This window comes from Cibotium barometz, chromosome 26, assembly GCF_041138505.1.
Source record: "Cibotium barometz isolate CiBa-2024 chromosome 26, ASM4113850v1, whole genome shotgun sequence".
Lineage (NCBI taxonomy): Eukaryota > Viridiplantae > Streptophyta > Polypodiopsida > Cyatheales > Cibotiaceae > Cibotium > Cibotium barometz.
In genome coordinates this window covers 55,599,604-55,671,692 of record NC_141071.1, presented here as the reverse complement: position 1 = coordinate 55,671,692, position 72,089 = coordinate 55,599,604, and the positions used below count along the sequence as shown (strand labels likewise).

At 43.7% G+C, this 72,089-nt stretch overlaps 1 protein-coding gene across 1 annotated transcript; it reads right to left on the bottom strand.

The window, feature by feature from the left end:
* Positions 1-12,896: 12,896 nt before the first annotated feature.
* On the bottom strand, positions 12,897-70,305 carry LOC147624122 (uncharacterized). The gene is made up of 10 exons (XM_086820784.1): positions 70,171-70,305; positions 69,649-69,771; positions 69,101-69,166; positions 68,810-69,010; positions 67,934-68,047; positions 63,019-63,090; positions 37,182-37,265; positions 37,001-37,101; positions 36,131-36,212; positions 12,897-13,415 (listed from the first exon to the last, which is right to left on the bottom strand). Exons 1-10 carry the CDS (start codon positions 70,252-70,254, stop codon positions 13,053-13,055), a joined length of 1,290 nt encoding a protein of 429 aa, XP_086676910.1. The 5' UTR covers positions 70,255-70,305; the 3' UTR covers positions 12,897-13,052.
* Between the last annotated feature and the right edge of the window lie 1,784 nt (positions 70,306-72,089).

The window sequence follows — 72,089 nt, the reverse complement described above, 5'->3', positions numbered from 1 at the left end:
CCCCTGAGTGGTGGACAGGTGATGAGCGTTCTGGTTGCCAATGATGCCATAGGTACACCGGATTGGAAATTAGAATTCAACTAGATATTTTGGAGGATTATGATCAGTGATACTATGGTTTCATTAAAAGATTGTTTTGAAGACAGCTGAATCTGTGAAAAAGGAAATTTCATATTGGGTGTGTAAGTGGTGTGACTATCTTGAAGTTTGCATGAACTGCCAATGGCTAGAGGGCCTGGGAACTCTTTTCCCTTGGTACCCGGGACAAAACATAACCAAATTCCTAAATGGATCCTATCAATACAGTGGTTGGGCAGTTGGCTAACCCATGGGACTCGATGGGGTTAGGCTGGACTGATGGATCCCTAAAATGAGACTCAATTCTATTATGGTACGATAGATGAAGTAAATCCAGGACAGTCCTTGTTCTATGGAAAAGAATCAACGGCTGTGCCTCTCAAGGAGGAAAAGAATCAATGGCTCTGCCTCTCGAGGAGGAGAAAACGTTAGTCTCTATGATCCAAGTGCAAGTCTTTTCCTTGATTTGACCATGTGACTTACTGGTTTGGTCGGATCAGTTTGGTTAGTTAAGGCTTTTGACTACGTTAGAATAAAAATATCATGGAGGAATCGCCCGTGCTTGATTATGTATAATAATGCTTGGTGATGATCGATAGAATAAGAAGTTTATTAGTTGATTTTCTAGTGTATTGTTTTACAAGTAATTCCTAAATTTTTGACACTATAGATCACCCCCAAAGCCTCTCGCTTTCTGGTGGTATATGCCTTCTCGCTATTTGAGAACTTCCTACTTGCAGCAATACACTAGGAAATCAACCTTTCCCTCAGGCTGGAATAGTATTTTCCCTATGGAAAACCTTGATGCATCTACATGAACATGGAAAATAACATCCTATCTAGGTTTCCTAAGGATTGGCATATTGATAGCCATTATCTTGAGTGTTTGGAATGCCAAATTCTCCCCAGGTGAACTTGACATCTTATTTTGTGAGCTCATGTAAGGGGAGTAGCTATTTTTGTAAAGCTTTGGATAAATCTCTTGTAAAAGCTCACATAACCTACAATTTTTCTAGGTCTTTTCTTCTCTTCCCTGACCCTTTTTCTTTTGTAAAATGCATGTTTATCTCTGCAAGTTTCGGCATCCTCTTATCAAGATTCCTTTCTTATTCTTTCTCTTTCCTTACAATTCCCTTGGTGTTTCTCTACTATTTTTATGTGTTTAGTGACCCTTCTCTTTTTACCTCTAGTGCTTGGTTTGCTTTCTTGATTGGCTAATTCTCCTCTAAAATTTAACCCATTTGTGCTTATTTTCTTATTTGGGAACAAATGAGTCCTTACTAGGAGTCCCTTAATACTCCCTCCTCATAAAGTTACAAGGTGCTCCCACTAGTGTTAGTTTCTTGGTAGCTTTTGGTACTAGTTCACTCAGGTAGCCTTAGTTTGGCCACTTCCTTTTGCAATCCTTCAGTGATTTTACTACTGCTCTTTTTGCAATAGCACACTCTGGTAGTTTCATTTTTGGTGTTCTATTTGGTCTTTCTTCCTCTCTATGGGATGCTTCTGCTTCCCCAATTACTTTTACTCTTACCCAAGTAATTAACTCTACCCTCTAGTTCTTGAATTTCTTGGATCACTAGGTGTTCTCTCCTAGCCTTTTATCACTTATTCTAGCCTTGTCCGGGTAGTCCTTAGCAAAGAGTCCTTTCTAGCCACACGTATAGAAATTCATTATGGCCCTATAATGACTCTTTCTCCACCTCTTCCAACCCCTCTTTTGGCCACTGCTTCTCTTGTGAAAATTCTCATATCTACTACCTTTTTGTCTTTGTCCTAAATTTGACTTCAGTAAACTTTTGTCAAATGGACTGGCTTGTCACAATCACTACGTCTAATGCAATCTTCTATTGAATGTCCTGACTTCTCGCACCTGGTACACCACACCTCCCTTCTATGAGGCAGACTTGTTCTTTTGTGTGTGAGCTCCTTAAGCTATTTGATGATTTCTTCTAGCCTCTTCTCTAGTTTAGCCTCTCGACTTTTCTTTTCTCTACTAGCTTCAGTATTTACATGTCACTACCTCACTCGTCGCTTTTCGAGGTGTCATATTTCTTCCCTTTCTTTTTCTTATTAATTTTCTTTTCTTCTTCTGAGCTTCTCTTAGATTCTTTAGTTTCATAACTCTTATGCTGCGGGCCAACATTGTTCTCCAATGTCAATGCCTTCTCCAGGAGTTCTTCCAATCCCCTATCTCCCACACTTTCTTACTATCAACCCATTGAGGAACCAGGACCTCAGGTTCTACTCAATCCATGGAGGATCAGTTGACTCTCTGGATAGCTCCTTGATCTTCTCCATAAACTTCCTTACATGTAGAAATCCATGCTTGATTTCCCCTAACTTGTATAACAAATTTTCATCACTGCAAGTTTCTCCGTATCTCTTCAAAAAAGCTTGCCTTTGTAAGTCGTATGATACTAATAGTACCATTTTTGAGATTTGTCTAAGGAAAATAATCCTCCCACTCCTCCATGTCTATGCCTCTTAGCTTGGCCCAAGCTAGTATGTGAATGCTAGGGTCTTTCTTCTTATCTTTGTGCACACTAGCAATTCCACCTTTACCTTTGTTTATGTATGCCTGGCTCGTTCTCTTCCCTCTCGGTAAGACTCCTCAAACACTTTCTGTTTGATGTCTTACAATCTTCCTCTATTGACTATGTGTGGCATCTACAAATCTTCTATACTTGTGTCATAGTCTTCTTCTTCTACAGCTCGTTTTATGAGTTCTTCTTTGTGCTCACTCTTCTATCTATTTGTCTTGAACCATTTCTTTATTCTGTAGAAACTTGTGTCATAGTCTTGTTCTACTTCTACAACTCGTTTTATGAGTTCTTCTTTGTGCTCATTCTTCTATCTATTTGTCTTGAACCATTTCTTTATTCTGTAGAAACTTGTGTCATAGTCTTGTTCTTCTTCTACAACTCGTTTTATGAGTTCTTCTTTGTGCTTATTCTTCTATCTATTTGTCTTGAACCATTTCTTTATTATGTAGAAACTTGTACCACAATTGATTCTAGCTTACAGAGGAGTTAGTATTGTTTTCCTAATACTTTTATTTCCCGTTCCTATGGATACAGTTTTTAATCTACAATGCATTTTTTGAAGCTTTTCTAATGTCTTCTATTTTCCCTGATTATCTGTTACCAAAACATTCTTAACTCTTACTAGTTCTAGCATGAATCGGCTTGGGATAAACCCAGTTCAGGATTAACACTAAATGTTATTGGCATCTCTAACATGGTTTGACCGCTTCTTGTGGGAGCCAACCTTGAGGTTCTTAGTCATGATCCCACTTCTTTACTAGATTTGCACCCATAAATAAGGTGGTTGAGAACCTTCTTCATAAAATTTAAGGTGCTAGGTTAATAGGGCCAATTGGAGAATCTAGACTTTGGAGAACTATGGCAGTTCATATTTCTAAGGGCTTTAATGTTCCTCCACTTCTGTTTATGTTTTATTTGCTCATTTCTTTCTAAATCTCCTCACCAAAGCTGGATCTAAAGGAGTCTAATCATCTTAAAAAGGGAGCACTCTACTAAGTGTTGCTAGGATTGAAGGCTTGGTGGGTTTGAGGAAGTGTGGATTGATGTGATTTAATCGATCAAATTATCATTTTCAATAATTAGTCCAAACCTAGTTCACATCAAAGGTCTCTGTTTCTAATGTAGGTCTAAGAATGGGTTCATACAAGTTTTCTAAAGTTTTTTTCTTCGGTGCTACTAGGCTCACGTGTCTAGGTTCATTTCTCTAGACTCAAATCTCTAGGCTCACGTCTGTAGTAGGCTCATGTCTTCAGGTTCACATCTCTTGGTTCATATGTCCATAATCACCCCTCTAGATTCACGTCTCCAAGCTCACGTATGTAAGCGCATGTGTCTAGGTTCATGCCTCTAGACCCATGTCTCTGAGCTCATGTTTGTAAGCTCACGTGTCCAAGGTTCACGTATGCAAGTTAACACCTCTAGACTCGTGTCTACAAGCTCATGAATTTTTTGTAAAAAATCATCTCACGTACTTCCTTAGTATGAAATGAGCCTACTTGGGACACAAAAATCTAGGAATTGGGCTTATAATAGGGTTGGTGATAATAAGTGTTTAATTCCCTAACAATTATAAAGGACAAGAATTTTCCTTGAAATTTGTAGGTGGTACAGATTCAACAACAAATCATCTAAGGACATGAGTAGGTGTGTCTGTATGAGCCTTTATAATAGTAATAATTGGTCTGTACTATATTAGCTATACATGTCTCCAGACTCACGTCTCTAGGCTCACAACTCACGACTCACATATCCAGACTCGTGGCTCACGTGTCCACTCTAATTCAATTTAGTGAAACTCAATGCTCATGTTTTTGAAGTCAATTCCACTCCTAATCACAATTGTTAAGCTAGTTTTTTTTATCAAAGGAACGAATCTAAGTCTCTTAGGCTTTACTTTCATGCAAATCACCAAAAAACTAGGGCTTTTCCCTACTAATAGATGGAAATAGAATGACCCAATGCAAAATAAACCTTAAATCAAAATCGTACACACAAACTAACACATCCAATGGCTTCAAAATTATATGTTTTTTGGATTAATTATGACCTCCTAATAATAAACACTAAGCAATATTGGGTGGTGATCCCAATATCCTAGAATGGATGGGAAAATGGAGTTAGACCCTAGGCTAGTCCTCGGTAGTGGCACCAAATGCGTTTAAGTCAAGAGCTTACCTTAGCCTTGCTAATGAATGCTAGTAATGCTCATTAGTAAGGGGCTTGTACAAGAAGCTAATACTTATGTGATTGGGAACATTGTATGTAAAGGTGGCAACTTGGTGGGTTAACTTCTTCAATGTCTTGTTGGTGGTGATTAAACTCTAAGTATCTTGTTTCACATGGAAGATTCCAAGAGTTATATGTAATATTATATATTGGGTGTGTAAAAATGAGTGGAATGTTAGATTATAAATACCTTGGTATGGGAAATAGTGGGAAGGGGCTTGTATAAGAAGCTAATATCTTTTGTGATTCTTGCTCATGAGGTTGATGGTAATGATGGGAGGATTGTATGTAGAGTTGGCAACTTGGTGGTAATGATGGGAGGATTGTATGTAGAGTTGGCATCTTGGTGGTTAAAGCTTCAATGGAGAGTTGGTAGCTTGCTGGCTTAATTTCAATGCCTTGGTGGTGATTTAACTCTAATTATCTTGTTTCACGTGAAGGATTCTAAGGACTTATATGTAATATTATATATATTGGTATTCAGTTAAAGTGCTTACCTAGCCTTTGCCAAAATGTATATTGTTGGGAACTTGGTCAATGAGCTACAAATATAGCTTTTTGAAGTGGGTGCCCGTTTGTCTAGATCTTCACTCCGTTGTCACTTATAATAGGCGGTAAGAGAGGGAAAAGCCATGCAAAAGGGAGCCTACAACCATTCCTATGCAAGCATGCATCCATCAAGCAATATTGTAAGCATCCAAAAGAACACAAGTAAGAGAGTAGAGACAAGAAGGAGAAAAGCTCACAAGTATTCTATTACAACGGGAATAGTTGTGTATTGCTTGATGTCAAAATTGCCTTATATACAAGTGGCTAGTGTTCACACTTGGCTGGCCATGACTAAAAAATAACCCATCCCTCTTTCTAGCCTAAGTAAATATATACATGAATTCATATAGTTCCCCTATTTGGCATTAAGAATAGAGTAAGGCCAAATCCAATGTCATCTAATAAAAGATAAATTCCCACTACAAAAAGAAAAGATAGAGAAGTGCCTTACCAAAGTAGGTAAGGCAAGACCATGCTAGCTACTGAAGTGGTTTCATTTCATTGTCACACACCAAAAAGATCCATAGCTATGGGATATGGAGGAAGAGCTAAAACCACCATGAATCTGCCTTGATGGAGGTGTTGAGAATTGTGGTGCCAAAGAGCACAAGAAAGAGGTAGGGAGTGAGTCACATGAACAAGTGAAGAAGCATGCACATTAGAAAAAGGAATAGAGTAAGGGTCTAATATCAAAGGTTGATTTAAATGGTCAGTTGTAAAAGGTGCAGTCAATCATTAGGACCTCAATGGAAGGCTTCTTGGGCCCTTTTATTTGGCAGTTTAAGGAGTCAAACCTTTTCTCTTAAGAAGAAACATTTTCTAATTAGAAGCTTCAAAACGACTACTTTATTCGAATTTGAATTTTGGGGGAAAAATAGAATTTAAAATCTAGCGGACAAAACCATATCATGTAACATATCTATGGAAAGCTCTTGATGCATAGATCATGGATCTATAATCTCCGCTCAAATCGGAGCTTGTATGTAGAAGTTATGGAGGTCCGAAAATTGTAAAATTGCCTCCCCCCTTTTGGGGGGAAAAAGTGCACCCTTTGACCACTCTTACACCTCTCTTACAAACCCAACATTTCAGTCCACATGGCAACCCCCCATTTGGCTATTCCTTAATCACCTTGATTAGGCTTGGGCAAATTAAAGGGCCCAAGAAGACCCCATTCACTTCCTAATGTGGTCAAAAGGTGACACATGGAAAGCACAAGGTTGCACATGATTGGCACTAGACTACACACACAAAGCATGGATTGAAGCCCTTCCCAAGGCTATAAATATGGGTTTATGGAACTTGATTATTGTAATGAGATTATGTGACATTTTGTGAACTTGTCATTTTGTAACATCTTGTTTACTTTCTTAATCACCTTATTATTCTCCTTAATCATATCTTTGATCACTTGCTTTGAGCCTCCTTAGATCCACATTTGTAACATGGTATCAAAGAAAACCTGGCTCTTATTTAGGAGGTTATGTTCTTAGGGAATTATTAGAGCCACTTAAGGGTTAGCCATGGCAAGTAATTAGGGTTTTTTTATTTTTACATTATTGTTTTATTAACATTAGAGCTTCCTATATCTTAGGATTTAGCCTTGGAATTCTTGTTTAGCTTAGGATTTCATCCGAATCTTCTCCTGCCCCACTAGAAAAAGAAAGAGATGTTTTGCGACTCTCTAAAGCAGTTCATTTCTCCACAGTAAACTCTACAAGCAAGGCTCGATTTAGCATTTAGCAGGCTCCATTTGGCAGCCAAGCGACCAAATCTCAAGCGACTAGCACAGCACCCATCATTTTGTGTTAAGCCTAAAGGTGCACTGCTTTACAAGACTCTTCAAAGAAATTAGGGAACCTTGCCACATCAGCAATAAAGCAAGCATTTTGAAACCTAGAGAGAAAGTGACTCTAACATAGGAACAATCGAGTTCTCAGCATAGCGCTAAACAGAGGCAATAGTCGAAGACTACAAACGCATGCAAGCAAGTGTATAAACTATCTGACAGTGGCTAAAGAGATCAAGGGAACAAGAAAAAGTACTCTGTGCCATGCTCGCAACATCAAGCTTCTGTGTAGGTAGACATCCTGTACAAATCATCCTTTTGAGCTTGACCTCTAGCAACAACAAGACCGGTAGTCTCATCAATTACCTTGACAACTCATTTGTTGAAGTAAACTCCACGATCGAGTTGGGTCAGCTGGGATACAGAAAGTAAGTTGAGACCTAAATTAGGGACAAGATAGACATTGTCCAAGTTAGCCTAGTTAGGGCCAGTGTTTGTGTCAAATAAGACGGTGCCAATGGATTTTATGGGCATCATTGTGTTGTTGCCACATTGAACTTCTCCCTTAATAGGACGCTGAGAGATGAAAATGTTAGCATTGCGTGCCATATGGTGACTATCTCCATTGTCAACTACCCAAGTGACTGGATGACCACAAGGAAGAGTTGGATGGGCCTCAGTGAGGGGCACAAAAGGATTGTCAGGTAACTCACAGATCTGAATGAAGGCAGAGGCTTTCCCCGCGGTGGATGGCCTCGTTTAGACCTTTGTTTCTTCTTCTTTCTAGAAGAGTGACCAGAGTTAACCTTAAATGTGACCTGAGCGATATTGGTCGAGGGGCCAGGATGAGGTGTACAGGAAGACCAGTCTTCAGGGGTCATGACAGAAACTAACTAGGAGGGTGGGGCTTGAGCAACCTGACCAGCGGATCTCGGCACGAAGAGGAATCAGCCAAGTCGAACCATTTCCTTGTTGTTGGGTGTTTGGCGAGGAGCCCGGCAGAGTAGGTGTTAGATTACTACCCCCTCTTAATCTCCAATTTGGGGAATTGCTACCAGCTTGGTTATTTTGGCGGGTGGAGGTAATGGGGTTGGAGGTGTTGCCTCTATTTTCCTTGGCTTTAAAAACACACTCATCATCAAAACGTCTAGGCATTTGGCAATAAGTGCAAAATCTATTCTTTTTGGGAATATTTTGCTAGTGGGGAATGGGTGTTGAGGCAAGGTTTTTGCAATCAGTATTGTTGCCGAGAGGTTTGCCTTGATTTCCTGAGTTGTTGTTTCCCTTTTCTTGCTGTCCTTTTTGAGTAGAGGTGGTATTGGACACAAGGCCCCCCTCTTGAGTGGAGAAAGAGGATTTCTTGTGGGATGCAATTGGTCATACAACCGAGCAAAGCGCAAGAGTTGGGGCTCACACTCATATAGGTTACACATAGATTCTAAACTAATGGTCTGTGTGTGACCCAAGTAAAGAAACTAGGTGGCCGTAACTTGTTTAGTAAAGTGATAACCTCGTCTTCCTATGACTTGGCAGAACGAGTGGTGGCATACTTGGCGTTAAGGCGCCGATACTCAGCAACTTTGACGGTCAAGTCATCCCCTTCTTTGATAGAGAAAATTTGAATTTGATGCTTGAGATCAATGCGACGCGTGCAATCACGTGCAGCATATCTCTTTGTTGCAAGGTGTGCCCATCCGTCAGAGACATAGGGAAACTGTTGGAGTTGAGAATGAAACTCCAGCAGAAGGCCTTGCATGAGCTCCACTATAGTAGTGGCATTTCTAGCTTCCCAATGGGGCTAATGACTTCAGGAGGTGCTAGGGAAGAGTGGGGTTTTGGTTCAAATCCCTTTACTAGGTTCCAAGATCCTTGGGAAGTAAAAACTTGTTTCATAAGATTAGCCCATGTTGTATAATTAGACCCATGGTCGAGTCTAGGATGGCTGGTGCTGTCCATATCCAAAGTGTAAGGTTTGAGGAGGAAAACCAAAAAATCCACCAAGACCAAGCATAGGTGTAGGACCTGTCGGAGAGGGTGCTCCATACGATGGAACATAAGTCTGGGCACTCAACATAGGTGCAATACCTTGTTAAGCACAAAACCTTAAGAGGGCACATGATTAGGAAAAACATCAGTGCGCCAGAGATGGGTTGGTAAACCACCTGATACCCCGGAATGTTGGGTGGCACCGCAATGCCAAAGGGCATAGTGCTGAAAGATACCTGGGATAGGTAGAACCCATACGCAGGACCCAAATGAGGTGCAGGCGATGATGACTGCACGCCAACACTAGTAGGAAAAGATATGGGTTGGGTGAGAGGGTTTTGTGCTTGAAGTAGAGCAATATTCCATAACACATTAGGGGTAGAGACAGAAAGTGAACCAAAGGAGAAAACAGTGTTACCTCCTTGAACACCAGAAGTCTGAGAGTGAATTGTACTCCTAGACCCTTCTCTGTTTGGGTTCACAAAATGCCAGTAATCGAGGGAAGTTGATGATGCCATTTGTTGAACCTGTGCTACAGAAGAAGATACCTAGGTAGAGTTAGGAACATACGTACTAAAAGGCACATACGAACCTGACATGGACACCGGCAGGGTTAATGATGATGGATATCCGAACGACCAAGGAGGTACGTGTCCTTCCTGCGAAAAAGTCCCATACCTAAGTCCAGTTTATCGGCTAGAATGAGAAGCAGGGCTCTCCAGTTGAGGCTAAATACCTGGGTCTAATATTGGCACACTGGCTGTGGACATGTATCCTCTTCTGGAAGTAAAGGCTAATGAGCTCGGAGAAGAAAAACCATAAGCCAAGGGTGTAGAGGGTGAGTAGGTAAAAATAAGCTCGTTGTCTCCCAATGAAAGACCTCGAACAAGGCTCCTCAGTGAATGAGGAGTCCCATCCTCCGTGTGATCTATATCTAAGTAAGGAGAATCAATATCTGGTATGAAAGGTTGATCCTCCGAATCGTGGGTACAGGATCCATGTTGTGTGCTTTTGTTCACGATAGCTATGATACTATGTGAGGGCAAAAGAGACGAAAGGACCAAATATATGAGAGATTAGAGCAAATCAATGGTGATATATCTATAAATGATAAAGTCCAGTACATGAGCTCTATGTGAGACTCCGAACGAGCAAAGAAGCCTGTTGTCCCAAAAAACGCAAATAACAATCCCGAAAAGATGTAAGCACAAATGTAAGCGTTGATGTCCTGATGATTCCTAAAGTAAAACGCAGAAGCATGCTGAAGAGAAACGTAGATGTATGCAGCCTGTACCAACAACAACAACCAGAGAGGAAAAACAATGATTATCACCCCTAATGTAGGCAACCATTCAGCAAAAGCAACAGAGAGTAGCTTCCACCTGTTGTGTAGGCGGCCTGTACCAACAGCAGCAGCCGGAGAAGAAAAACGTAGATGATCTACCCTAATGTAGGCGACTAGCAAATAAGGTACTCGTGATGCATGTGTTCATAAGGATGTGCCTCATATTTATATGGAAAGGGAAGGTGCTGATCGGCCAACAGAGATAGTCGGCCAGCAAATAAAAGTGAAGTTTAAATGACTAAATAGCCCTTTTGGGTTGGGTAAAATACCCATTTGGGTTTATTTTTACACAACTCTCCTAAAGCTCAAAAAACCATGGTTTGACCAAAAACAAGGTGAAATCGGAGTAGTAAGTGTGGTTTATCTACCCATGATATTTTTATTGGTGCTATGTGATATGAGGTTTATGCAAAATAAAAGTCGTGCATTTTCTATAAGTTCACGTAAATCTAAAGTTGACTTTAGTTCCAAATTTCTATGGTTTGCAAGCATGGTATTTGTGGCTTAACATTAACTCAAGTGGACTAGGTGCATGTAGATATGTCCACCTACTCTTTTCAAGTATGAATACCCTCTCTCCTTGAGAAATTCATGAATTTTATTCTAGAGATTTGTGATGTGTATTTCATAGTTTTCTATGCCAAATACAATTCTAAGCTATAGCAATCTCTTTCTAGCACTTTAATCCCTTTAAAAGTACCTAAATCTTATCAAATTTAGTACCTCAAGAAACTAGGAGGATGCAAAAAAATTGTAGCATTCTAGGATGATGCATAGGCCTATTTCAACCAAATTTGCATCTACGTGAAGACCAATGTAAGCCAAAGGTATGGTTTATAATTAGAGTTCAAACTTGACATTTCCTAGCATTTATCTTGCTTTTTACTGGTCTAAAGTGAATTAATATGAATAAAATATTATTTGGATAAATAATTATGCAAAAAACCTAAAATTTTACCTAGACTAAAGATTTTTTCATTATCGTGTACATAGATTTAATTGAATCAATTAAATGAACATCTTATTAGTTCTAAGGCTTAGAATTGACCTAGAATGAAGAATTCAATTAATCTTTTAAAAAATAAATATTCTTTGGACATACCCTTCGAAACAAAATATTAATTAATTATGCTACCTTAGGTTTAATTTATTAATTTGATCTTAGGTTTAAATTTATGTCTTAAGGATAAACCTTTAAATTTAGAGAAATTGAATACTCTAAAATTATGAAGTTGAACCTTGGATAATTAAGATGGAGATTATTTACATTGAAGGATGCATTAATCTTTTTAAACCTAATTGTGTACCCTGAGAATACACAAAAAATGTGTATATAGTGCACATAGATATGTTGACTCCCTTCATAGGAAACTTATTTACAAGGATATAATTCAAGTAAAGATCAATGTTTTGTAATAAAACATATTTTCATGAAACTCCCAAGGTCTAGAGAGAAATTGGGATTCAAATTACAAAGAGAAGATGGCTTGACGTGACTAAAGACAGCCCTAAATCAATTAAAAATTACTTAGTATAATTTCTAGAATTCTTTTTTAGTTTTAATACAAGAAATTCTGGAGAGAATTGAATTTTACAAGCAACTTCTAGTGAGTGGACAAAAAAAGACCTCTTGTGTAAGAAAGATTAAGTATAAGATTTAGTTTATATATATATATATATGTATGCACACACACATACATATAACACGTGCACGCATGCACACAACCTTCGTATCAAAATCTTTCATATTATAATCATTCTCTTAAATTGAAATGTTAAGTTCCTGTGTATCCAAAGTTTCAACAGACAAAGTATATTTTCACAAAATTACCGAACCTAGGAGGAACAGTCATAGGTTAACCCCCCCAAATCAATATGCAATGACCTACTGGGTAATATTTGACCCACAGCATGTGAAGGTTATTAAAGCCCCTTCCAAACGCAAGGCTACTCAGAAAACACTTCTTCCCATGTGAACAACTATATCGTCAACAGTGAACAAACACGGGGTAATTTCAGTACTTCTGCTCAACAAGACAAGCATCTTTATAATCTCAATTCAAGACTTCAAGAAGGGTCTGGAGCAGCAAAACAAGTTTCTTACTCACCTATGGCATGTATGTATCTCTCAACTCTTGCCCCCAAACCAAATAGAAACGGCAAGACTAAAATCGATTGGTATTCTAAAAACTTCACAAGAGAGATCCTTATAAAACAATCCCAAACTTTTTGAAAAAAGCCTTCGATGCATATAAACAAAAAACCCACACCCCGTTAGCGTCACTTGCTATCACAATCCTACCAGGTGCATGTTAACTCACTAGAACAGCACAAATTTTGTGCGCTGTGAGAGCAAAAACAAAGATGGCCATCAAGGGAATTTCACAATGGAAAGTAATACCTCAATAGAACAGCCTATCAACATTGCCCCGTGGCTTTAGCCCTATGAACCCACTGCAGAGATGCACCAGCTGTGCAAAATTCTAGCTCTCTCAAAGATGACATGTATTCAAACTCAAACAACATTGTCGCTCTCCTAGCTAGCAGTCACATCATCATCACCACTAAGATACTCTACCACTCCTGGAAACTCTTTCTCACTCTCATGACCCTTGGAATCCTCCCCAAGAACATTTCCATCAATATCATCATCAGCCATAAAGTCTTCTTCGACCTCTTCCTCTTCTTCTTGAGTAACTTTGGCTCTGCGATAAGAACCTTCCCTACGGACTTTCTCATCATCCTCTCTCCCAACGGCTTCCAGCCCAGAATTTGCTGCATTTCTGCGGTTGACCCATCTTTCAATCTCTGCTTCAACATTTGCAAGATGTCGCTCAGTCACTTCTTTCTGATATTTAGTAAGTTCTTCCCTTCGCCTGTTCTTCCACTCCAAAAAATCCTGTAAATCAAAAAATTTGAGAAATCTTCAAAAAATTATTAAAAAATCATTCTTGTTTTTGAGATTAAAAGAATGCTTATAGAATGTGTACAATAGACACATCCTACAATACATGCCAAAGTTCAGGGTATTTCTCAATCTTAACAAAACAAAGTGCAATCTTGATTAACTCCATGCACAGTATATACCACGGGCTATGACATCCCCACTCACGTCATCAGCACCCAAGAATTGGTGCAGGTTCACGTGTAAAGATGTGTCACCATAGTAGACAATTTCTACAACTTCTCCCAATTGTCACCATAGTAGACAATTTCTACAACTTCTCCCAAGATGGACAGACTCAACCATGACGAAGGCTACAACTAAAGAGCACACATGCACACAAACAAGCACACGCACACCCTACCTGGTTGGATAGGAAAAAATAATATAAACCAGCTGGCTACAACTTGGATGAAGAATTCAAAAGATTACCTACTTACATCATTAGTGTGAGCCATAGGTCCATATATATGTACAAAGCTATCCATCCTGGTGATCAAAATTTTCAGCTCAAGAAGAACTCAGCCATGGTGTTTTGTAACTAGAGCTAATCCAGCATAGTTAGTTAACGCTGGGATTAGGAGATTGCAGGCACATGCAAAGGGCTAAGGTTCAGAATTAATAAAACTAGACTGCCAGCTATATATAGCAGGTTAACTATTTATAGCACCAGTTGTCACTATATACGTGATGCCTTGTGTTATTATTGGGTAGTCAGGTGCACTTGATGGGTATGTGCCTAGTTCACAGTTTCTACTCTTGCCATGGACACTTGTTAACCACTCCGTTGGTTAACATGGTTTCGCCCACCCAACCTGTTGTAAGGTGCTTTGCCATTTTACCCGCACGAGCGAGCACTTAATTTTTCTAAGACACCGCTAGAAAATATAAAGGGGCACTTAACGTTTCTAAGACGACGCTAGAAGATATAAAGGGGGCTTACCCTTCGCTTAATGTAAAATAGGGAAAGTATACAAAATTAGTATACATGGTTGATTAAGACAAGTAATAGTGACCAAACCATTTTTAAGTTTAGTCGGCCTAGTGTGAAAACTAGTCACTTGTATATAAATCATTAAAAAGCAATACACGATCAATCCCTTGCAAATAGTTTGCTTGTGAGCTCTCCTTCTTCCCTCTTCTTGCTTGCTTGTATGCTTTTGCTCAAAGGATGCATGCTTGAGTACATTTGATTGAAGGTTTCTCTTTTCGATTAGCTTCTTCTTTCCCTCCTCTTTGTGAGAGAGAACCGTCACGAAGGATCTTCTCTTCTTACCTCCATCTAGTCATTGAGAGCTCTCCCTTCACCCCTTTGGCATAGGAGCATTCCATGTCACAACGGAGTGAGGACACGACGGACGAGCTAGCACGCCCACACGGGAAGCTGCAAATTGTGACTCTAAAGCAAGACCCAACGATACATGCTTTGGCAAGGCTAAGGTAAGCTCTTGAGTTCAATATATTTGGCACCACTACTGAGGACTCGCCTAGAGCTTAGCTCCATTTTTCCGTTCATTCCAAGCTATTGGGATCACCCAATAATGCCCAATGTTGATTAGGGATTACTCCCCGAAAAACATATGGTTTTGGAGCTTGGATATGTTTGTTTGTTAATTTTGATTTTGATTTTGATTTGGACTTTATTTTGCATTACATTCTATTTCATCTATCGGTAGAAAGAAACCATGATTTTTTGGTGATCTACATGAAATTGGAACCCAAGAGCGTTAGATTTCATTGCTTTGATCCAAGAATTAGCTTAGCAATTCTGATTAGGAGTGGAATCTGTATTGAGCTCCATTAAGTTAAATTAGAATTAAGTTATCTATTGTTCATGCATTTCATATTTCTTCATCAATTATTCATGCATTGTTGAATTAGTATTGTAGAAGCATGCAATATCATCTAAAAACAATCAGAAAACACTTAATTAGTTGAATCACAACAATTAATGATGATTAGGAATATTAACATCACCCCATCAAGTCTAAAAAATCACAAAAACCGACAAAAACCAGCTCTCGCGTAGGAGACGTTGTCCCTAATCCCACGCAAAGAGACATTATGGACACGTGAGACAGGAGCCGTAAGCATGGACATTTGAGCCATGAGCCTAGAGACGTGAGCCATGAGGACATGTGAACCTGCAAACGTGAGCTTAGAGGTAGGTATACCTCATATAGTACGAACCAATTATAATACCCATAAAAACCCGTATGGACACACCTACCCATGTCCTTGGAGGATATTCTTGTCATACAGTCTATGCCAGCCACAAATTCAAAGAAAAATTCTCATCCTTCACAATAATTGGAGAATTAACTACACTTATTACTCAAAAAGTTTAAACCAATCCTATCATAAGCCTTGTTCTTGGATTTCCGTGCCCCGAATAGACCTATTTCATAACAGCAAAGTACGTGACCCAAGTTCATACACAAAAAGAGGTGAGCCTGCACACATGAACCTGAACACGTGAGCCAAAGAACGTGAACCAACATGCGTGAGCCTCGACACATAAGCCTAGAAGAGACGTAAGTCTAGAGGCATGAGCCAAGAAACGTGAATCTTCAAAAGTGAGCCTACAGACATGAGTCTAGAGGTGTGGCCTTAAGACACATGAGCCTAGTGTCAGGTAGGGATTTCTATCCAAAACCCCCGAGGGATAGGATTTCTATCCAAGACCCTGGGAGCTTTGTATAGAAATCCCAACCTCACACCTAGTAGCACCCTTTTTTAAAAAAAAACAAAAAACAAAAAACCTTTTTTGAAACCATTCTTTGACCTGATCTATAAACACTAGAAACCTTTGATGCGAACCTAATTTGAACTTAATGTTGGAAAGACAATACAATCAATTGCAACACATCAAACAAACCCACCAAGTCTTTGGTCCCAACAAACGATCAGCACTCTGTTAGCACTCAACAGAGTGCTCCCTTGTTAAGAAGGTTAGACCCCTTCAGATCCACCTCAAGGGAGAAGCTCTGGAAAGAAATGAGCCAACAAAACATAGACACGAGAGGAGAAACAATGGAACACCTCGAAATAGGAGTCACCACAATCCTTTCAACTCCAGATTCACCAATTGGCTCTGTAAACGCCCTAAATTTAATGAAGAAGACATTCAACCACCCTATCTTTAGGCGTCGCTCCAATGAAGGAGCGGGAGCAAGACCTAGACGCTCAACGTTCGCTCCCACAGCAAGCGGTCCAACCATGTCCGATGCCACAATGTTTCAAACGTTCAGTGTTTATCCCAACACCGTGACCAGCAAGTATCCGAACAACAACAATTACAACAAACGAGACATGTCCCTTTTGCCGTACCATTCTCCCATACCACCAGAGACAAGTGTTCCACAATACACCCAACAGCAAGCACAGAAAACATAATGAGGAGTCGTCATGCTCTACACAGGAGCCCACCATAGAACTACCTTCACCACAGAACCAAGTTCCAGTTCTTCTCCATTTGAACGAGGAACAGCACACGCGAGGAAGGATAAAGAGCCAATATGAGACACTATCTCATCACAAAGGGATTCACAAGGGCATTTACAAAATGTATCCTCAACCGCGTGAGCTTGCAGCATCAAGACTAGGCTAGCAGACGACAAGTGCCAATGGAAACCCCACATCCCAACCCCATAGGGCATGAGATCTTGTAACCTAAAACAGAGGGTCGTACGAAACCACCTTACGTTTCACCGCCACATGAATGCATATGTAGAAGACATACATAGGATGTCGTTTGAAATGGGAAGGGGGGTTGCGACCAACATATCATCTAGAGGCTCTGAGTTTGGGTAAAACCAAGCCAATCCACATATCAAGGATGGTGACCAAATTTAATGAAACTTGTAGCATGTGCAAAGCTCGGACCGTGTGACACCACAACGAAGCCTTCTTTAAACCTGAGTTTAGTGAGTCTTTAGCAATCCTTTAAAACAGCATACATGAATCTGAAAGAGATGTAGTATAGAGGACACTAGATGGGGTCCCAAATTACCCACTGACGGGCCCCCCTCTGCAAGCAAGAGTATTTGCTTTATTTCTTCTTCTGGAGAACTGTATACAAGCTGAACTGTGTCCACAAGACTGAGCGGACAAACTAACTCCTTGACCACCAAATGCAAGGACAAAGCAACCAAACGCAGAGTAGAACTGTGCATAAGTTGTAGGCGACTGTGAAGCTATCTTCGAAGAGGATACACCGGCCAGAGACTGAGGGTTGGTGTGTTGGATACTCCTGAAGAGACCGAGCTTCTTTGTCTTGGGCTAAAAGCACAAGAGTGGCTGTAACTATGCAAAGGCTGGAGCCTATCCACACCTACTTGACTGACTTTGCTTGATAATCTCTGATTTTGGGGACTGAAAGTGGCATGCCTTTTTATATGGCTACAGAGTGCTGGTCAGCTGCCTTAATATGCTGTCGGCCTGCAGATAAGCCCATGACTTGAATTAAATAGCATTTAATGCTCTCTTTGCTCGTCGGTTGCTAGCCGACTGTTGCATAATCTGGCCGACAACACCCTAGCATTGGCCAACTGCTGTCCATGCCCTAGATGTCCTGGCCGACAGTTTTCCTAACCCCCAATAGGCTGCCGACTGGTCTTATATGCATGGCTAGGGGTATTAGCCCACCGTTGGGGCTGGGCTTAGCATTGGCTCCAACTACATGAGTTCAACTAATGCTTCTATGATGCATACTATTGCCATGGCTGACATCTACATGCACCTATATGATGAACACTTGCTGAATTCTCCACAAGAGGTGAAGAGGACTGACCTAACAATGACCTCTATGCCTGGGAGACTGACCTACATAGTTTGTGCTTGACATGTCCCCGACTAGGGCTCACAAAGGGGTCATGGCATACGACAAAATATCCTAACAGGTACTACTTCTGTACATGATTCTTGCGTTGTTGATAAGGCAGTCACCGTGTACCAAAGTGCATGGGTGCACGTGACATTGCCTAGTGCTTAGCTTGGCGACAAGTTCATAGCTTCGAGATAGTCCACCAATGACTGCCGATACTCAAGGAAGAATTCTTCATCTAGCCAAACGGCTTCATGGGTCCCTTGATCTTTGAACTTAGTATAAAATTGGCGAAGACGTCGTCCAAAACCATGCTTCCAACGGTGTAGAAGAATCTCCTCAAGCTCTATCACTTCTACTTCATCAACCATTTATGGTTGTTGCTCTTCTGGATCATTCTGCAAAGAAGGTCCAATACAAGGCCTTAACTAAGAGACGTGGAAGACATTCTGCATCGTCCAACTCTGGGGCAATCTAAGTTGCATGGTGACATTGCTTATCTTCTTGATGATGGGAAAAGGACCAAAACTTCTCAATGACAACTTTGGAAAGTGCTTGCCCACTTGCTTGAGTCTTTGCTTCATGATCTTAAATATACCTATTCACCTTCTTTGAATTGACGTCTCTACGTGACTTGTTTGCATGTCTGGTGTAAGCCTCCAGAGCTTTGGTAAGACGCTCTTTGACTAACTTAATGGGCTCAAAAAGTTTGTCGTCTTGTTGGCTTTCAAGGAAGGAGAGATCATCCTCATGAGAACGAATGAAAATCTTCGACCAAAGACTACCTCATACAGAGTTCTACCACCACTGGATGAATGTGTGTCATTGAGAATCGCATGTACCAATGGGAAATGAAGCTCCCACTTCGACTGTTGATCATGGCTGTACGCTTTAAGCACATCAAAAGCCAACTGATTGTAAATCTCGGTTTGGCCATCAGTCTTGGGATGGAATGCCCTAGACAATTGCAATTTGGTACCAAAGTTGTAGAACAGAGCTCGCCAGAAGTGAGATGTAAACTTTGGATCCCGGTCTGAAGTAATGATCCGTGGCAAACCACAAACTGGATACTAATGTCAGAGAAAGAGTCCAGCTATATCTTCTGCTGTGGCCATCTGCTTGCATGGTATAAGCATACAAAATTTACTGAATCTGTCAACTATCGTCATACATTGAGTATTCCGAGATCCAGTAGATGCGAGAAGAGGTCCAACAAAATCCATCGGATTGTCGTGAAACTAACCTTCAGGAACGGGCAATGGCTGAAGCAACCCTGCCTGTTTGGTATGAGATAATTTAACTTTTGGTATGAGATACTTTCACTTTTTGACATACGGAACATGCGGAAACATAGTTGTACACATCCTTGCACATCTTCGGCCAATAAAACGATCTTTCTAACTTCTCCAAGGTACTGTTGATCCCGCGATGACCAGATGGGCATCATGGAGGAGTGCCGGTCTTTTCTCCCTAAGAACATAGAGTCGACCCTTGTAAAAGAGCCAACCATCCTGAATGGTACAGTACCCTGATTCTAAATAAAAAGCCATATTATAAGGAGTTCCAAATTCTTGACAATCTATATACTGTGTCTTCATGCTAGACTCCTGTACTATCTCCTACCGGATCTACTCTTCTTTGGTGTGACAATCAAAGTTGCATCGCCATCGCCAAGAACCCTATGTTTCATGCTCGTACGAGAAACACATTGAGATTCAATATCACTATGTTCATGAACGGGTTCTTGCTGGAGATTTGCGTTTGGAGTATTGTCCTTCAACAGAGAATGGAGTAGATTTGTTCACCAAGCCAGTTTCTCAGGCTTCCTTGGCTCCTCATCTTCGGTTTCTCAACGTTTGTTCAGCATCTGGTGCTAAGAGGGAGTGTTAGCACATTCATCCCGAGTTTCTGCTCATATTTGGAGTCCCCTTTTGGTCCCTTTTCATGGCCCTTGGTTGTGTGTTGGCCACCCTATTTTTCTGGCAATTTTCCCAAATCGGGTACTTCATGTCCAGTCGAATAGCTTCATTTGTCTAGTTAGCCAGCTCTAGCCCTCTTTACCTATAAATAGGTGGGATTGCCTCCCTCTTTTTTCATAGTCTAGTCTTCCTTTTGTGTCCCTCACTTATGAGACTATTTATGTCTCTTACTTGGGACGGTTTCATTGCAGTATACTCAACATAGTTGCTTCATAATTCTCTCTCTTGCACTCTCTCAACAAACTAGTGCTTGTATGCTTCCGCTCTGTGCACTCTTTCACCTTGTTCATGGGCACTTTTGACTGTCTTTTTGTCTTGGGTACGAAAAGAGAGCGCACACTGTGGCACGGCTCATCCTCCTCTTCTTCAAGTTCAGGTTCAACTGTGTGGGCTCTTAATTTCCCATTCATCCAGTCGGATAAGTCTCTCCAAAGTTGAAAATTTCCTTGTAAAAGAGAACTTATAGGGACTCGGACTTCCGAGGATAAGAAGGCTTTGAGGCCTGCTATGTCCCCAGGGTGATATTCACGCTTACTTAGCTCGTACTCACTCGGAGGTGGGCTTGGACCTAGCAATGTGTAGGGGATGTACACTGATGCTTTCCTAGGAGATGGTGCCTCTAATGGAGTCAAAACGAAGTCATCACATATCACATCAAAGAAAATATTATGGTGATTGTGATGACCCAAGGAAGGCCAACTTTCACCTCCCACTGAGTCCTCCTTCATTGCATCTAGCAATGTGGAATTTGGTTGGGTTGGTTCAAGAGGCAGAGTCACCGGAATTAGCTCTTTTTGTGGCCTCTTGAGAATTGTTACGGTCCTGGTTATTGGTTCTATGATTGGATCTCGGATGGAGTCGGGGATCAGCTCAAGCAGGGTCAATGGTTCTTACTTGGCCATTTGCTCAAGTACTAGCTCTAGTTCAACTTGCACCTTTCTCACAAGCTCTTGGGCTTGCTTCATTCTCTCTTTCTCCAACACCAGGTTGGGATACTCTGTGTTTCTTTGGAAGGTTTTCGTAGTTAATCGGTTTTTTCTCCTTGGGAAGAGGGGGTTTGAGCGGGAGATCGCTGGTTGTCTCCGCAAGGGAGGAAACTTCAAAGCTATTGTTCGAATAACTTTCAATTGTCTCACTGTCGTTGCTCTTGACAACTGATCGTGCATTGAGTTTCCGCGAGCTCTTCTTCTTATGGACCTTTGGGCCTGGTTCGTTAGCCTCTGGGACGTGTGTCACTGGCTCTTGGGTTGCTGCCTTCGAGGTCAAAGCTTGAGCTTTCTTCTTCTTTGTTGCTTGGATGTATCCTTGGCAATTGTCCTTGAGTTGGTTTATGGCATTAAGGAGCATTGTATGAAGAAGTCCTTGTTGTACAATAAACAAGTTAAGGCTTGTCGATGTGGCTGATGCTCCAGCCACGTGATTGTCACTTTGTTGGGACAATCCTTGAAAGTATTTCGAATCCACACTTGTAACATGTGCCTCCGTATGGATTGACATTAGGGTTTGGCACTGGATTCAAGGATGGAGTTGGGGCACTAGATGCGATGGTTTTGTGAAGACACTCGGCAATATGGTGCAGGCCCTTGCAATGGAACAATAAAGAGGTGGCGTGCGTGCCATATTGTTGAGGTTCTTGGCTCTTTGTTGCACCATGGTCTTGAACAGAGAGGTGTAGTCAATGGTTGGGGGTTTCATTGGGAATCCATATGAATATATTGCTCATATGACTCATAGCTCTTCTATTATGGACTGAGTGAGTCGGTTGGCAAAGTCATCGAGTACGGTTGTACTGATGCAGTTCCAAGAGGAATCGGTTGATATGGCAATTGGGGAAGTCTATACATACCTCTTGGTGCGGGGTTTTGATATGTAGTCCCTGGAGCTTTTGCCTATCGAGAAGCATTTGGTATGGATGGTAAGGCTAGTGGTTGCTTTGGTGATAGGTTGTGGTGTTGGGTTTCCTTGGTACCAACAATGAGCTGTCATGATTTTGTGGAATTGTCTATGACCACTGCCGTGGCCCCATTGTAAGCCACAGTCCGGGATATGTCAGGCACGAGCTAGGTAAGTCTTTCCTCAGCCATAGAATGTCAACAAGTTTGCCACCTGAAGAGAATCATTGATGAATGTAGAAGTTAGCATAGAGTTTGCATTAGGTCATGGTCAGCATTGCATAGCATGCATGTGAACCTTCCCTTAGTCTTTATAACCTTTAGGCATAGCATTTTACCCTAGTCGATAGCTTTATAGCCCAGTCGGCAGCATTATATTCAGCATTATTAACTAATTTCACAAGTCATGTAGCATTAGTAGACCAACCGACCTACTTCAGCCAGCCAACCAGCCCTGCGCTTAAATATAAATACCTAGCGTTGCATTCCAGCATTCATTCATTCAAGCATTCTAGTATTCAGCAAGCAGATCTTCAAGTGATCATCTCCAACTAGATAACGCAGCTTCATATCTTGCAGACACGCATCCTACTCAGCCTGCCTTCATGGCCTTCATCCCTTGCTTATTCAGCCTGCATACCAGCCATTATCGTTTGCATATTCACAGCCTAGAAACAGTCCCAATTCAGCCTACTCCCAGCCTCAGTCTTGCAGCCTTCCTACAGCCCCTTGGAAGAGTGCATTGGCGTCGAGATTGGTCATCATTGGTGCTTCTACGAATGTGCAGTCAACCTTGTTCTTGGTCTTCCGAAAGTCTTGCGTTTGGCGTAGCTACAGCCCCAAAGTCAGTCCTACAATCATTCTCTTCGAAGAAAAGCAAATACTCCTAGCAATAGGAGGGGGCCCTTCAATGGGTAATTTGGGACCCAATAAGGTGTACAGATCTCTCTCTCTCTCTCTCATCTCATAAAGTTTGAAGTGATTAAGTGGATTGCTAAAGATTAAGCAAACTTAGGATACAAAAGGCGGTGTGAGACTTCGTGTGAGAGGATCCTTCATCTACGCATAATTCCGCTGCATGTTACATGGTCGATGACGCTTTGGATGATGTTTCCCCTATCTCTTGGTTCGGGTGGACAATTTCTACAACCTTGTCTTGCAAGTTGTTCATGAGGTCTATTGCCTCGCGGCAACACTCATCAAAGATGTAGTGTCTAGAACTGTAGAGATGGCCGTGCTGCCTCTTGCTCTTAAGACCGATTGTAAATCGATTGATGAGCTATAAGCCATCCAATCTTTCGCGAGGGGTGCTACATCTCATGTGGAGATACTTGGTTCTAGTAATATAGTCCCGCATGTTTTCTCCCTCCTCTTGCTTGAGGCTATAGATCTGTGCAATAGGGTCCATCTGGCTTTACTAGGCAAGAATCCCACAATGAAAGTGTCTCTCAATACCTTGTAGTTGGCCTTTTCAAGTGGGTTTCGTGGCCTAAACCATTGGCCTACTTTGCCTTCAAAGCAAAGTCCAAATTAACAGATCTTGGTGGGATCATCAATTCGTCCCATGACCTCACAAATTTGATCGAACTTGGGATCTCCAATTTTGTCATGTGCACCTATGCACTGTGGTACACGGTGACAAACTGGCTCATCAACAATGCAAGAATCATGCATAGAAGTAGTACTTGTTAGGATATTTTGGCGTATGCCGTGTCCCCTTTGTGAGCCCTAGACCGGGACATGTTAGGCACGAGCTACTTAGGTCACACTCCCAGCCATAGAGATCAGTGTTAGGTCAGTCCTCTTAACCTAGCAAGTGTTCATCATATAGGTGCATATATGTTACGGCTGCGACCACACACCATAAGTCTAAACCGCAAGTGTATATGCCGCACTTCGTACTTTAAATGAATAGTCATTTTGGGATCTCAAGGGGTGTAAACGGAAGGTCGTGCCTGTCTGAATCTCGCGACCATGTAACTATTTTAAAGGCTATACGCCTGTGTATTCGCAAGCAACCAATCAATCAACACTTCATGCGATAATCTAACAGTCTCTGTTAGTGAAGCATTAATCATGTCACACTGTGTATAATCAGTTCTGTATTAATTTATCAGTAAAACTGTCTTTTCAACAAATGTTGTATGCTAAGAGGGTAATCATTCTCGTATTACTGCACTGGTGTTTAAGTGCGTGATACACTTGGCGACCACGATATTCTCTTGATGATGCGGTTGCATGCGCATGCGTTCGCAAGGACCTCTTGATTTGGTGGTTCCTATTACTGGGCGGCCGCGGCGTCGTCCTTCGGAGGATGATGGCGATGATGGGCGGATAATTCTCATTCTTCTTCGCAATTGCCGGGGCAGATGGAACTCCCAGCATCAATTCCCAACAGCGCAGCCGTTCCCGCCCCCTCCCCGTGTTCCGCAGACGGAGAGGCGGTCGCTAACTCCTCCTAGTTCACCAACTACGGCGGTTGGACAACTGTTCTCGGGACTGACACAGCAACCACTAGTAGTTCCCCCAGCACAGCAGATGGCCCACCCCCATGGACAGATTAAGTATGCAAAGTTTCGGGGCAAGTCTTCTGAGGATTGGGATGCTCACATCCGACAGTTTGAGAAGATATATAATCTCAATGTGCCGCCCCCATTGGATCAATTATATATGGAGTCCGTGTTCGAGTCCAGTCTGAGTGGGAAGGCTTCCAAATGGTTGGCGGAATACCCAAGTGGATCATTTTCAGACTTTTGATGCGGTGCAAACGACGTTCTTGCGGCGATTTCACGTAGAAAAGACCATCGCCTAGAATTTGGAAAAGCTATGTACGCTTAAGCAGGGAAAGCGCACAGTGGAGGATTATGCGACTCGTTTTCGGGTCATGTTGCAGCGGGTTCCTCAAAATCAACATCCAACACAGGAGGTGCTCAATGACTATTTTCTCAAAGGCTTGTCTAAGGATCTCCGTACAGCCTTGGCGACTGTGGATACGGTTGCCACAGCGCTGCCAGATGTGATTGCGAGGGAAATCTTGGCCGAAGAATCCCTGGAGGACGAAGACCCAACAGGCGGAAATCCAAAAAGAAGCCAGGAAAAAGCTCATCTCGTGGAAAGAAGCACATTACCTCTGAAGATTCGGATGAGGAGAGTCCAGATGGAGATTCTTCTGACAGTGGTAGCGAAGATTCGGATGTCGAACCGGTGAAAGTGACCATAAGACCCACAAGGGCGGGAAGGTCAGTAAGACGGTGTCAGGAGAATCCTCGGCTGCTAAGTCGTTGAAAGAGGTCTGATGCTCAACGCGCCGCAATCCAGGTCATCCTGCTATGGAGTGTGCACTAAATGAGAAATGGTGTGCCATCTGTACTTCTAATTCTCATAATACAAGTGATTGCTATTATAATGGGAGGGGCCAACGAGCTAGAGGCTCCACTCAATGGAAGGATAAAGAGGAAAAAGATCCTGCGATGACATTTGCTCAAACAGCGGGAAGCTCAGATGCTTATGGCAACTCCAGTGAAGGCCGGGGTCGAGGAGGAGGCTGTGGTCGTGATCGTGGTCGTGGTGGTGGTCGTGGTCGTGGTCGTGGTGGCCGAGACGGAGATCGTCCTACATCTGTTTGTTCTGCACAGAGGAAGGGCATTGGTGATCGTAGTGCCCAGAGGCACAGGAAGGCAGAAAGAAAAGAAAAGGCAGTAGGGAAGCAACCAAGTGTGTCTATGGTTCAAATTGAGTCCCTTGATGAGCAGGGAGATCCAAAAGTTTTCGTGGTAACTCACTCTTGAAAGAAGAGTCGGCCTCAACTTAAAGTAGCAGAACATGCTAGCATTGATTGGCCAGCACAAGAACAAGTGCGGCACCAAGTTACATCTTGGGTAAAGGAGCAAGCATCCAAAACTGAAGTTGAGAAAACCCCAAATGCAGTTCATTTTCGGAAAGTGTAACAGTGATTGCGGACTCTTCCGAGTTTTTCAAAAGAAGTCCGCAAGTAAGGAAGAATCGACATTGCCTCAACAGCAACGGCAGCAATCAGAAGGAAATGACTCAGATGAACTCTTGCAAGCACCACTTCAGATTAAGTTGGGACAATTGCTAAAGCTACTTCCAAATTTTCAATATGGTGTCCCCCGCAATGGCTGTGGTTGAAACTCAGGAAGAACCAAACCCTGATGTCCCAGTGACAGACATGCATTCTGAAGATTTCGGTGGTTTATCATGGAACTATCATTGATCAAGTTCTAATTGATGGTGGTGTGGGTGTCAATATTGCGACGCAGTTGGCTTGTGAGAAGATGGATTGGTTGGATAGCAAACCGATCCCATTTTTGGTGCGGATGGCTGACCAGCGCCGAGTTCGTGCTCTTGGCATTTCGAAAGGAATAGTGATTGAAGTTGCGGGAATTCCGTTTGTGATGTCTTTTGTGGTCCACAGTATGGAAGACTCCAATCAAGAATACAATCTTTTGTTGGGCCGTGCATGGTTGCGGCAAGCCAAGGTGCGGCACAATTGGGAACACAATCAGATGACAGTTCGACAGGGTCGAAAAAAAGTGAAGTTCTCATTACGGGAGCGCCATCAGCAGAGCAGTGCAGTCTGGCCTGTGATTGTGGAAACATTAAATATGGCTGAAGGCTTGGATGAAGACGAAGAGGAGCAATTTTTGCGGGCTAATGCGGATTTGGTTCCACTCTGTGTCGTGGATGTAGCATGCATTTCCGCGGAATATGCGGCGGTGCGGATGGTGGCTCCCATGATGGTCGCTCCCATGCCGGAGAAGATTCTTGGGAGACCATTTCTTGGTGCAGATGGTCATTCGCCAGATGTTGATCTGAAAGATATTTTGGAACAAGAAAGAGCTTTTGAGGGGCAAATGACCAAAGTTACCAGAGACCAAGAAGATGCTCTGGAGACAGTCTTTCTAGGAAAAGATAAAGAATCAAAACCAGTGAAAGTCAGTAGTTTGCTAGATGATAAGTTTCGGGAGGCTCTGGTGGATCTTTTGACAGAATTTATGGATGTCTTTGCATGGGACTACTCAAACATGAAAGGCCTAGATCCTAAGTTTTATCCGCATCGCATCCATTTGAAGCCGGATGCAATTATTTCCAGACAACAGAGATACAGAATGAATCCGCAAGTTGCTAAGGAGGTTAAAGATGAGTTGGATTGTCTCCTACAGGTTCATTGCTCCAATAGAGAATCCGGTGTGGATTTCTCTGATTGTGATCGTGCCCAAGAAGAATAAGAAGATACACATCTGTGTAGATTACAGGAAACTTAATGCGGCTACTGTTCCGGATCCTTTTCCCTTGCCATACATGGATACCATCTTTGGATGATGTGGTAGGCCATGAGATGTATTCATTTCTTGATGGGTTTAGTGGCTACAATCAGATTCGGATGGCACCAGAAGACCAAGCTAAGACGGCATTCATCACAGCTTGGGGCGTGTTTGTGTGTACAGTGATGTGGTTTGGCTTGAGGAATGCTCCGAGTACCTTTCAACGAAATACGCATGAAATTTTTGGGCCATTCTTAACAGCATTCATGCACGTCTTTCCGGATGATCTCAGTGTGTTCGGGACATGTGTTTAGCATTTGGAACATCTGCGCGATTGTGTTTTCAGAAATGCCGGGAGGTATCTTTCAATTTAAATCCATTGAAGTGTGCCTTTGCGGTTCGGAGTGGAAAGTTACTGGGGCACATTATATCACAAGAAGGCATTGTTGTGGATCCCGATAAGGTGGCAACTGTGATGCAAGCTCCAGCACCTGTAAATCCGAAGGAGTGTATGCGGTTTATGGGCCAAATTCGGTGGCATGGGCGACACTTGCGGTTTCTGGTGCATTTGGCAATTTCGCTAAATGTGGTGGCTCATGTGGACCGCAAAGAATTTTGTTGGATAGAAGAATGTGATTTGGCATATCGCGGGTTGAAGCTACAACTATCCCGTGCACTAGTTACGATGCCGCCAGTTTGGGGAAGGATTTTCATGTCTTTCTAGATGCTTCGGATATAGCAATTGGCACTATGTTAATGCAGGAGCAGAGTGCTGGTTGGTTCCGACCTCTTTATCATGCAAGCCGCAGATTATCTTCCGCCAGGAAGAATTATTCAACAACAGAGCGAGAGTACTTAGGCATGATCTATTCAGGGGAGAATATTTTATTTCCATGTGGACCATTCTGGCATTATCTTCTGGGGAGAATGTTTTATTTCCATGTGGACCATTTTGCGTTGCTTTATCTGGTGCGACAGCAGAATTTAACCAAAAGATTGGCAAGGTGGATGTTGTTACTGCAGGAGTTTGACCTTGAAGTCATTCATCGACCAGGATCTCAACACGTAGTAGCAGATTATCTTTCGAGACTGGATTCGCGAGAACGAGCTACAAGAGTGGATGACGAGTTTCTCGATGCATCACTTTTTGCTGTTTCAAATGAAGCGGATGCAATTCCTGATGCGGTTCTCCACTTTCCCTGCTTTGGACATGGTACGAGAAAATGTTTTGTTTTCTGTCTACAGGTGCTATGCCAACTCATTTGACAAAGGATCAAAGGAGGCGGCTCGCATTGCGGAGTCGTTCCTTTGAAGTCTGCATTGGAGAATTCTACTACCGCAATGTTGACGATGTGCTGTTGCAGTGTGTACTACCGCAAGATCAGGAGGCCGTGTTGCGGAAGTGCATTGCGGAGTCTTGGGAGGGTATTTTTCGGGGAAGATTAATGCAGGCAAAGTGTTGCAAGCTGGCTTGTGGTGGCCAACAGTTTATTTTGATGCGCAGCAGTTCGTGCAGAAATGCGATGTGCCAGAGGATGGGCCAGCCATCATAGAGAGTCCGCATGCCCTTACACCAGATATTGCCACTTGAGCCTTTTCAGAAGTGGGGTTTGGATTTCATTGGGCCTTTTAAACCCGCAGTGGCGAAGACAAGAAACCGGTATATTCTGACAGCAACAGATTACTGCAGCAAGTGGGTGGAAGCTTGAGCGTTGCGAGACCGTGAAGCAAGACTAACCGAACAGCTGGTAGTGAAAGCCAAACACAAGGCCAAAGAGGATCGATTGTAGGTAGAGCTCGAAGCGAAGGCAAACCACGAGCGACAGGCCCGAGAAGACTTGATGGACTTTCAACAAACTCTCCGGTTTCTGGTAACTTCTTTCCACCCTTCTCAATCCTCCACAACCCCAACACTTTCCAAGATCACAGATCCCCAAGACAAAGTCCATCTGGTGGTTCCACACCTCACAGGTGATGCACTCACTTGGTGGCAACTTCGGTCCCGTTTTCACACAGATGCTTACCCTGGCTTGCAGGAACATGATTGGGATACCTTTGTGTTCGATCTGAAGACCAGGTTTCTACCTCCACAGTACATGACAAATCTTGAAGATGAGTTCTACAAACTCACCCAGAACGGTTTCCTTGTGCTCACTGAATCCAACAAAGTGATCACATCAGCTCAACAGTTGGGGAAGTCCGAGGGGGAGAAGCTAAAGCAATTCATTCGGGGATTGGATCTAAACATTCGATTCCCCGTTCGAAATTTTGAATCTCAAACTTATGACAGGGCTTTGACCCTTGCATAGAATCATGAGATGATTTTTAGTGGAGGCAAGCCCAAGACCGCTCGAGTCACCCCCAAACCTCTGCAGCAGACACAAACCACCCAGCAGAACCAGGCTTCTAACCAACAAGCCGGTAAGGGGGCTCCCAACAACAAGGACCAAAAGAAGAAGGGCTAGACTAGCACTCGGAAGGAGCGACAAGAAGGATGGCCCTTGAAGAAAAGGTCAAGGAGGGTATTAACGGAGGACTCTTACAGTCAATTGAGAAGGAGCACTACTTCAAAGAGAACCGTTGTTTTTTCTGCCACCACACGGGACATGCAAGGAAGAATTGTACCAAATGGCAAGCGGAAAAAGGCAAACAACCAGCCTCTACAGTGGCTACCGTCACAGCTTTACCACCCCCTCCACCCCCGCCATCCACCACCAATGTTGTTCAGCTTTTGCCTACTTTGAATGATGTAACCGAAGTGGTATTCGATGATAATCATGAGGGCGGAGTTGAGGAGCGTCAGAGACAGAGATATGCGGATTGTGTCATGGAACATTCAGGGTTCACACGAGTCTCAATGCTTTCAGAGACGAGGCGTCCTCAGAGGCGAGCTTCGGAGAGCCATAGTTGGGAGACGCATAGACATATTATTCCTCCAAGAGCATCACTTTTCAGAGGGGCGCACCTGCCGATGCGAGAAGATTCTTCCAGGTAGGAGTCACTTTCTAGTGCCCAACATTCAGCCCCTCGGGACGCAAGGAGGTGTGTGTGTTTCTGTTAGTGAGGAGCTTTTGCCAGCAATGACTAGCATTGGAGTTATAGTCCATGGGCAAGTACAAGGGATTACCATTTTGATCGGAGAGGATAGCATTGGCTTCCTCAATGTTTATTCCGGACAGCCTCATTTAGGACCCCGAGATATGCAGTAGGATAGAGAAGATATGGATGGGATTGGACTTCACCTCGGCTCTATTGCGTGCACATTGGAAGTGGGCCTAGGGGAGATCACCAGTTCTTTCGCAGGAGGCAGCCTAGAGCTGATTTGAGGGCTTCCGAGAGTAGGAGAGGAGTTTGAGGAGTTTAGCCTCTTTACAACGGCTTCAGGAGAGGTCCCCCGATAGCCAGTTGATCAAGAGTCAGCTTGCTATCGCCCGTACGGAGATTAGATCCATCGAGGAGAGGAGGGTGGATTAGAGGTATCATGCCAGGGCCTCATTCTGGACTCAGGCCGGTGACAAAGTCACAACGGATTTCCTTGATATAGTCGGCCCCCACAAGAGGAGAGACGACATTCGCAGGTTGCGTGGCCATGATGGAGCTAATGTTTCAGATCTCTCTCCCCCCCCCCCCCCCACGTGCAAGCCATCACCATGGACTTCTTTCGGTCTCCTCACAGGTGCCCCATTATCTCCACATGCAATGGATGTGCGCGAGAGGGTTTGGCGGCACATGAGAAAGGTGGTTTTCCCTTCTCTCAGATGCTTCTTATTGACACCTTTCAATCCTGAGGAGTTGGCAAGAGGCACTAATGGCACTTCCAAGGGGCAAATGCCCGAGAACGGACTGGCTTCCAGTTTCTTTCTTTCTTCATCATTGGGACATCATGGAGGGCGGCCTTCGAGCTGCCTTCAATGAGATTATGGTTACAGGTGCCATGCCAGAGAGGCTCTCAGAGGGCTTGATTCACTTGATTTCCAAGGAGGGTGGTGACAGATTGGAGATCCGGCAATGAAGACCCATCACTATTCTAGGGACAACATATAAGAGCTTGGCCAAGGCCATCAGCAAGAGACTTCAACCTTTCCTCCCAGACTTGATCCACGACACTCAGACAGGCTTTGTTCCATATGATACGGTACGGAAAAATACGGTATGGTATTTTTTTAAAAAATCTAATATTACGGTATCGTACGGTCTTTTAAAAAAATACTTACAAACTTTAGTATTTTTAATTTCAAAGAGAAGACAAGTTGTCACATGACTCAAACCAAAATTCCATTAAAACCAAGTTGAAAACATGCATAGATGTTAGGCTAAAGCCTAAGTCATACAATGCGAGGCGCTCTAGGCGCATGTAGCTGTAGTAGTAGGTACAAAAAGTGGTCCACAAAAAAGGTTAGAGGGTTGGGGCTAGAATCTAGATGGAGAAGTGATCACTATCAAAATCAGCCCTCTCGCTAGGATCATCTCCATCAAAAAAGTGCTTATCGGAGCGCTTACACAAGTCACCCTCGCTAAGGATGTTGCCCTTGTCATCAAACTCGGGCTCTCTAAGATCCTATGACAAGGCAATCGGAGCATCCTCATTTGCAAGAGCAGAGGAAGAACTAACGGAACCTCATCATGTGTTTTAAAAAAATTAGTTATGAACTTAGGTCATTCCAATTTCGAGATATAGAGGAAGGGAAGCATCATATCACATAGGAAATCTCAAACAGCCATGGACAAGCAAAAACAAGACCATCACTACAAAAAAAAATGCAAAAAAAAAATGAAAAAAAATCCGTACAGTATCGTACTGCACGGTATTCCGTACGATATGCTATCATACAAAGACAACTATGCCCCCCAATATGGCTAGGCATGTTTACTAGACATGATATTCTCGTGGCGGTCCACGGAGCAGATGAGCGAAGTGGTCTGCTCACTTTACTCAAAGACATAGAACCAAGACCACATAAGTCTGCATGAACAAGAGCAAGTGACGTCAAAGATCTATGTGTCGCCTCTTTCGGAAACGCGGCTCAGTGTTGCTTCCCTTGTAAACAAGAAGAACAAACAGAAGATGGAGCCTTGATGGTCGGTAAACCCTCAACCAACCCATCCTTTGAAGCTGATTCTAGAAGCTGATAGCTCAAATGGCTAAACCAAGCATGCTAAAGAGCTGAAGAAAAAACAAAAGAAAGCAAGGCGGCCAACTTATACAAACCACTATCTTGGACTCCCTGAGCCAAGATGCTACCAATCTCCTTATCACAAATGGTAATCTGATAATGAGAGGAGATCACCTCCGCACCCTAAGCTGTAAGAGCACTCACTGACAAAAGGTTAAATGCCAATCCGGAATGTACAGAACATCAGAGAGGTACCTCTTGTCCTCGGAGGAGCGGAAGATGGGGATGGTGCCATGTCCATGAACTGGCACGAAAGAAGAATCACCGAAAGTGATCTCGCTTGTCCTGGCAGTAAAGTCCTTGAACCAATCTCGATGAGGTGTCATGTGAGTAGTAGCACCGCTATCCACAATCCACGACCGCGACTGAGAAGTCACAAGAGCAAGTACACGACGAGTACCTGCTAATAGAAAAATACCATCAACCTTATTGGTCTAAGTCACCGCTGTAGAGGAAGAGTTCTTTGCTTCTTCATCCAGCTTCTTCTTGTGACATTGGGGCGATTTATGACCCTTCTTGCCACAATAATGACACTCAATGTCCTTGTTTTTAGAAGATCTGTTTTTGTCTCTGTCTTTATCCTTGTCGTTATCCTTGGAGTTCTTGTCCGAACCCCCTTTTCCTTTTCTGTTGATTCTTCCCTTTATCTTGTGCAGCCAAAGCTCCATCAAAACCACCAAAGGTGCCAGTCCGCTGCTCAAAGCGAGACTCAATCTCCATAATGGAGGGGAGAGAAGCTAAATAGCCATATCCTCTGTAGAGATATCCTTGCCACAAACAGCAAGCTCGTCTCAGAGATCTTTCATCTTCGAGATGAAAGCAAAATAAAGATGGAAAGGCAAAAACTGACAAATTCATAAGCGGCTTTTCCAAAGTGAAAATCCAACCCGGAGACTTAATCTCGTAAAGACCTGCAAATGCCTTCTAAACTTCATGTGCAGCATCTGTTGTACGCACATGAGAGAACGGAATCTTGACAATTCAACATCAAAAAAGAGAAAACACGATGATCATTTGCCCGCCAAATATCAATCTGTGCCTGAGTCACACCAATAGAAGCAAGGGTGGGAGGGGTGACACTAGCAAGTGTAACAAGCCAATCCCAGAGATCCACTCCAAGCAAGGCTGATTTCACCTTCACCTTCCACAAAGTGTAGTTGGAGCCATCCAACTTTGCAGACTCAGAGAACATATGAAGAGTAGTCAGGGCAGCCATCATAAAAGCTTGGGCTCAATCTCAGAAGAAAAATGCACAATCTCGGAAGAAGTGTCCACCACAGGTACCAGATGCCACCAATCCTAAAATCAGAACACCATCAACTGCAAGAAACACCTTTAGAGGAGAAAACAGAGCAGCCGACAGGAGTGTAGGGGGGTCTCAAAGGTGAAACCGGCGATGGAAGACCACGGGCTGCAGTGAAGAAGAGCCGGGAAGAAGCCAGCCGACCAGCAGCCAATCTGAGAAGAAAACGCAGAGATGGAGGTGCTGAAAACTGAGGAGAATCTGGGGCAGCAGAGTCGCTCTGAACCTACAGCGATGATACCATGAAAGAGTGCACAAAGCGGAAGCATACAAGCACTAGAGTGTGCTGAGAGAGAGTGCAAGAGAGAGAGAAATATGAAGCAACTATGCTGAATATAATGCAATGAAACAGTCCCAACCACGAGACATAAATAGTCTCATAAGTGAGGGATACAAAAGGAAGACTAGACTATGAAAAAAGAGGGCGGCAAGCCCACCTATTTATAGGTAAAGAGGGCTGGCCAACTGGACAAATGAAGTACCCAACCTGGGAAAAATGCCAAAAAAATATAGAGAAATAGGGGCTTTTCTTCCGGCTGTAGATACTATAGCTATGATTCTTTTTATTAGTAGAACAAGCGCATCTTTTCTACAAAAGAGGTGTTGGATCTTGCAAGGTAAACAAGAAAACTGCTTCTAGTATCAGTTTTGTCTGTGTGACTGCCCCACATACCCTCACTCTCGTTGAGGAGGTTACACTTGCAGAGTTTCTTAAAAAAGATGTTGATATCATCCACACGGAAGGCAAAACAAGATCAAACCCCTTAAAACCCACGAGTACATGTCTTGTCAGATTCCTTGTCCCCATAGCAGGAACCACCACCATCACCGCTACAGCTTGGCCGCCAATAATAGAGAGAGAGAGAGAGAAGGCATGCATGTCCCACACTGTACTATCATCAAGCACATGCACAACGGTTTACAATATTCTTGACGTCAATGTGGTAGTCAAGCTTTTGCAGGTTCAGATAGAGGCCGGCTTCCCCATCCTGTTCCCCAACAAAAACCCAAGTCTCTCCGCCAAACCGCTAGCTCTTTCCAACCACCAGGCCACAACCCGAGAAAGCACCAAGGCTACCCTGCCACCGACAAGTAGCTATCGGCGAGACGATACTCTCATCCAGCCGCTTACCGTCATTCCACCAAGTAACAAGCAATAACACCAACATCCGCGTCTCCTTCACAACCCGGTAAGTACAAGTAACCACTTCACCCTCCTTTTACTGCTTGCTTTGGCTCCCCACTAGGTGGATAGAGCGCTCCCCTCGGAGGGTAGAGCTGGTACAGTTGGGATTGTTTGCAGGCACATTGTCAGATAGCCCAATTGCCAGACCATCCATAAACCCCAGAGACAATCCCGCTACCACCAAAACCAAATCAGCTTCCACTTAAAGCCAGACCCTTGCAAGTTTCCAATTTGCAATCAATCCTCTTCACTCACATCCCTTCACCACCAGCACTTAGGCACATAGGACCAGACCGTCCTTCCTACCTTGTGGTCCATCCGGCACCCATTCATGCACTCATGCCTACAACCAATCGCACCCATGATCTACAGCACACCTTATCAAGGCACTCCAACACCGGATCCCACTCTTGCGCATAACATCCGTACCCCATGCCAACACTTTGCATGATCCTGTTGTCTTGACTTCTTCATTAAGTCTTGTTCTTGCTCATCGAAATATTGATCCTACAGTTGGGTGTTGAGCTTGCCTGCACCCCTTTTATTTGGTTTCTCTAATCTGTGCTTAGGACATCTTGGTTGGACACATGATGGCAAAGACTGGCATTGAAAATCAAAGAGGATTTAATTTGTAAAGACGAACAGCTCGCGGAGCTGGGCTGTAGAAACTACAATAAAAGCAAGGCATCTATGTTGGTGACTTCTTGCCCATTGCATCTCGTTGGTCTCTGTATTTTTGAAATCCTTTAGAAAGGCCTTACTTTGCAAAGGTATAGGAACCCGGCATGATTTTTTAAGTATGAAGATGCATTTTTCACCTAATTGTACAGTTAGTTAAGATGACATCATCTTCTGGTCAAGCTTTGAGAAATTTCCTGTTTGTTTGTTGATGTGTGTGCACGTGCATTAGAATCAGTTGTGTGCAACAAGCTGAGATAGAGACCATGTATTCCCAAAGAATCAATCAGGCTTTTTGACAAACATGAAGCAAAAGACAATAACAAAGCAAGCATTTTAGCATTATACCTTTTGTTGATTTTCGAGTACTTTCTCGTGTTCTTCTGTGGGTTTTGTTGGCATATAGTAGATGTGAGGCTCAGATTTTGTCCTGAAAATAAGATAACCAATAGAAATGTATCATCTATTGGCTGCAAAAGCTCCTATAAGAAGAAGACAGCAACCGACACAGAAAGGGAAGCTATCAAATCTGTGTTGGAAAAAGATTTCAACTGCTACAACAAGCCAAAACTTATCTTTGCTGCTTATCAAATCTGTGAAATATGGGTGAAGCACTGGAGCCAAAAAATTAACCTGGACAGTATACACACAAACTAATCATGCTACAACCTCTTTTCTTCATAATTGCTTCAGATTTCACATGTTAAACACCCAAAGGTTGCCTGACACAAAGAAACATTGTTTTGAACCATCATAACATTAAGAAGCTCATTATATGTTTAGGTTTGATTGATAGCATATCTGAGTTTTACATTAAACCTTCACATGCATGTAGCAGTCAAGTGGCAAAAAAATCATCCAAAACAAAAGGCAGAAATACTCATTTACTTGCCACTAAAATTTTGTAACAATTTGGAGTAAACTGGCCAGTGTAAAAAGTTAAGGCTGGTGATCTAAAGTGAACGAGCGCATTTGGCATGATTACTACTTCGTTCCAAAAAAGGTTTCACAAAAGAAGTTTGCCTGTATGATGAAAATACTCTGTCAAAACTATGTATGATAAATAAACATGTCAAAACTAGTGCAGAACACGAGTACTCATGTCAAGATTGAATCCGTCCACTTACAATAACCATATAATCTTTCAGCATACCAGAAGAATAGAAAACCTTACAAAACTAGGGGGTGGAGACGAGATAATTCCACCTCATCACTGACCTTAAAAACTTGGAGAGCTTGCTATGATGCTCCGTCCATTGGATGAATAGCAGCTCAAGCTGTTTCTCCTCTGCCTTAGCAGCCAATCTTGCCCGCAGTGACTGACAACAGAACACACTAACTAAACAAGATGCAATTTGAGAGCATGAAGGTAAGAGAGATGTCTAGAAAGAATGATCACCAAATCTCTTCGACGCTTCTCAGCCAGCTGTTCACGCTCTTGTTTACGCAGCCTTTCACTTTCCTCTTGAGCTCTTTGTTCTGCCTGCAGAACCAGGTAAAATAGAGAATAACATTAAAAAACAGCACAGGATAAGGCAGCCAAAACAGTGGAGACTTCATAATGTCTCGACTCTTTTACAGAAAATTCAGGATTATTATAAAAACCTTGACCTCTTTTGTATTACATATATTTAAATTGTCAAACATATGCTGAAGTAAAGAATAAAATTTTCCTTGCAGTGTTGTAGACGAGACTGACTGCTTTTGTACATCACTCTACAGCTATGAGTTACTCCACTAATTTGGCACCCTCCACTTCCAGAACATTGCTTCTGTTAACCCCATCCCACTTCTAGACCCCAACTTCTCCCAAGGCAAGCTGAAATAACTGCAGTCATCAATCATACCAATAGTCTCATTTATGAGCTGAACCACTTCAATTCCTTGCTTCCCTGCTGCCCGGAGATGCTCCATGCTGGTTGGCCTGTTTTAGGAGTGTTTGAAGGTTCCATAGTGCTGTCCAACGAACTTTCCAACCCAACTCTATGAAAGACCCGTCACTTATTACACACAGGCCGATCGATATTTATCGTGATCTTGATGACGTGTACCAACCATGACCTCTCCTCAATTGACACCTCAGCCCCCCTTGCTACTTCACATCACCGTGTACCATCGGATAGCACACTTCACTTCTGTAACACGCGGAAGCTCTGGGGGTTCTTCTTTCAGCCCTAAACACCACTCAGAACACGCTGATGCATAACACAGACAGAAGGGAGAGTAGAAAGAAAGAAAGAAAGATTTTATTAACGTCTTCCAAAAGACCGAACTCGGCCTACAAGACAAATCAATGTACCTGTGTGGGGTATCCTTTGTCATCCCAACAAAATGAAAAAGTACTGAACTAAAAAGCTGAATCTGGGTGTGCAATAAGTACAATGAGTGGGGGAGGGGATGGAGCTCTACTACTAGGAGAATGCAAAGCTATATGCATGGAGTATACAATCATGATATGCAACCTAGCTAGCTACATCCTGTACCATACTTGGGGTATAAAATGGTATACATCAATGAAGGGGGTGTCCACAGCTCCCTGAAGAACATGCCTGGGTCTGCTCTCTGAAGCGAGCCAATTGCTCCGCACCCTCTCTGTAAAACTGAGCTCTGATCTCTGTCATCTCTCTCTAGTATAGGCTTGGTGTTTGAAAGCCAGGTGTCCTCTGTCTCCTGTGGGCTCTAAGTGTCTCTGCTCTCTGGAGAGTAACCGATGATCGACTTGTTAAAAGGTCGTGGACGTAAGTCAAATCAATCTATCACTTGGAATAACGATCTAGCTATGGCCTTCAGACTTTTGAAAGATAAAGTCAAGGAAGCACCTATCTTAGCATTGCCCGATCCTAGTCGGCCTTATGTTCTTGAAACTGATACCAGTGACTATGCCATCGGGGCTACTCTATTTCAAGATGGTAGACCTGTTGCTTTTGAAAGTAAAAAGCTAGACAATGCTCAATCTGGTTGGCCAACCCTTGAGAAGGAGCTTTATGCTGTGATTCACGCTCTCAAGGTTTGGAGACATTATTTATATGGCTCCAAGTTTGTGGTATTGACTGATCATCAGTCAATCAAGTATGTGTATGCTGCGGATGATTTGAGAGGAAGGAAAGCTCGATGGGCTGAATTAATGCAAGATTTTGATTTTGAGATTCGTTATAGAAAAGGGTCCATGAATAGTGTTGCAGATGCGCTTAGTCGAATTAGAGAGGTGAATACTTTGTCGTTCACCGAGATTTCTACTGACTTATTTCAGTCATTGAGAGGACTTTGTAGGACTGATAGTTATTTTGATCCATTTTGGCAGAAGATCCAGGACGGGAGCTCATTGATTGACCAAGACTCAATGACCGAGCAGCCTAACATTCAAGCTGCAAGAGGCCAATGGATGATTCGTAATGGTTTACTATTCCGTAATGACAAAATTTGTGTACCACACATCCCGGACATCAGGTCCAAGATTCGTAAGGAGTGTCACGACGCCCCTTTTGCTGGACACCCTGGGGTACACAGGACATTATCGTTAGTGAAACACACTTTTTATTGGCCAAAGATGAAAGGGTATGTAGAAGATTATGTTCTCAAGTGTCAAGTTTGTCAAGCAAATAAAGCTGAGAACGCTTTAGACAGGTTTGGTTGTTGCATCCTTTGCAAATCACAGGTAATAAATGGAAAAGTATTTCTATGGGTTTTATTACCGGATTGCCAAGAACACATCAAGGCCACGATTCTATTTGGGTTGTGGTAGATCGCTTGACAAAAATGGCTGGATTTTTACCGACCCGGAAGACCATTACAGCTACACAATTTGCAAGGTAGTTTATCAAGCAATTGTTTAGACTATACGGGTTACCGCATGCCATAGTCAGTGATAGGGACTCTAAGTTTACCGAGATTTTTGAAAACTTGTTTTTGAGAAGTTGGAAACAACTTTGAATTTGAGTTCCTCAGATCATCCTCAATCTAATGGCCAGACTGAAAGAGTGAATCAAATTTTGGAGGATATGCTTCGAGCATATGTATCCAAAAGACAGAGTTCATGGGAGGATTATCTTTCTATGTTAGAATTTGCATATAACAGTACTAAGCATACGAGTACAGGTTTTAGTCCTTTCATGCTTATGTATGGTTTTCAACCTAGATCATCTATAACAGTGGGATTCTCAGGACTTCAGCATGATGCAACACGTAATTTTTTGCAAGATATGCAAGATATGTTACAAGTTTCGAAGGAATCTATTAGAAGTGCTCAAGATCAAGACAGATTTTATTCTAATAGACATCATTCACCCAGAGAGTTCTCTGAAGGCAAGATGATGTATTTGCGAGTTTCAAAAGATTCCGAGACTTTACGGACAGATAGATCTCCGAAATTATCCCCTAGATACTGTGGACCATTTCGTATTACACGACGGATTGGTTCAGTTGCATATGAATTGGATTTGCCTTCTCCTGTGAAAGTCCTGTATTTCATGTCAGTAGACTTAAGGAAGTACTGGGTGGAATAGACAAGTTAGTTACTCCTCAAGAAATCATAGATGTCGAGGACATGACATTTGTTCCATACGAACCTGAAAAGATTCTTGGATTTCGTGAAAGAAGATTGTGTAATACGCTTGTCACGGAATACAAGATCAAGTGGAAGGATCGTGTTGAGGAGGACGCTACATGGGAGACCTTGACTACTCTTCAGAGAGATTACCCTGGCTTTTTAGTGAGCTCAGGAGTGAGCTCTTAGAGGAAGGGGAGTATGTCATATGCACATTGTTTATCTACCGTGTGCTACACGCACACAAGACTAGCTTCGAGGTTTGGGGAAGCTTGGAGCTAGGCAGGCTGATTGGCGAGCTGAGTTAGGAATAGTCTAACGGGCGGATACCAAAGTATGGACGGGCGGGCATCCAAGTATGGACAAACGAGCACCAAGTGTGGATGCCCGATGACCGGCCAAGAGCCTATAAAGGGTGGCCAAGGTATTAGTGATATAGAGTCTCGCGTGTCTTTGTGAGAGCTCTATGGTCAGGAGCCTGGATCTAGTGCAGACATGCACCTGCTTTATGCAGCCGAGCCCGGCAGTAGTCTCAATGCCCACAAGGGTAGCTTCCTGGCGGTATGGGACGTCACGAGGTAGAGACTGGTCGGTACGTCCATCTAGTTAGCTCAGAAGATACAGCACCCACAGGTTACAACTTAGATCTTGCTAAGGACCTAATCAACATATTAGCTACAGAGATTCGAATTCTTCCACCCTTTGTCCTAGCAAGCTTACAAGCTTGAACCAAAATATTCCTCACTCTCTCTAAGTTGAAAGTTGTATCCTTTCCAAGCCTTGTATGGACTAGAACAATCTTGGACTCCCATACTTCATTCAAAACAAAGGCCCTCAGAGTGTTCCACACTTTGTAGCAAGTTGGATTCATCCTACCTTTAAAGCCAAGTAAAGCTTGCTTCCAATACAACTTATCTATCACACCACAGTTTGAAAGAAGCTTCTCAACCTTCCTCCAAATGGGGTAAACTGCCTTGCACTCCCAAAGATGCAACCGAGGGATGCAGCACGTGCATACTTGGCTCGTACCGAGGATGCCTATGCAGAAAAGGCAACCATCCCACATGTTTTGGAATCCCCACTGGTGCCCGAACAAGAACTTATGTCTAAGAGGATAAATCTCCATGCTATGGGAGAGGAACAATCAGTGACTTCACGCCATGCAGGAATACCTCATGTAGCCCATGAAGGATACAATGTTTATGGCAGTGGTCAAAATGTATGTCAAATGCCATTGCCGACTGAAAATGTACATGCACAACACATGCAACATGGGCTGCAATTTTCTGTTGGTGCAGGTATTCCGCGTATCTCTAATGCCACTCATGCCTTCGAGTGTGCTCGTCAGGGAGAAGTTATGGCTGAAAATGTATCAATGCATGTTGAGGGGCCAGCCATGCCTCATGCTTACAGGGCACATGTATCTATGCCTTATGCATCACCTTTTGGTCCAAAAATGATGCCAGTCACTCACAGAGACTGTTAACATGGGGGAAAACATGTTGAGATGCACACACATGCATCAAAGTCTCATGACTTCAAAGCCGGAGACAAATCTGTGAAGTTTGACACATATCATGGGGAATATGATGCATCAAAGGCACTTGCTTTTATTGCCCAGTTTGATATTGCTTTCAGTGATGAGGATTTCACTCAGAAATCCATGATCCGGCATGTAAGCATGTTCATGAAAGGCACTGCTGCCCATTGGTGGCTCACGGAGAAGCTCTCACCGAATCCCGTTAGATCATGGAAAGAGTTCAAGGAGAGGTTCTATGCTCAATTCTTGCCTCCCAATGCATTGAATGAGATAACAATGAAGTGGGATTGGGTAAAGCAAAATGAGGGGGAATCGGTAAATGCATATGTACAAAAGTTTTGGAAAGTACAGCATTTGGGCTTTATGAGTATCTTGTTATGCCTTTTGGTCTTACAAATGCCCCGGCTACATTCAATTGATGGATCGCATATTCCGTGGGTACAGGAAATTTACAGGTGTCTTCTTTGATGACATCCTAGTCTTCTCGAAGACCGAAGAAGAGCATAAAGCTCATTTGGCTATTGTTTTTGAAGAGCTCCATAAGCATAAACTCTTCATAAATGCAAAGAAGAGTGAGTTCTTCTTGTCAGAGATATATTATCTTGGGCATATTGTGTCCAAAAATGGAGTGCGTATGGATCCTGCAAAGATTGATGCAATTCGAAATTGGCCCGAATTGAGTTCGGTGCATGAGATCCGTAGTTTTCTTGGATTATGCTCTTACTACCGCAAGTTCATTCGGCACTTTGCATGGATTGCTTCTCCTTTGCATGATTTGACAAAGAAGAAGGCCGTGTTTAAATGGACTAATGTAGAGAGAGATGCATTCCTCAAATTGAAAGATGCAACTACTCATGGTCCAGTGTTGATCATTCCGGATTTGCAAAAACCTTTTTGTGTGGAGTGTGATGCATCTGGAAATTGCATAGGGACTGTCCTTAATGAAGAGGGACATGCCGTGGCTTATGAGAGTCGTAGATTGCATGATGCAGAGCTATCTCTTGGCATTTATGAGAAAGAGCTCTTGGCTGTAATTCATGCACTTACTATATGGAAACATTACCTTCTTGGGACTGATTTCACTCTGAAGACAGATCACCAGAGTTTGAGGTATTTTCTTACTCAAACTAAGTTATCAGAGAAGCATATGAGGATGGCCAATTTCCTCTCTATGTTTCATTTTCAGATCTTGCACATCTCGGGAAAGAAGAATGTAGTGGCCGATGCATTGTCACGAAAGCCATATGTAGCAGCTATCTCGGTTGCCTCTCATGGGGACTTGTCTACCATGCGTGATTTGTATCATACGGATGTTGATTTTGCCACTATTTGGGCTGATTTGATGGCTGGTCATGCACATGTCTCATATGTGATCAAAGAGGGTTATCTCATGAAAGATAATTGCCTATGTGTGGTGTTTGACATGAGGCAAAAGGTTTTGGATGAGTGCCATGCTCCTCCATATGCTGGTCATAGAGGCATAATGCCTACTACGCACATGATTGAGCAGTATTTCTTTTGGCCAGGTATGCCATAGAGGCACATGTACGTGCATGTATCACCTGTCAAAAGGTCAAATTTGATAGGCAAAAGGCACCAGGTTTGCTTCAGCCATTGCCTATTCCCACGCAGCCATGGGAAAGTATTACAATGGATTTCATTATGGACTTGCCACGTACCCAACAGGGTAATGATGCAATTTGGACAATTGTGGACCGGTTTAGCAAGCAAGCTCATTTCTTGCCGGTCAAAAAGACCATCAAAGCTGAGCATATGGTTAAAATATATCTTGCATAAGTGTTCAAACATCATGAAATGCTGAAGTCCATTGTGGGGGATAGAGATCCCAGGACTACAAGTCTCTTTTGGCGGGCCTTATTTGATAATATGGGCACCAAATTGGACTTCTCATCAGCTTATCACCCTCAAACGGATGGGCAAAGTGAGGCTGCAAATTCAGCCGTGTTGGATCTCTTGAAATGTTATGTGGCACATCAGAAGTCTTCTTGGGAGAAGTACTTACCGCTTGTGGAATTTGCATACAACAACACAGTGCATGCATCTATGGGAAAGGCACCATTTGAGATTGTTTATGGTAAGGTGGTTTTGCCACCCATTCTTCGCACAAAGGATGAGATATTTGCAGCTGATGAGTATGTCAGAGACTTGGATATTGCTTTTGCTCACGTGCGGACAGCCATTGCAAGGTCACAAGACAAGCATAAAAAGGCTGCCGACAAGCATAGAAGGCAATTGGATGTTAAAGAGAATGATTGGGTATTGCTGAAATTTGAGAAAGCAAGACTTGCAAAGAGGCCTGGCAAAGAGGGTGCATATCCTAAGCTTGCAACCAGGTACTATGGGCCTTTTCGAGTGATCGAGAAGATCAATGAAGTGGCTTTCAGATTGGCATTACCTAGTCATTGGCACATACACAATGCTTTTCATGTGAGTCTGCTTCGCAAGTATGTAGGGCCGGAGCCCAGTGAAATGGTCATTGAGGATCCACCAGAAGTGGATGAGCTTGAGGAGATCTTGCAGCCAGAGCAGATTGTGTATCACAAGGAACGCAAGCTTGCTGCAGGCAAAGTTGTGAGGCGTTACCTTGTGAAGTTTAAGAACTATCTTCCCATTGATGCTAAATGGGTAGATGAAGAGTTCTTCAAAGATTGCCTGCATGTGCTTCAGACATATTTGGATGCATTTCAGTTGCGGACAACTGTTTAGAAGCGGGGGGGAATGTCACCATTTGGCCACCCGAATGGTTCACTCTTGCTTTCACACTATGTACATATTGGATTGGTGTCCATGGCTTATGGAATGTGCCTATGCACGTGATTGACACGTGTCATGCTGTATAGTTGGATATGATATTCCGCTGGGACTTGATGTTATCATGCCCGGAATATCTGGAGGACTTGGCTTTCCGTTGGGACTTGTGCCTTTGTGTACATGCCCGGAAACGCCTCGAGGACTTGGCTTTCCACTGGGACTTGTGCCTTTGTGTACATGCCCGGAAACGCCTGGAGGACTGGCTTTCCACTGGGTCTGGTATCGCATATACTTGCCTGGAAACGCCTGGTCTTATATGGTTTCATGAACGGAAATTGCTCATGCCAATGCTGCATTGCATAGCATCTTTATGTGCTTGCTTGCAATTGAAATTACATGTTGTTTTCATGCTTGCTTGACCAATGTGTAGTTCCGAGTAAGGGGACGCCCGCCCGTGAACCGTGCGTGTGAAACTGTGTGCTGACATGGTTGTGTGGCATGTGAACAGGTGGTAAGTATTACCCAATCTAGGCTCAAATAGCCCTTAGGACTTGGCCAATATTTATAAGTGAGTGCGTTCCCACTTCATTAAAGTTTGGGCGCCCAAAAGTCACTTATAAATTATGACCGCTTCCAAGTTCACACTCACTGAAGTCCTGAGGCGGACAAGACTCAATGTCCAAGACCTGATCCTCCCTTTTTACTCATAAATGGGCATTTCCCCATGTCCTCTCACCTGATTGGACCCCAATTCACTTACTTATTAAGAGAAAATTCGTGTTTTCTCTTCATGAGGATTTTTGGAGGCTGAAAACTCTGTTTTTCCACCATTTCTCTTCATTCCCAAGCTCTCCATAGCCATACCCAACTTGCTAGGGTGTTTTCCAAGCTTCCAAGAGTGTTTCCAAGGCTAATCACTCTCCTACTCACTCCCAATGACTGAAATTCAGCAAAACAGCTCTCATTTTTGCTGTAATTTCTGGTCTTTTTGCTGAAAACCCTAATTTCAGCCTTCCTTTCTCAAGTTGAACCATAGGGGAAGCTTTCCCAGGGTTCCCTTCATCCTCTTGAAGACTTTTGTCGCAAAGGATTGCGGCAAATCGAAGATATTAACACTCCTAAAGCTTCCAACGCGAAGGCTTCCGCTTGCAACAACTTCTATGAAGACTGGTAAGCTAATTGGACAATATGTTGTCATTACTTATTCAGTAGAAGGGCAGGACTCCTTGTTTAGCCGCCCTGTGTAGTATTTCTCTTGTCCTATGTGCTTTTGAAGATGTTGCTACCTTGCTTGGTAGAACATAGAGCCAATGGTAGAGAATATGGGCACTGAAGTCGGGCCGGGCATCAAGGCAGCTCCTTGGTGATCTACATCGACATACCATTGTTTTCTAAATGCTGAATTTCATATGCATTGGCATGGAGGATTTGGCAATGGATGCCCGTGAAGCTATGTATTGAATTTCTCCAATAGTAATACAATTTACTCAAGGGAGGCCGTTCCGGCTCATTGTGTGTCTCTTGTCAATTCAGCAATTTACTTCTTGTATATGAGCGAGTGTCCTTCAAATCTTAGTGTATTTAAGTGTATTGATTAGCATTGTGTTCAACCAGATTACAAGCTGCCTCTTCTAGATCTAGCCCTGAGAATGTCCATGGCATCTATGATGCACATGACATCCCCCTCTGCTAAACTTGATGACAAGATTCCAACCTGCTCTTGGATGACTGTCATCATCCCAATCCTGTCCTGAAGTCCCTCTGTCATCATCCATCCCTGGCAACTGTTTTCTCTGAAAACCCGGCCGGTTCTCCAAACCACTCTGTCTCTGACGAAGATCTATGCATATGGTTCCATCAAGTCCACAATCCATTCCTGCCCTGACTCTGAACACCGTCTTGGTCTTCATTCCTGAGAAATGAGTCTGGCACCCTCACATCACCGTTGGAGGATAAACCTCCCTTGGGACCGTTGCCTGAGAACCTATCTCGCTCACGGAACTGCCATCCCCATCAGGCACTGTGGAACACCACTCACAAACCTCCTGGGAGTTCTTCCCGATCTGTGTTCTTGCCTTGGGCTTTGAATCCGTGTACTTTCCTGTACCTTGGACCTGCACACCATCATATGGGACTGAATCAGCGCTTAGCTTGGCTGAGCCTGATGCTCTGATACCAATGTAACGTGCGGAAGCTCTGGGAGTCTTCTTTCAGCCCTAAACACTCTTGGAAAACCATCTGATGCAAAACGCAGATATAGAGAGAGAGTAGAGAGAGAGAGAGAGATGTGCTGGAAAATTCAGTATATTGTTATGGTACAAAAAGGTACCTAAATCTGCAGCCATGGGCTGCCTGACATAAAAAGGTGGTAACTCACCAAAACAGTCCCCAATGGGACCCCTAATGACTCACACCCCTAGAGGGATTGAATGGCTAACACAATGAGCAAGTGGACCTATTTATAGCCCCTTGGACACTTGGTAAACTGGCCGACTGCTGGTCGGCCAGTAATAAATGCATAAAATGCTATTTAATACATCCGACTCCTCCTCCTCCTTGCGCCTGCTGCTGCCCTTGTTTTCTGCTTCAGCCGACCACGTCCATGATCAGCCGACAGCCCTCTGTGCAGCCTGCAGCCTGCAGCCGACAGTCATCTGAACTTCAGTTTGCTCTTCACGTCTTTCTCCAGTCTACCCTGCCAAGAGTGCTCTGTGCTCTATCATCCTGGTTCTACCTGGTTCTACTCTTTATCTGGCTGCCTCTTCTGGATCTAGCCCTGAGAATGTCCATGGCATCTATGATGCACATGACCCATGGCATCTATGATGCACATGACACAAGCTCCAAACAGACACGCAACTCAATTTGCTCAAGGATGCTTACGTGTCTCAAGTGCTTAGCTATGATGACATGGTGACCTTCGATGAGGAGTTGGTCATCTACCACAATCAGGTGGGAGTTGCCTTTGGCAAGTCGACTGCCTCAGCAGTTCAAGGGCAAGCGAAACCACTTACGTGGTGGAACATCCATGGATACCATGCCAAAACTGCCCAAAAAGTGGCCTTTAGATTGCTATCTCAAGTTTGTAACTTTGAAGTTCTTTGTTTGTACAATGCAGCCAATGTGTAATCTTTTGCCAGTGCTATGTGGCATGTGCAGAGTTGCTCTGCTGGTGCATGCGAACGGAATTGGAGTGCATACTCTCTTGTGCACACCAAGATCCATAATCGCTTGAGTACTCAGCAGTCAGAGAGATTGGTGTTTTGTCAATCCAACCTCCATCTTTTGCACACACTCAAGACAACCACCAGTGTGAGAGGTAAAAATTACTTTCCAACTCAAAATATTTATTATTAAGCTTCATTGTGTGTAACCTCATGAGCATTGACTCTTGAGTGCTAATGAATGCTCATGAACATTGAGCATTGAGCATTGACTCTTGATATGTGTTATGCGCCATGTCACATGTGACAGGTGGATCCCTTTATATAGGCTCCTCGTTCATACTAGTGATGCGGAGGCTCAACTTCAAGAGAACCGGTTGCGAGACGAGTAGGAGAAGATATACCGAGAGCTCCAGAGAGAGCTTGAGAGCATAGATTGCAAGGTTACACGTGCTTGATCACAAACTATGAGTATTGTACATGTTGATGCTCATGGAGCTTCTACTAGCAATCATGGTGGTCGGGGCCGTCGTGGTGGGTGAGGTCAAGGGCGAGGCCGTGCTCAAATAGGTCAGCAACGCAAGTCTCTTGCACATGATGATGATGATGATGATGGTCCCTTAGATGAGGGCCCATAGATACGAGTGACGTCATTCCTACAATGCTGGTGGTCAAAGAGCCTGACTATGACTCAGATGGCAACATGTTGACGGATGGAGATATTTCTTCAAAGCCATCATCTGGTTTAGATGAGTAGCTAGCTGCTATTATAGTTTATAGTTCCTAGTTTTTTTTTTGTGTGACTTGTCTAGACTTTGCTTTGTTTGTCAAGCCCAGCCTCTTAGTTTGTCAAGCCCAAAAAATAATAATAATGATAATTAGGGTTTTCAAAATTTGTGACTTTCAGATTGAGGTGATAACCCTCTAATTAAACTTACTTGCTTTCAATTTATTTGGGGCTTTCTACAAAATTGAGCCATCAATATCAAGATAAAACTCCTAAAACATAAAATTGGGAGTTTTCTCCAAAATCAAAAAAAAATCAACTAACTACTCTCTGCACATATCCAAATTTGGGGTTTTTTTTCAAATTGACCAAAATTGATCAAACAAGACAACCATTCGATTGAGCCTGCATTGAATCGACAGCGTGGAGTAAAGATGCATCATGTGCACCCATGCTCCAAATTAAGCACGAGAGAATGTCACATGCACTCTTCTCAGGTGTGACGTGGACATGGTTGGAGGTTGTTAGAGACGTCAAAAGCGTTCAGTACGAGGCAGGTATGGTACGTGCCTCAAAAGACTCGTATTTTTTAGAGGTGTGTTAAGAGGCGTCTATTATATTATTTATATATATATATAATGATAGATATATATATAGATAGTGATAGATAGATAGATTATTAGAGAGAGAGAGTCACCAATTGGCCGACCATTGGTCCATCTCCAGATTTGTGTCTCGTTCACTTGAGGCCAGGCCGGTGTCTCATGTGAAGGGGCCAATATTTTTTGCATAACATGGACGGGAGCCAGATTGGTGCCACCCATGTGTTAGCAGGACGGTCTCGTATGGACGGGAGCCAGACTGGTGCCACCCGTGTATGACCTCGACTGTGTTCTATCCGTGGGATTGTCACGCCATGGAAGAGCCAGTATTTGTGCCCTGTCTTGCCTATGGGACTGTCACCCCATAGGGAGGCTCGTGCCTAGATCTGTGTTTTACCTATGGGACTGTCACTCCATAGGAAGACCGGGATTTATGTTTTCTGTCGTGCCATTTTTGTGCCCGACAGATGTATTGTACTTGTTCCATGAACGAGAGATATGTCCATGATACTATTTGCACATGCATTCATGTTTTGCATGTTTGGGACTGTTTTCGCATGACTTGTATTTTTGTGTTTGCTTGTTTGACGTGCCACTTATTGAGCGGGGACGCCTGCCAGTGAGTCGTGAAGTTTGCTCTGTCTTCTGACGAGTTTTGTTGCATGTAAACAGGTGGTAAGTGTATTGCACTTGTTTGTTTAATAGCTTTCTTTCTAACCTTTAATTTTATAAGGTTGTAAGTTCACATTCATTTAAAAGTGGGCACCCACGTGTGGGCCAAGGTGGGGAGGGAAACCCCATTCTTAACCCTTCATGTGTGGGGGTGGGTGCATGGCCACCTACCCACACCCCACCTTGAAACTGGCCGCCCCCATGCAAGCTTGGGGAGCCGGCCAGCTGTGGTCGTGTACTTCCTCTCCAACACCTACAAAGGAGCTCTCATACATCTGCACACAGGGCATCTCTCCGCCTTCCTCATGTTGCTGCACGCTGGTGGGCTGCTCTCTCTACACAGGTAGCTGCGCCTTTCCACAGCAGGCTGCACCTGCTCCCCTCCAGCAGGCGGCTGTCTCCTCTCCATAGCGGCTGCTCCCTCTGCAAGCGGCTGCTCCCTCTACCTTGCAGGTAGCTGCAGCCAAGCGGCTTCTGCACCCTCAGGCGGCTGTGCTCTACCAGCAAGCTGTGCTCCTCTTCACCAAAAGCATGTTGCATGTTCGGAAACTGTCCAAAAGATGGATCCTGTGGGAAGGGAGCACTATGACCCTGAGGAAGGTTCTTAGAACGCACCTTCTTCTTCTTCTTTTCAGTCAGAACAGGATCTCATAAATTCAGCAAACTTCTCACTTTGTGTGAGCTGCATAAACACATCCATTACACCGGCCAAACGATTTTTAAACTGAGCATCATCTTCCTCTTTACTAGGCATATCTTTTGGCTGTGTTACATCCTCATATTGCTCCTCATCTGCAGCCTGTTCTCTTGCAAGAATATCCTCAGATTCATTTCTCTCAGGAGAAGTCTCTTGCTCTTCCTCTTCATGATAAAAATATTCGTCTTCTGTATCAGACATGTTGCTGAATTTTTCAGCAATGACTTTCCTCAAGTCAACCACGAGCTCACCCCCTTAAGAAAGTTGATGATGGGTCCCGGCAACGGAACCTTGAAACCGGCCTCTCGTACTCCTCAAGCAACTTTGTAAGAACCAAGGCAGCTAACTGGGTACTAGTTAACGCACTATTCATAGCCAATAACTGATCATGGATAACCTTTGCCTTCATTAGAAATGACTGCAAAGAGGTCCCGGCTTCAAACTTGATGGAGAACAACTGGCCGAGAAGGGTTACTACTCGCATGGTTGAGTCTCGATCAAACATTCCTGCAAGCTTTGACCACATTTCCTTGGTAGTCTTCAAAGTCTGTATGGCAGGGGAAATTTCCTTGGTGAGAGATTCTGCAATCGCCGACATTGCCTTCGCATTGTGAGCATCCCAATCCACAAGAGATTTGAGAAACTCCTCCTCCTGACGACGTGTGAACCGATTGCTATCCCTTCCGGGACGTTCCTCTGAGCCATCAACAATGTCCCATAAGCCTTTTTTGCTAAACCGTAGCCTCATGATCAAGTTCCAATGCGCATAATTGTCGCCATTCAGTTTGTCGTCCTTGCTCGAACACGGGAGAGGGAGACCCATCTCCTTCGTCAATCCGATCCACCTCTCCAAAAAAACGTAGCCCAAATCTCATCCAACTTCACGCTGAAAATCAGCAGCAGCACTCCGTCGATTACAGGCTGAAAAACGCAAATTTGAAGGGGTTCTCCGCGATGAAAACGCTGCTACATCCGATCAGCCCCCCTCTTACAGCAAAAACGCTGGTCCAAGGGTTGTTGGGGTAAAGGCATTATGCCCACCCTTACAGTGTGTACAAGCCCATAAGTTATAGTACATAGTACACTTAGTACTTTTAATGTACTAAGTGCACTATGTGTACTAGTGCAATATACATGTGTGATAGGGGAGTCACACACACTCACACTTGGTGAGTTGACTTGTCCCCACAACTCTCTCTCTCTCTCCCTCTTCTCTCTGTGTGTATGTCTCCCACATGAATAACCCTAATTAACTCTCTCATTCAACTGGTATCAGAGCCACGGTTGTGTCCGTGTGTGTGCGGGTGTGCGGAGTCATCTTCATCGCGAAGAAGAAGCTCGGCTATGGAGCCTTGAGCTTGGCACGAGCAGAGGAACTTTCTGGCCAGCGTGAGCAAGGCACAGGTGCTGCAAAGCAGCGCACAGCAGGTAGCGAACCATCTACAACCTCTTCTACGCTCGCTTGCCTTCCCTTCGCGCTACCCAGAGGATGCACAAGCCCGCCCAAGTGGCGTCAACATGTCCAGCCATCTTCACGAAAGCAGCGCATTCCGAGGGTGGAGTCGGAGCCGCTCTCGACAGGTACCCAAGAGCAGCCGAGCGTGTCACCGCGAAGAATACACGTGTGCGACATGGAAGCTGTCGCCACTAGAAGCTCGCACTGCTTGTCGCCTACGTGCGAAGAGAAAAAAAAATGCCGACTCAATGTTGTAAGGCTGTGTGAACGTTGGGCGTTAGACGCCTGGCCACAAGGCGTGTAGCGCTACTAGGTGGAGGCGGCGAAGGCAGCAATGCAGTGAGCGTGGAACGAACACGTGTCCCTGTGAAGGCGAGCTCGAGCGACTGGATGTGCGTATGCAGGCAGACGGGTAGGTCAGCGCATCGTAGCGAACCCGTAGTGCGAAGGGGAGGCAGGCGAGCGTGGAGCTTTTCATGCATAGCGTGAGGAGTCGGGCGCCGTGCGAAGGAGGGTGCGAGGTGTTTACCAGCACCGTTTGATCCCTCGCCTGCCCAAACAAGGCCCACACCTTTCGACCAGCCCTTACCAGTGCCGTCTGGTCCTTCGCCTGCCCAAACAGGGCCCCGTCTGCGACCAGCCCAAGCCCGACTACAAACGTAGCAGCCAGCTATCCGTACAACTGGTAAGCGTGAGGAGTCCTTCATCAGCACAATTCTTTCTGCAGCAGCATCAGCAAATCCCCCTTTCCTGCAACAAAAAAATCAAAAAATTACCTGAGATATTTGCATCAATTTTTTGGAATTTGCATGTCTAATTTGCAATTGAGCAGGTACACTCATCAGCTGAGCAGGTCAGGTGCCGAATTGCTCAATTTTTGAGCAAAATTGGCAAAATTGGGTGACATTGGTCATAATCAGGATCAATTTGCAAGAAATTGGATGTCAAAATTTGGGGCTTTTGATGTATTTGTGCAATTGGGCATTCATACATGCTGTATGATGTGAGAAATCCCACATTCGGGCAAAATTGCAGCAAATTGCAGTGCAAATCAAGGGGCTTTTGTGCCGATTGGGTTGATTTGCATGCAGGCACTCGCATATGATGCTTTGCGCAATGTGTTGATGCCTGTCAAGCACTCAATGACAAATGTGCCTATAAATCAAAGAGCTTTTATGTACTGGATGTATATGTGGCCAGGGGAAAGCATCGTGAAGACTCTGGATGCCTTCATGTGCGTTAATGTACCATGTATGATCAGAAATTGATCTTAAATCAAGGGGCTTTTCAAGATTTTATGCTTGTTGAGCTTGGCAAAGCAGCAGGCAAGACTTTTATGCTTTGAATCCTCAGAAATCCACTTGCAGTCAAGGGGCTTTTGCTCAATTTCAGTCCGGGACTGTTGTATGCAGTGGTGGGGACTGTAAAAGTTTGATTTTCACTCATTTGGACAGCCAGGAGAGCATTTATTGCTACTGTACCTGCTGCTACAGATTTGGTACAGCTTTGTACAAGTTTTGGCATGGCTGCACATTGATTTGAGTGAGCAAAAATCTCAATTTCAGCTGCTGTACTTGCCGGTACAGGTTTGGTACATCATTGGTGAGCACTTAGTACTGCTGTGCAGTACTTTGGAAGGGGAACAGAGCACATTTAAGGTGCTGTCCTAAATCTGCAGCAACCGGATTTTGGTGATTTCATCACATACAGTGGGAGAAAAGTTGCATTCGTGCTTCCTCAGTGGGAGATAAAGCTTGGGAGAACAACTGTGAGCACTTTGTGTGCTTTTGGTGCAGTGTTTGCACATTTTGCAGGGAGTCAGGCATTGACAGGTTGCATATTGCTATGGCAACCACAGGTGAGAGCTCTTCATTGCTTCACATCAAGAAGCTTGAAGGCTCACATAACTATGATATTTGGCAAACCCAGTGCTATAATGTGTTGCTCCACAAGAAGCAGCACAAGCCCATCAAAGAAAGGGGTGTAATGCCCGCTTCTCTTACTGCTGAAGAGTGGGAAGATATGGATAAGCTGGCAAGATCTACTATCATGTTGTCTCTGTGTGTCAGACTCTTTACTTTTCAGCATTCGTGAAGAGAAGACAGCTTGGGGAATGTGGCAGAGATTGCAGGACTTGTATGCCCAGCAAAGTGCCTCAAGCAAAGTGTATTGGTTGAAGAAACTCATAGGTCTTCAGATGAAGGAAGGGGCGTCTATGGCAGCCCATCTAAATGAGTTTAATGGTATTGTCAGCCAAGTTATAAATCAAAAGTTGGCAATGGACGATGAGTTCAAAGCCACTTTTCTCTTATGCACTTTGTCAGAGAGTTGGGACACATTCAGGACAGCCACTAGCAATTCGAATGCTATGCTGTCATATGCAGATGTTGAGGGTGCTCTTCTTCAAGAAGAGATGAACAGGAAAAACAACTCTGTTGGAAAGTCAAATGCAATGAATGCACGTGGGAGATCCCAGCAAAGGGGTAAAAGCCAAGAACGGGGAAGAAGCAAGTCACGCTCCAAAAAGGACTTGGAATGCCATTATTGTGGCAAAAAGGGACATATCAAAAAGCAATGCTACAAATGGAAAAATGATCAAAAGGAAAAGGGAAAAGGCAAAGACAAAGACAAAGATGAAGCCAAAGATGTAAAGCCAAAGGGCAAAAGTGGAGTCAAGATTGAAGAAATCAATGTGTCACATACAAGTGACAGTGAGGATGAGGTCCTATTCACGTCTTCACTTGATGCCCATTCACTTCTTACAGGAGATGGTCATGGTATGCACTCATGGATCATTGATTCAGGTGCCTCCTTTCATGTCACAGGTTGCAGAGACTTGTTTGTCACGTATACTGCTGGCAATGAAGGAGTAGTTTATTTGGGTGATAACCATGCATGCAAGATTCTTGGAAGAGGTGATGTGAGGCTTGTGTTTTCAGATGGCTCACAGCCTATGCTCCATGATGTCAGGCATGTGCCTGAGATCAAGAAGAATCTGCTTTATACTGGACAGCTTGATGATGCTGATTATGTTACCACATTTGGTCGTGGAAAGTGGAAAATTAGTAAGGGCTCACTGGTTGTTGCCAGAGGGTGGACACTCTTTACTTCATGCATGCAGGTGTTTGTCACCATGCTAATGTAAATGCAACCGAGCTGCCGGAAATCTCTATGTGGCATAGCCGGTTGGGACACATGAGTGTCAAAGAAATGGAGCAATTGTCTCGTTTGGGTTACTTGCCTTCTCTAAAGTTTTCAAGTTTTCAGTTTTGTGAGCATTGTATATATGGCAGGCAACTCCAGTGCCCCCACAAGAAAGCTCTTGGACAGAAAGATGCTCAGTTAGAGCTTGTGCATACAGATGTATGTGAGATGCCTCAGCTTTCTTTGGGAGGGGCAAAATATTTTGTGTCTTTTATTGATGATGCCACACGCAAGGTGTGGGTTTATCCTCTTCGTTTGAAGAGTGATACATTCTCAGTGTTTGAGAAGTTTGTTGCTCTTGTTGAGAATCAAACTGGCAAAACACTGAAGGCTTTGCGTTCCGACAATGGTGGAGAGTATATGTCCAAACAGTTTCAGGACTTTTGTGATGCTAAAGGCATCAAGAGGGAGCTCTCTACTCCTTATGATCCTCCACAAAACGGGACAGCAGAGAGGATGAACAGGACCATTCAGGAGAAGGTCCGTTCTCTGTTGTCACATGCTGCGTTACCTCATGGTTTTTGGGCTGAAGCTGTTATGACAGCCGTTCACCTTATAAACAGGTCACCTAACACGAGGCTTGGTGGGAAAGTGCCAGAAGAAGTATGGACAGGGAAGCCTCTGTCATACAAGCACTTGAGAGTGTTTGGTTGCGTTGCGTACGTGCACATACGCAAGGAAATGCGCACCAAACTTGATCCTAAGTCTCACAAATGCATATTCCTAGGATATGGTGACAGAGGTGAAATGGAGTATAGACTTTGGGATCCCGTGAATAAAAAGATTATACACAGCAATGATGTCATTTTTGATGAAACATGCATGTATAAGGAGCCTGCAAGGCAACAGGAGCCTAGCAGAGTCATCTTTGATGATGATGGACATCATGGACAACAACCAAGGGCTGTAAATCAGCAATTACAGCAGCAAAACCAGCCCTTAAATGGTGCTGAAAATGGTCCAAATGGACAGCCAGAGATGGCAGAAGATATCCCTATGGATATACCACAGTTAGAGGAGATACCGGGCATGATTTTTCAGCCTTATGGCATGGAACAGGAGCCACCAATAGGTGATATGCAGGCTGGACAGCAACCTGCAAATGATGGTCATTGGGTACGGAGGTCCACAAGACCCTCCAAAGCCCCTGACAGGTTTGTTCCAGGGTGACTACTTGATGCTTACTGACTGTGGGGAGCCCTCATGTTATAAGGAGGCTTTACAGAGGGCAGACAAGGCTCTTTGGGAGCGTGCCATGAAGTCAGAGATGGATTCTCTGCACAAAAATGGAACATGAAAGTTGGTGCATTTGCCTGCAGGCAAGAAGGTTTTGCCATGCAAATGGGTTTACAGGCTCAAAGTTGCACCAGATGCAAAGCCAAGATACAAAGCCAGGTTAGTGGCTAAGGGCTTCAAGCAGGAATATGGTGTGGACTTTGAGGAGATCTTCTCTCCAGTGGTCAAAATGACCACACTTAGAGCTGTGTTAGCTTTGGTTGCACATGATGATCTGGACTTAATTCAGATGGATGTGAAGACTGCTTTTCTTCATGGTGATCTCCATGAGGAGATATATATGCAACAACCAGAGGGTTATGCAGTGAGTGGAAAGGAGAAGCTTGTATGCAAGCTGAAAAAGAGTCTTTATGGGCTCAAACAGGCACCAAGGGAATGGTATCATAAATTTGATACATTCATGAAATCCGAGAATTTCAAAAGTGACATAGATCACTGCTTATACACCAAGAAAGCTTTGGATGGCAGTCTATTGATCCTCATCTTGTATGTTGATGATATGTTGATTGCCGGGAAATCTCGTAAAGAGATGGATGCCTTGAAGAAGAGACTGCATCAAACCTTTGATATGAAGGATTTGGGTGATGCAAATCACATTTTGGGTATGCGGATACTTCGGGACAGAAATCAGCATGTGTTGTATTTGTCTCAGAAGGAATACATTGGCAAAGTTTTGCAGAGGTTCAAAATGGACGGGGGGAAGAACACTAGTACTCCTTTGCCTCCATATGTGAAACTCAGTGCTATGGACAGCCCACAGTCAGATAGTGGCAGGGCTGATATGGCCAAGATTCCGTATGCTTCAGCTTGTGGCAGTCTCATGTATGCCATGGTTGCTACTAGGCCGGACATTGCATTTGCAGTGGGAGTGGTTAGTAGATATATGGCCGGACATTGCATTTGCAGTGGGAGTGGTTAGTAGATATATGGCCAACCCTGGCAAGAAGCATTGGGAAGCAGTGAAAGCTGTCATAAGATACCTGAAGGGCACACAGGATATGTGCATTTGCTTTGGCAAACAGGATGCATTAGTGCATGGTTACACGGATTCGGATTATGCCGGTCATCCAGATAACCGGAAGTCTACTACCGGTTATGTGTTTACATTCACAGGAGGTGCTGTGTCATGGATATCTAGGATGCAGAAGTGCACTGCCTTATCTACTACAGAGGCCGAGTATATTACAGCCACAGAGGCTTGCAAGGAGGCATTATGGCTATCTCGGTTAGTGGTTGATTTGGGTTATACAGGGGATATTCCATTGTTGCATTGTGACAGTCAGAGTGCCATCCAGTTGGCAAAGAACCCTGTCTTTCATGCAAAGACGAAGCATGTGGATGTGAAGTACCACTTCATCAGAGAGGTGATAGAGAACAAGCAAATTCAGCTTGTAAAGATTCATACGGATGACAACCCGGCTGATCTGTTGTGACAAAGAGTTTGCCTCCGGAGCGGTTTGCTCATTGCAGACACTTGATGGGCATTGGATGAGGCCAGTTTCAGCCTTGATATGGCCTTGTATATTATCATGTACATGCTGATTTTTTTTTTCTTCATTTAAGGGCACTTTGCCTTTAAGTGGGAGGTTGTTGGGGTAAAGGCATTATGCCCACCCTTATAGTGTGTACAAGCCCATAAGTTATAGTACATAGTACACTTAGTACTTTTAATGTACTAAGTGCACTATGTGTACTAGTGCAATATACATGTGTGATAGGGGAGTCACACACACTCACACTTGGTGAGTTGACTTATCCCCACAACTCTCTCTCTCTCTCTCCCTCTTCTCTCTGTGTGTATGTCTCCCACATGAATAACCCTAATTAACTCTCCCATTCAAGGGTGCTTCTCGCGATGAAAACGCAGCAAATCAATCGCTCTCCTGCCGGCTGAAAAATGCAGCCGAGATCTGCCTTCTCCTCGCGCTCCGGTCCCCTAGGCGTTGACGTGCCTTGGCTCTGATACCATGTCAAAGTTAGTATTGCGTTAGTGAGAAAACGCTAAGGGAGAGAGGATGAGTGAAAACGCTGGCAGAGAAAGGGAGAGAGAGGGTGCACAAATGCTAGAGAGAGAAAGAGAGAGAGAGTATTCGAACCAACACAACAGCAATGAATTAGATGAATTTTACAATGGAGCTAGGGTGCTTATATATCCACAAATGGACTTGGCCGACCTCACTTGACATGCATAAAAAAAAAATTAACAAGAGCCAGTATTTGTGCCGTGTCTTGCCTATGGGACTGTCACTCCATAGGGAGGCTCGTGCCTGGATATGTGTCTTACCTATGAGATTGTCACTCCATAGGAAGACCGGGATTTATGTTTTCTGTCGTGCCATTTTTGTGCCCGACAGATGTATTGTACTTGTTCCATGAACGAGAGATATGTCCATGATACTATTTACACATGCATTCATGTTTTGCATGTTTGGAACTGTTTTCGCATGACTTGTATTTTTGTGTTTGCCTGTTTGACGTGCCACTTACTGAGCGGGAACGCCTGCCAGTGAGTCGTGAAGTTTGCTCTGTCTTCTGACGAGTTTTGTTGCATGTGAACAGGTGGTAAGTGTATTGCACTTGTTTGTTTAATAGCTTTCTTTCTAACCTTTAATTTTATAAGGTTGTAAGTTCACATTCATTTAAAAGTGGGCACCCATTATGGGCACCCACGTGTGGGCCAAGGTGGGGAGGGAAACCCCACTCTTAACCCTTTATGTGTGGGGGTGGGTGCATGGCCACCTACCCACACCCCACCTTGAAACAGGCCGCCCCCATGCAAGCTTGGGGAACCGGCCAGCTGTGGTCGTGTACTTCCTCTCCAACACCTACAAAGGAGCTCTCATACAGCTGCACACAGGGCATCGCTCCGCCTTCCTCAAGTTGCTGCACGCTGGTGGGCTGCTCTCTCTACACAGGTGGCTGCGCCTTTCCACAGCAGGCTGCACCTCCTCCCCTCCAGCAGGCGGCTGTACCCCTTTCCATCGGCGGTTGCTCCTCCTCCCTTGCAAGCGGCCATACCTTCTCTACAACAGGCGGTTGTTTCCTCTCCAGCAAGCGGCTATCTCCTCTCCATAGCAGCTACTCCCTCTGCCCTGCATGCGGCTGCGCCACCCCACAGGCGGCTGCAGCCAAGCGACTGCAGCCAGGCGGCTTCTGCACCCTCAAGCAGCTGTGATCTACCAGCAGGCTGCCCTCCTCTTCAGCTGGCGCCTGCGCCCCCTCCTCCTCCCTTGCAGGCGGTTGCGCATGCTCTCTACCAAGCTGTGCTTCCTCTTCAGCAGGCGGCTGTGCCTTTTACAGGCGACTGCGCTTGCTCTCCAGCAGGCTGCGCCGCCTCCTCCTCCTTTGCAGGCGGTTACGCCTCCCTTCCATAGACGGCTACAGGCGGCTCTGCACCTCCCCTCTTCGGGTGGCTACACCTTCTACACAGGCAACTGCTGCTGCTGCTCCTCGACCGGCTGCTGCGCCCTGGTGTCCATCTCTAGTAGCTGCACACAGACGCCTCGAGTATTTGTCTTCCATTAGCGAGCTACAAGTAAGTGGATTCAGATTTAAGTAAAGGATTTTATTATAAATCTGATAAAGGATTCTCTCTACCGCTAACACCTGTTCGGTGCCGGGTAGTCCAAGCTTTTGGAGAACCACGGTCCATCGGTGCCAAGATCGGGAGAGCCAAGCGTTAGTACGGGAGCACCTGCCTGTGCGTGGTCCTGGAACACCATTGGGGCGCTCTCCGCGGATTCCAGTGAAGGCACAAGACCGTAGAGACTTGACCACTCATGTGGTCGCACTCCTTCGAACGTCTACTTCGAGTCTCTTGTTTGGTACTGTATTCATCTCAGTTGTACATGGACATCATCTGGTTCATTGAACCCATGGAGCATTGTATTTGTTAAATACTCCCAATAATATATCATATATCATATATTGAGGGGGGGGTCGGCCCGTTCCGGCCCCAGTGCTGGTGTCCATTGATCAACATTTCATTTCATTTTAATTTTCAGTTGTTATTAAGTTGTCCATTCAAATTGTGATATTTAAGTTGTGCTATTACGCGTGTGGGTGTCCAACGGAGTCTATTCCCACTTGACGGGATCGGTTTCAGAGAGAGGGTGTCACCTGGGTGTGTATGAGAGAGGGACGAAGAGTGTGTGTGAGAGAGTGAGAGTGTGTGTGAGAGGGGCTGCCTTAAGCAAGGTTTAAGCCTTAAGGAAGAGAGTGTGTATGAGAGAGGGAGAGACTCCAGAGAGCATGTGTGTGAGTCTTGAGAGCTTAGAGGGGCCATTATAGCCCCCGACTCAAACAGACGAAAACGAGTAAATCCCAAATGGTCAGAAACGGGCAGAATCCAGACACGGTTTTAAGAAAAATCAACTATGCCCAGACACCTCGAACGCCTCGAAAGACTCATGTGTCTCGAGCGCCTCAAGCAGTTAGAGGCACGCCTCTTAACAACTATGACATGGTTATATCCATTGGCCAGCTCAAAGATCACGCGTGGCCAGGTTCATGTGTATGTAAGGGTATTTGTGCCAATTGATTGTACTCTTGTGCAAGTGATGAGCAACCAAGTTTGGACAACATTATTACTATTATGGTGTGAAAACCCTAGATTAGGGTTGGCCAGCCAACAAGCCCAAGAGCCAATATCCTTATACCTATGGCTGAGGGTGTTTCGTGCGCGGAAGCTATGTGTCTTCTTTCAGCCCTGAACACTGAGATAGGAAAATCTTGACGCAAATCACTAACAAAGACAAAGAGAAGTGAGTGAGAGAAAGAAAGAAAGAAAGTTGTATTAACGTCTTCAAAAGGCCAAAATGACCTATGAGACCAAAAGGTTACATCATATCCATGAGGTACATCATCCTAGGTATAAAATAGTAATAAAGAAAGATAACAAAAATCTAGAACTATAAAATCTGATCTAGGTACATGAGCACACACACACACACACACATGTATTTTCAGTGTGTTATATAGTACACAAAACTGAAGATATGTGGCCTTTGGTCTACCAAAAAGGTGACCATAGACCTAATCTAGACCTCATGAGTCATGGGTCCTATCCATGACCAGTGAGATGCCTTGACTGAATGCTGGCCTAGCCTTTATATAGACTCCTTTCTTGCCCATGGTCAGGATGACTTGCTGTCGGCCAGCAACAGATGATAAAACCCAATATATATATTATTTTGACTTCATCTACAAGCTGCTATCCACATGGTTGACTGCTGTCCTGATCATGTTGGGCCACTTTTGCATATATCTGAGCCTGGCTAGTGCCCTAATCTATTGTTTATCTGCTGCCCATCAGCAATTAGCCTTAGATTTGTCATGTCCATGTGTGTGCACATGACACAGGATCATAGCATTCATTCATCATTAAGTCATTGAGAGCTTTAGAGTTGTGCTACCATTGAGTATCTCTAATCCATTGTAAATAAGTCATGCATATAAATACATCAGTTCTTCAGATTCATCACGGTAAACTAATCCTAAATCGTTTCCACAAAGCACCCATGTTACAAGCAAGGCACTGCAAAGGTGGTCTGCTCCTCCCAAATAGTTGTTTGCAACCACATCCCCTAGTGTTGCACACATCAAAAGTGAGCTCGAGAGGGGTGGCCTACTAGTACACGCAGCCCCCTAGACCAAAAACCAAATGGACTTGGGACCTTGCAAGGCTACCCTCTGAATTCATATACATCACTAAGTGCACAAAAAAATGAGGATTTGAATAGTAGGGGCAACAAGAAACCCAAAACAGCACAGCTTAAGAGCTGCACGGCTTTGCCTTGCAAAGTCTAGTCTGGGAATAAAAACAGGTTTTGGGTGCTTTTTTAATATTAAAAACATGTCACTGCTCAAGCAACAATCCATTTGCTCTACTTGTATAAAAAAAGCCTTTTGAGTTGCTAGGCTGTAAAAATCACAAATTCACAACATGACTCCAAAAACTTCTTTTCAATGGTATGTTCCACCTCAAGTGTTGTTTCCAGACATGGCCCTACTCCTCTAACTCCTTGTCCAAACATCTCAAAACCTCATGCATACAATTACCTCCCCTTACATTGTTCCATGGATGAGAATCAAGATACCAGCATGTAAGCCAATTCCAGGCCTATAGGAAGAGAGATCGGCGTGCACATGAAATTTATTTATCCACACAAATTTATGGGTCGCATCTTAGCCCTAAATGTGCTAACACTTGGGACATCCATAGACTGGGTATGCTAAATGGGAGCTTCATAAGCAAGGTACACGAGCCCACAGTAATATAAAATACGGAAGGCCATCTTAAGTCATTTGAGTCTAGCTCATTTAAGTAGAAAATCAGTGTTTGCATTGATAACAATCAGAAGGTGCAAAAAGCATTGCCCAATTGCATGCCAAAGGTTTACCAATAATGCATGCTCCAAAAAGCAATATTAAAACACTCCTAAAAAGTAACAACAATGACTTTGCGCAAACAAAACCCATCACAACAACTTGTATAATCGAGGACTTTTGAGGCCACACAGCTGGATTAAATGTGTTCCCATGCATCCTACATGATCACTTACCCTCTTTAGTGAGTCAGATCTTCGAGTGAAAGCATCTGAGGATGAGAGTTGCACATCCTCCGTCACAAATCTCTGCAAGAGAAAAAAAAAAGACACATTAAACTAGGTAATACAAAAACTCTAATGTCAAATAGCAATGGGCATAGTAGACTAAGGCATATGCCCCAAATGCATCATGGAAACACCCAATTCATTCACATGAAAGCACAAACAAAAAGTACAGTTTTGAATTGACAAGACGACTGCACAAGACAAGGATCCACAATATTCTCAACAGCTTTATCAACACCCATGCAGGGCAGATGAACAACAATCAAACGGTCACAAAATCTACGTGCACGGAATGCCCGATGTCATGTGCATCCGTTAATCCCGATGCTCATAGACATGGATATTCTCATTAGCAAATATATGGGCAGATTAAGGGGCATATTTAGAGTGAATTTTGCAACCCTACATGCTCCAGGAAGTGCCCAAGACATAGCCCAATGGTTGGGACACCTTTTGGGCATAGTTTGGACACAAAATATGAATTTTTGGACAATGTTTTGTGGGTAAAATAGGCAAAACCGACTTGATTACGAATTCATACCTTTTTCCTATAAATAGGATCATTAGACATTCATTTGAATGATCATTCAAAGATCAAGAGGATCCATTTGTCAAAGTCTGCAAGACAGCAAGGACACAGTGGTGGAGCAGCAAGAGCTTCTCTTGTCCGATTGCAAGTAGAGGGTTGCAAGGATCTTTGGTATGCATCATGAAGCTGTGAATTAGCAAGATCATTGTATATATAGCATGTTTTGGCAATATACAATAGATTAGCTCTATCTCCCCTCTTTTGTGTCTTTGCTAAACATAGGATTAGCGTTATCTTCTTTGCTTAGCATTAATCATGAACACGCTTCCGCAACGCATGTTACATTGGTATCAAAGCCTACTTCAAGTGTAAAGATTCAGCAAGAAACCAAAAAATTTTTCACTCGTGTGGTTGGTTTTCAGACTCCGGTGGACCACTCCTTTCGGAGTGACTCTTGTCCCTCGAAGGACGGTTGGTTTTCAGCCTCCGGAAGCCTCCCACACACATAGTGGATGGTCAGATTGCGCTCCGGAAAGGGGGTGCATTTTCCTGCTATGGCAAGCTTCAACGACGAGAGAGACCAAGAATCTTGGAACCAAAGTGCACCACGCAACCCAGCTAGGGCATCAGGCATGAGTGTTAAAGAGATGTTCCAACAGATGATGTGAGCAATCGCAGACCAGAGTACCAAGTTGGAAGAGAAGCGCAGATACTGGCTCTGGAAGAGCACACTCGTTCTCCAACGCCGCGTTTTCCATCTCCTCCCTCCCTCTCGCGTATCCGAGATTCCAGATCCTCTACACAAGGACCCTCTCAAAGGGTCACGACCGCAGCCGAGTTCGATGCTCGAGTTGCAGATGCATGCATTGGAGATCCGACAATGCGAAGATCCCGAAGCCATGCAACGCGTGGAACATGAGCGTTACCTTACGGCTTTGGACGCAAAATTGACACCAACGGCTTCCTCGAATCATTTTTCCCGTGAAAATGAACTTCAGTAAGTATAATGGTAAACTCGACCCCACAACTCTTTATTCATGGTTGCATCAATTTGAAGCTTACTTTGCCGCAGTTAGAAAGAATGATTCTAACAAAGTGATCTTTGCCAGTTGGTACTTGGAGGGTGAGGCCATTCCTTGGTGGACCCAGTGGGCTCATGCCCACACCAGATTAGCTATGGCAGCTTATGTTTGGGACGAGTTTGTCCGTAACCTTAAGCAACGGTTTCTACCACCCCATTACCTTGAGCGACTCGAAGACGAGTTCAAGGGAGCGCGTCAGAACGCGCAACCAGTCCTTCAATTTGCCAACAGAATTTCGAACTTATGTTTGCAATTAGGCTTATCTGATACAAACAAGAAAGGGCAATTTCTGTATGGCCTTGACACGCAAATCCAGTGGGAGATGCGTATGTTTAGGCCAACCACCTTCGAAGACGCACTCTCGCTTACGCAGAGTACTGAAATGAAGCACAATGGTGGCAAGCGCAAGACTTCCCAACCGGCTACTCCCAGGGTTACCACCTCGGGAGGGAAAGGCTAGAACCAGAAGAGGTCTGACGAAGCACGGGAGCCTCTTGCTCCAAGAACTCGACCAATGCGTCCAAGCTTACTCCAGACCAGAAAGCGGAGACAAGCAAGACTGGTGGCAAGTTGAGTGCTGAGGAGATTGCTCACTACAAGAAGGAGGGTAGGCGTTTCTTTTGTCATACAAAAGGACACTTCTCAGGAGTGTCTTAAGAAGACTACCACTCCAAAGACCGCCGCCCCAGCCTCCACGCTTCCGTAGTGAGCCCAGCTCCCACACAGACCCCCGTGGTTGCTCCTAGTTCTTCAAATCCCAATGCTTCAGTTGGAGCAATCATTAACCGAGAGCTCGAAGATAAGCAGAAAGACGCCCATGACCAGGAGTATGAGCGCAACGAATTGCTCAAGAACATAGGTGGCCAGAGAGGAGTCGTCTTGTTTGACAGCGGCAACACGGAGGACATGGTCATGGAACAGCCCGCTCGACGTGCCCGTTTCGTCTTGACTTCGGTAGACAAGCAAGATAAGGATTTTAGCACATGCATGACAACGAGCGTCAAGTATGAAGCTCTAGGTGCTAAATTAGTTGTTCAGGCATAGAATTTGTGCGTGATTTTATGGGTGCCCCTCTTGTAGAAGCAGACATAATATTGGGCATTCAGTGGTTTCACAAGTTCCTTCCGGATGTTAAGTGGGACAAGCACACTTTCCAAATTAGTCGGAATGTGTAAAACACCCTAATGACCATTAAGTGTGAGCCAAGAATTCCGAACTTTTTGCTCATAAGCCACTTGCAGGCTAAACGAGCAATCAAGAAAGGCACACATCGTGCGATGATATACATCCAGACTGCCAGACGGTGGCCAATGCTTTCGAGAAGTATTTGGCTCTCCATGAAAAGTTCTAGGAGACTTTTCTTGGAGACAATCTCCCTCCCCAGCTCCCCCCGTCCAGACCGGAGGACCACAAGATCGATCTCCTCCCAGGCTCGGAACCCCCGAGCAAGTTTCCATATCGCCTTTCCAAGGCAATGGAATCGGAGTTGGACCACCAACTCCAAGAATTGTTGCAATCTGACTTCATCCGCCCCAGCATGTCGCCATTTGTAGCACCGATCCTGTTTATCAAGAAGAAAGATGAGTCCTTTCGTTTATGTGTCAATTATTGTGCACTCAATAAGCTGACTATCAAGAGTAGATTCTCGATGCCTCGAAAAGATTATATTCTCGAGAGACTGAATGGAGCTAAGGTGTTCTCGAAACACAAATTTGAAGAGTAGGTACCACCAGGTGAGAATTGTTGAGGGGGACATCCCCAAGACAACCTTCCGTACGAAACGAGCCCACTATGAATTTGTGCATCTCTATCTGTCAAGATTCTCAAACTAGAAGCCACTTGTGACACACCTCACCCATGGTATAGGTCGGCCGATTTTGGACAAGAGTCGAGCATGCCTCGAACAAGTAAGTGCCATGCGACAGTCAGCCACTCCTCTTTACACATCGACAGCATAAGAAGTGGCTCACCAGCATATTGATGCATATATATATACGAATGTAGGGAAATTGCCAGAATCATATGCAATTTCTCAATGATTAGACTCTAGCGTTTCCTTGCATTACAGGCAGGTCCAAGAGGTTGGCAATAGTGTGTGGGCTGTGATTTGGCATCTTCATTCTCAACTATCATTTGTACTTGAATTTCAGTTGTGTTATACATAATACATAACATTAATTTTAGGACTCTTGTGTGTGCTTTGTGTGTTGATTCTACTACTATTTGGGTTCTTTCTTATATTTTTGGTGCAGCTCTTCTAGGGAGTTTTGTTCTTAGTTTTGCTTTCTTCCTTCAAGGTATCGATCTAAGTTGACACATTAGTGGTTGGAGTGGCGATAGCAAAGTTTTATCAAGCCTTTCTCTGGAGTGTTCTTCCCATGGGCTACCAGGTGATACTCAGCAGCCTGCACCGTTTCTTCATGGACAGTTGGATAAACAAGAGTTTGTCATCCACAGGTTTCTTTGAGATCTTTTTGCTAACATGGCGGGGACAAAATGTAAGCCTTCGCGCTGAACGCAAAGTGGCATGGCAGCGTTCGGGATCTTGCAAACCATGGATGAGCTTTGCTTGGATCTTTTCCTTTTATGAAAGAGCACTTTATTCGTACATCATGCAAATGAGGGCCACTGCAATGCACGTGGGGGAGAATGTGACATGCCTCACCTAAGGTATAGGTTGGCCAGTCTGAGTCACAAGCCTTGGGACACGTGCATGTGCCATGTTGCAAGTCAGCCAGAGAAACCAAGCCATGGGCAATCCTGTTTACAAGCCAACATCATAAGAAGTGGCCGACCAGCATATTGATGCACACACACACACACACACACACACACACACACACATATATATATATATATATATGTACATAGGGAAATCAACAAAATCATCTGTAGCTTCTCAATGATTAAAACCTACAAAGCATTTCTTTGCAATTCAGCTGGGTGTGGGGGATGTGATTTGACGTCTTCATTCTCAGCCATCAGTTGTATTAGTTGCTTCTTGTACATAATACATAACTGTAGTTTTAGGACTCTTGTGTGTGCTCTATATGTTGATTCTGTTGCAGTTTACTCTCAAACCCTAGCACATAGACACGAGCATTTTACACCACCAATTAAGGTGTTAAACTAAATATGAAAACTTCTAATCGAGCACTAATACAAGAGCATACTTTACAAGATTAGAAACGATGCAAAAGCAGTTGCACCTTCACAACTATAGCATTAGCACACTTAACAAATTAAAACCGACCTGGAGAGTTCCCAATAGTGCACCAAACATCCTTCGATTTCGCTTAGCCAGGCTTGGATTTTCCTCTTTGGTTAATACTCTTGGTGCAGGCTCAACCAGGTTCAGATCAGATTCCTGGACCATGCCAAAGTACCCTGGTTATCATCAAACATTTCATTGACAAATCAAGACAAGCATATGCATACCACCTCTATGTGTCTACAGTAAACAATGTATGCCTATATTTGCTAACAATAGTAAATTTATGAAGATAACAATTTTACATATAGTCAGCATACAGATGGGGGCACACACCCCCAACCCGAATCCAAGGTACTCCCACAAAAGAGTGATGTCACCAATTTAATAAAGCATAGGCTTGATCTTCACATCTCTCATTTGTAATGCACAAACATGTAAAAAGACACACCTAGCAGTTTGCAGCCAATGGACTTCCACCCATATTCCCAAACAAAATATGCGGACTACATCTCTGTTGCAGCATATACTCTGCAAGTGTCTTATACACACGCTGTCACATATGCTTCGTGTACATCACACACAACTAACTTTATTGCAGACCGATTGCACACCAATGATAAGTCCAGGTTTACTCCTAGCAGAATGTGCTGATGACCACTCTATGTCAAGGCAACGTGAGTTGATGGAAGATGCAGCTTATGTGGAGCAGCATACTGAGCTCATGATGCCTCACCAACATTTCATAAATATTTTCCCAATACTAAGCCTTGTCAATCACAGCCAAATGAATAAGATTAAGAAATTGGTCATTACATGTATCTAAGCCACTCAAACTCACAAACAAACACAATTCCCATAAGTTCACATACAAATAAAACTGTGTCACAAAATCTTGACCAATCAAGTGCCACGCACCTTGCTGCCTCTTCTGTAGTCTCTCCTGGCTAAAAAAGGGAGCCGAGAGCTTGGCCTGCTGCCATTGATTTCACCCTCCTCAAACTCAATTTGACCCACTGCTTGGGCTGGAGATTCACCCTGTCTTTTCTCTGCTACAATCTTTCCTGATTGTTCATTTGGTTTCTCAATATCAGCTTTCACAGACTGCTCATCATTTACCTGGCACAACTTAAAGATCAATCAGCTCCTTCACAGGTTTCAAAATGCTCATCAGACATGCCATGTCAGCCCAAGGTGCATGGTATATACCTTAACTACAGTGGAGGAAATCCTCTTCTTTGCCTGTGGCTGATCTTCTGGCAGAAGGTCATCTGGCTGAAATCATGACCAGTAGCATAACAAGGTGTAAAAACTCTAAGTGAATAGATGTTTGCTGATGACAAGGAATAATGAAGACAGTATGGAAAAGATAAAATCTCAACTGCTAAAGAAAATGCTAGAATACCAAATCACACTCTGAACATGAAAGATTATTTGGTTTGCCTTGATATGCACCTAAGAAGAATTGATAATTCTGTATAAAGTATGTAGTATGTGTGTTTCTATACGTGTGTACATGTACATTAGAGCTAATAGCATTAATTGTAGGTCCGTTATGAGTTTATTTGTGCATGAACACTCATCCTTTGCTTAGGGAACTAATTATATATTAAGAAATAAATCTAATTAAATCACATCTCGCCAACATATTATGATAAATCTAATTTCATTGCATCTAAATACTTGTCTTTCTTATGATGTCAACGTGTTATATGCATGCTCAAAAGTGTCGGATTAGAAAATGAATGCAATCTTACCCTGCGTACAACACCTCGCTGCAGACCTATATGCCTTACTCCGCCTGCCGAGGCATTCCGCGCATTGGCTCCGAAAGCAGTGCCCTTCCTTAGTCCCCTTGGATCCCTCAACCTTTCAGTAATCTTTCAAACACGGTTACAAACGGAAAGAGTTAGGGGACAGAAACAGTAAAAGGGAGACATTACCCTGCTTTTGGCAAGCCAACTCTCTGGCAGCATGCCACAATGTACAGAAATAAAGGCCCTAAAACAAGATTAAAGAATCTTCTGTCCGACCGAAGAGTAAGGTCAATACCAAACAAGCACACCCTAGCTTAATGTCAAACGCACAACCTGCTTGGTGATTAGGTCAAGAAAAACTCTAGCTTGGTGGTATGCCCTCAAACGATGGCTTGAAAAGCATGACAACAAGTGTTTCTCTGAGCGATGGCGGGGAAAACAAATGGTAAATGGCTGCAAATTCCACGAAATCCAAAGCCCAAATTTTTATTTAAAAAAACAGTGAGGCAGGCGGTGCCTAACCTCTCGCTGCCGACGGTAGAGCTCGTCGATCTCGCGCTGCAGCTCCTCCGCACTCTTCTCCGTCGCCATCGCCACGCCTTCCATCTCTCTCTCTCCTCCGCGCGCCCTCGTGGACGTTCGTAAAAATATGATATAGGTCAGGGCAAACTCGTCTATAAGGCTTTCACCGAAGGGGACGTCAACCGGAATAAGCGTCGTTAAGTTCTTGCGCGATTTAAAATTTTATTAAAGTTTAAAACTTTAGGTGTCTCAAATATTTTTTTAACGATTAGATTTTTGGGATAATTAGATTTTCTTTTTTTTTATGATTAGATTTTAATGATTCTTTTTTTGTAATCTGAGGTGTGCGTTTTTGATATGTGGTAGTGGGGTGGGTATGTCTAGTTAAAGCAACACATGCTAGAGCAACACGTGGCCTCCTCTCTCTCTCTCTCTCTCTCTCTCTCTCTCTCTCTCTCTCTCTCTCTTCTGGAGGTGGCGGTGGTCAAGCAAGGGCACTATCCTCTCTCTAGCAATTCCTTCTAAAGGCAGTGGTGGTGGTCAAGCAAGGGCTCTATCTCTCACAAAGGTAGACAGGGGGGGGCTTCTCCATGGAGCCAATTCGTGTCTATCTCTCAAAATTATCATGAATCCTCTACCCCCAACCATTTAAGAGCAAATTTAGGCACTCCAAAATCAAATTCTAGTTGAGGAGGAGTTGAGAAGGGATCTAGAGGATAGGTTATCCCAAGAAGCGGCATAGAGATGCTAGCTATGATAAATCTTCAGACTTCGATGATAACCAAATTTCGAGAACTGTGCAAGCTACTCTTAGAGCTCAGGAGTCTATGAAGGAAAAGAAAATTAGCCGTAAAGCTTTTACCTTTCAAAATTTCGATGGCAAGAAAGATGCTTGCACAATGCTTGCATGGCTTAGTCAACTTGATTATTACTTTTCGGGGTAGAATCTCTATGAGAAGGATAAAATCAAGTGTGCTAGTAGAAATTGCAACATTATGGTGAAACGTGACTAGAACCAGCAAGCACAAACCTAAATCTCGGAAGAGATTTCAGACACTCATCAAGAAGGATTTTTACGCTCACAATACAAAGCTAGGGCTATAGACTCCATCTTCCGATGGCTTAAGAAGGAGAATATGTCCGCTTATGTGGATAGATTTTGGTGGACTTGGTTACAAATACAAATAATCCAGAAAGTTCATAGCAAGGATCAAAGAAGGAAGTTCATAGAAGGTTTGAAACCCACAATTCAATCAAAAGTGAACATGTTTCGATCGCACTCTCTTAACTCGGCTATTTCCTTAGCGATAAATTGTGAAAGGAAAAATGGAATTCTAAAGGAACCAATGACACCTCAACTCTCTACATCAAAGTTTCTAAAGCCTAGAACCTTTTAAAAACCATTCGATAGACCCCTCAATGCTAAAAACATAGGTGTTGATAGCAAGGTTGATGATTCTCAACATGCTAATAAAGATGATTCAAATAAGTGTTTCAAGTGTAACGACATTGGACATATCACATCGAATTGTCCAGGAAAATCAAAGAATATTTCAATCGGGATAAATGATGACGAAGAAGAATACTTCTACTACAGTTATCGGTATATACTTTAGTTTTTTTACCCCATCGAGCTCCGTACGTAAGTACAAGGTCTCCCTCATTGATTTCCTTATCCTTGAGATTATTATCAAACCACTTTTTTCATCAATCCTTTTCTGTTAACATGTTCCACGCTGCAATTTGTCTTTCTTCTTCTAGTCGTCCAAGAATGAACAACCAATCAGCCAACATGTTACCCTCGAGTTTCTTAGTTTACTACCACCATTAAGCTGGATATCATGAATTCCCATTGCATTACCGCCTCAACCCCATATACCATCTTAAACGATGTGCAACCAATTGCAACTTTGTAAGAG

What these genes read in the sequence shown, in the direction of transcription:
- LOC147624122 (XM_086820784.1), bottom strand. Translation starts at nt 70,254, where the DNA reads ATGGAAGGCGTGGCGATGGCGACGGAGAAGAGTGCGGAGGAGCTGCAG. An exon ending in AGCGAGGTGTTGTACGCAGG is followed by an intron (nt 69,167 to 69,648) that starts GTAAGATTGCAT and finishes TCATGATTTCAG; the next exon opens with CCAGATGACCTTCTGCCAGA. An exon ending in AAGCTCTCCAAGTTTTTAAG is followed by an intron (nt 36,213 to 37,000) that starts GTCAGTGATGAG and finishes TCTTATTTTCAG; the next exon opens with GACAAAATCTGAGCCTCACA.